This window comes from Vombatus ursinus, unplaced genomic scaffold (genome assembly GCF_900497805.2).
Source record: "Vombatus ursinus unplaced genomic scaffold, bare-nosed wombat genome assembly UNPS02010769.1, whole genome shotgun sequence".
Classification (NCBI taxonomy): Eukaryota; Metazoa; Chordata; class Mammalia; order Diprotodontia; family Vombatidae; genus Vombatus; species Vombatus ursinus.
The window spans coordinates 3,393,243-3,465,331 of NW_020950547.1; the positions used below are offsets into that span (position 1 = coordinate 3,393,243).

At 40.1% G+C, this 72,089-nt stretch overlaps 1 protein-coding gene across 1 annotated transcript; it reads left to right on the forward strand.

The window, feature by feature from the left end:
• The first annotated feature begins 13,099 nt into the window (after window positions 1–13,099).
• On the forward strand, window positions 13,100–34,858 carry SDR9C7 (short chain dehydrogenase/reductase family 9C member 7). The gene is made up of 4 exons (XM_027854921.1): window positions 13,100–13,535; window positions 19,601–19,859; window positions 21,133–21,296; window positions 33,794–34,858. Exons 1-4 carry the CDS (start codon window positions 13,235–13,237, stop codon window positions 34,012–34,014), a joined length of 945 nt encoding a protein of 314 aa, XP_027710722.1. The 5' UTR covers window positions 13,100–13,234; the 3' UTR covers window positions 34,015–34,858.
• The last annotated feature ends 37,231 nt before the right edge of the window (window positions 34,859–72,089 follow it).

The following is a 72,089-nucleotide window of genomic DNA, read 5'->3' on the forward strand; positions in this document are numbered from 1 at the left end:
TACAAATTTAGAAAAACTGGTTTTATTCTGTCCTTGCTGAGAATAGATGCTTTTGTATTGCTAATGGGCAGCATCACCCAATTGCCTTTGAATTTTTTTTTTTTTTTGGAAAAGAAAAAGTAGCTGAAGTGTCACTCAATAAACATTTATTAAGCTCCTACCATACTAAGCCTTGGGGTTACAAAGAAAGGCAAAAGACAGTTCCTGCTCTCAAGGAGACAGTTGCTGCTCTTGTGGTAGACAACATGCAAACAACTTATACAAACAAACTATAGACAGGATAAATTAGAAACAATCAAGGGAAGGCACTAGCATGAAGGGGATTCAGGAAGGCTTCCTGCAAAAGGTGGACTTTTAGCTGAGTCATGAAGGAAGCCAGGGAAGCCAGAAGACTGAGATGAGAAGGGAGAACATTACAGGAACGGGTGACAGCCAATGAAAATGCCCAAAGTCTGGAGATGGAATGTCTTGTTTGAGGAACAGCAAAAATGTCGCTGGATTGCAAAGTACTGGGTGTAAGATGTAAGAAGACTGGAAAGGTGAGGGGGTGGGGCAAATTCTGAAGGACTTGGAATGCCAAATAGGTTGATTGTAGAGGTGATTGGGAACCACTGGAGTTTACTGAATAGAAGGTGACATGGTCAGACTTATACTTTAGCAATATGGCTTAGGCAGCTGAATAGAGGATGGACTGGAATGGGAAGACTTAAGACAGGCAGACCCAGCAGCAGGCTATTGTAGTAGTCCAAGAATGAGGTCATGAGGGCCTGTGCCAGAGTGGAGGCATATTCAAGAGATGTTAAAAGGTAAAATCTATAGGACTTGGTAACAGATTGGATATGCTATGGGGTGAGAGAAACCTAGGCATCTAGAATGTTAATAGACTTGTGAGTTTGGGGGAAACATCTACCCAGAGAAAAAGGTAACCTAAGAAATCAAAGAAAGACAACTGCAAGGGTGTAACTAGAGACAGAACCTCAGGCTGGCAAGGATAGAATGAGCCTTACTGATTTCTGTCTTGAAGGAGGAGGCCTCCATTATCTTAGAGATTTCCTGCCAAGATAAAGATTAACTACAGAGAAAATGTCCCACACTGGAGCAACCCAATCTTTGGCAGCTTCCGAGACCCCAGTACATTCTACCACAAATCACTTGATATCCTGTCTCTATCATTCAATCTTGCCAAAAAAGAAAGTGGCTAAGCAGCCTCATCTAGGCACTCTCTGTTGCCTGTAATGTTGCTCTAAAACCATATGTGTCTGTATGTGTATGTGTATGTATATGTGTGTATATATATACATATGTATTGTATATATGTATTGTATATGTATATGCACATATATAAATAAAGCACATAACATACTATATATACTATATGATATTATGTCATATATATGTAATATATAATAAACATATATATAAACCATATATATATGTGTATATATATATATATCTTTGTTCTTTGAGTTGTTCTCTACCCATCAGTTAATGCTAATTAAACTTTTGATCTTCTAGCCTTGTCTTTTGATTTACTGACCTCCAGTCAAATGGAATTCTCTATTTCATATTCATAAGGTATGTTATTTAGGTTATACCTATATGGTCTGATGGTTTTCCCTACTTTCTTCAATTTAAGAAAAACATCTACTACACTAATGCCTTTGACTATGTGGATCACAACAAAATGTGGCAAGTCTTCAAAGAGATAGGAGTACCAGGTCATCTTACTTGTCTTCTGAGGAACCTGTACATGGGCCAAAAACAACAGTTAGAACTGAACATGAAACAACTGATTAGTTTAAGATCAGAAAAGGAGTACAGCAAGGCTGTGTATTGTCACCTTATTTATTTAACTTATATACAGAGTACATCATGTGAAATGCCAGGCTGGATGAATCAAAAGTTAATTAAGGTTAGAGGGAGAAATATCAACAATCTCAGAAATGCAGACTCTGATATTGGGAAAGATTGAAGGCAGAAGGAAAAAGGGATGGCAGAGGATGAGATGGATTAGATAGTACCATGGAAACAATGAACATGGACTTGGACAGACTTTGTGAGACAGTGGGCAATAGAAGGGCCTGGTGTGCAATGAAGTCATGAAGAGTCAGATACACTAAACAACTCAACCGCAACAAATGGAATTCAGAACAAAAATGGGAGGAATCACTCTCCAGCAGGGAGATTGGGAGCCTGGGTGAATGGGAGGATCATGGTACCCTTGACAATTATAAGGAAGTCAGCAAGACGGGAGGGCTTAGGGTGAAGGAAAGATAATGAGTTCACTTTTGGAGATGTTGTGTTTAAGATGTCTGGAACATTTGGGCAGCTAGGAGTCACAGTGGATAGAGCACAGGGCCTGAAGTCAGGAAAACCTGGGCTTCAGATACTAGTTACTAGCTGTGTGAGCCTGGGCAAGTAACCCTGTTTGCTTCAGTTTCCTCATCTGTAAAGTGAGCTGGAGAAGGAAATGGCAAACCACAACTGTATCTTTGTAAAGAAAACCCCAAATGGGGTCACAAAGAGTCAGATATGACTGAAACGACTGAACACACAACATGTTACACATTCAACTCAGATGTCTAATTGACAGGGATGAAAGACTGGAGGTAGGCAGAGAAATTAAGGTTGGATAAGTAAATTTGAGAATTATCTTTGTAGAGATGGTAATTGAATCCACAAAAGGTGATGAGGTCATCAAGTGAAATAGTAGAGAGAGAGAAGAGAAGAGAAGAGAAGAGAAGAGAAGAGAAGAGAAGAGAAGAGAAGAGAAGAGAAGAGAAGAGGGCCCAGGAAAGAACCCTTTAGATAGGACACCTACCTGTAGAGGGCATGACCAGGATGAAAATCCAGCAAAGGAGACAGAGAAGGAACAATCAGAGAAGCAGGAGAATTAGTACAGAGTAGTGTCTGAAAAACGTAGAGAAGAGAGTATTAAGGAGGAGAGGACTGATAATGTCAAAGGCTTCAGAGATGTCAAGAAAGATGAAGATTTAAAAAAAGGCCATTAGATTTGGCAATTAGATCACCAGTAACTCTGGAGAGGAGTTTCAGTTGAATGATGAGGTCAGAAGCCAGACTATAGAGAATGAAGAAAAGAATGAGAAAAAAGGAAATGAAGGCATTGATTGTAGATGGCCTTCTCAAGGAGTTTAACCACAAAATTAAGGAGAGATACAGGAAGATAGCTAGTAGGGATGGATGTATCAAGTCAGGGTTTTTTGAGGATGAGGGAGCCATTTGCATGTTTGTAATAATAATAATTATAGCTAATATTTATAAAGTGCCTACTATGTGCCAGGCACTTTACAAGTATTGTCTCATTTGATCCTCATCGCAACCCTGGGAGATAAGTACTATTATTATCCCCGTTTTACAGGTGAGGAAACTGAGGTAATCAATGGTTAAGTGATTTGCCCAGGGTCACATAACTAGTGAGACCAGATTTGAATTTGGGTCTTCCTTATGCCGGGCCCAGCTCTCATCCACTGCACCACCTGGCAATAGAGAAGAAGCCAGTAGACAGGGATGACAGGGGGCAATCTGCTGGAAAGGATGGAATGAAGCTGGATTATTTCTGCATTCAGAGGACCCTGCCTTGGTGAGGATAGTGCCACCTCTTTATATGACTCGTGGGTGAAGGCACAGACAGTGGCAGAGGGCATCTGGGCAATATAAGATGAGGAGAATGGGAGAAAAAGGAGCTCTCGGTGAATGGCCTCATATTTTTTTTCAGTGAAATATGAGCCAAGGTTCTCAGTTATGGGGTAGAGGGGAGATGTGAGAGGTTTGAGGAGAGATAAAAAGGTTTGGAAAAACCTCTGTGGTGAGTGGGATAGTGACTCATTTAGGGAGGTGTAAAAGGAATGTCTTGTTGCAGTGAGGGCCCAGTGGAGGTATGTAACATAGATTTGTAGTGAATCCAGTCATTACAGTTTTGTGATTTTCTCTAGCTCATCCAGAAGTACAAGAGTAGGAGAGAATCAGAGGATGGTGGGAGTAACCCAGGGCTAAGGCTCAGCAGGGCAAGATCAGCAATATGATAAGGGAGCAGGGGATTCAAGAGAAAATGATAGAATCAAGTGGAAATGGTTCACCAAGGGGTTAAGATGGGCAAAGGATGAGAGTGTAACTGGTATAGGAATGATGGTCTGGGAGAGAACTAAGAGACAGATGGAATGGAAGTCATGGTAAGGATGAACAGGGGTTAGGTATTGCAAAGCAGAGGGAGAGATGAAATGATAACAGGTTGTGATCAGATAAGGGAATTTCAGAGTTCACAAACATGGAAGCTAGCATTTGTGGGTGATGGTACTCCTGAGTCCTACAATTGTGTTGAACAAAGCCAGGCAGCAAGGTCTGAGTGACCCCAATGGTGAAAGCATACAAACTAAGACAAATTTATGGAAATTTAAGGTTGTCTAACAACTTTGCTGAAAGAATCTTTTGAGTATTGTTTGTCTATTTTAATTTGGCATTTGAGAGGCCAACCAGAATTTTGCCAGATATATTTTATTATAATTATTTGGTACAAGTCATTGGGGAAGGCCCTTGAAAGAACAATGTTTAACTCTGCCCCAGGCCCTCAGAGATATTCCTGGAAATGGGGATATGGACAAACTTGCCAATTGCACCCCAATTTAGTTAGCTGAGGACAAACCAAAGTGCTGCATCAGTTCAAAGAGTTTCCACTTTCATTCCAAGTCATGAACTTGCAACTAACTGTACTTCCCTCCCTCTCTCTCTGTCTGTCTGTCTGTCTGTCTGTCTCTCTCTGTCTCTGTCTCTCTGTCTCTCTCTGTCTCTGTCTCTCTGTCTATCTCTCTCTAGCTTCCAGGAAGGCTTCCATGTACATCTGGGAGCTTAAGCCCCAAGTTTGCTCCTCCAAGGAGGCAGAAGTGTCTACTACTTGAACACGGCAAATAGAATCCATTCACTGACCTAAAAGAGTCCCTGCTGTTGTTGATGTTTGTGTTGCTTTGCTTTTTGAGCAGAGGTGGGTCATCCTGATCTGGGAGCTCCTAGTCTTGTGAATTTGAGACGTCAGGAGTTCCTGGGTCCCTCCGTGGGAACTGACTGGCAGCAAGAGGAACTTACTGCCTTGTAGAGGATGACTGCTTACAGGAAGAGAACCCAAGTCCTGGAGTGACCAGTAGAATCCCTTTTGTAGCTTCTTGAACCATCCCATATGGCAGTCCCTGACTTTATCAACTGGGGCAAACCAGCCAGGAGCAAGGGTGCTCTATCCTAAAGCATCCAGCCCCAGCCGAGGAAAGCAGTCATAGCAGCAACCACAGTACAACTGGGCACAGGAGGGCAACAGCATCACAGGCCTTGCATTAAGTCTCGATATTGGGTGGTGGCACAGAATCAAATTGCCATAGGGATTGGGGTAGGGCGGAGTCCCAGCAATGGCAGCACAGCTCAGGCCTTTGGTAACACTGTCCCAACCTAGGGCAAAAGACCTTGGACCCTAGAAAGGGAATAAGCATTTCTTAAGTGCCTGTTACATTCTAGGCACCGTGCTCAGTGTTTTACAAACATTATCTCATTTGATCCTCACAGCAACCCTGGTAAGTAGGTTTTATTATTATACTCATTTTGCAGATGAGGAAACTGAGGCAGACAGATTAAATGATTTGCCCAGAGTCACTCAACTGGTAAGTGTCTGAGGTTAGATTTGAACTCAGGTCTACCTGACTCCAAGCCCAGAGCTCTATCCACTGAGTCACCTAGCTGCCCTTTTCTCTAGCCCTAAACAAAAAGTCAAGAATATCAAGGGAACTACTGAAAAGCAAAGTGGGAAGGAAGCATAGCCTAGCAGTACTAGGACTTTACTACAGAGCACAATCATTAAAACTCTCTGGTGCTGGTTTAAAAAAATTTAAAAATGGAAGAGATCAGTGGAAGAGATTAGCTATACAAGGGCCAGGGTCAAACATAGTTGTAATAGTATATGATGAAAACAGAGATTCCAACTCATCAGTCAGGTAACAAGACTTTATTAAAACTCATCAGGTAAAGAATTATCATTTGACAAAACCTTCTGGGAAACTGGAAAGCAGTCTGGCAGAAACTGGGCTAGGCCAACATTTCACGCAATATACCACCATGAGCTTCAAATGGATGCAGGACCTGGATACAAAGGGTTATATCATAAACTAATTAGGAGCAAGGAAGAAGAAGATACTTTTCACAACTCTAGAGAGTAGAAGAGAGCTTGATCAAACAAGGAAAATTCCAGGACATAAAATTGACAATTTTGATTATCTAAAATTGAATTTTTTTTTTCACAAAAAAAGAGATAAAACTGGTAACTGGGGAAAAATTGCTGTAAATTACCTGATAAAGGTCTGATTCCAAGACATATCAGGAATTGATATAAATGCACAAGGACAATAGCCATTTTCTGATAGATAAATGGTTTTATTATATAAAACCTACAGGGCACAACCAAGTCCCTCCATCAGTTTCAACAGACTTTCTATTACGTCCTCCAGGTCATACAATTGCCTTCAAGGACTTCTAAACTGATGGAGGATTTTCTAAAGCCAGAGGTTGATTGATTCGAAAGAGAAATGCCTTGTTCACCACTAGTTCAGCCATCTGAGCCACCTGTTAACTGGGGGGAAAATTATTGTAAATTACCTGATAAAGGTCTAATTCCAAGATATACTGAGAACTGACATAAAGGCACAGGAACAATAGCCTTTTCCTAATACATAAATGCTCAAAGAATATGAATAGCCATTTCTCAAGAGAAAAACACAGCATCAACAATCACATGAAAATTGCTCCAATCCAATTATAATCATGATAATAGAAATTCAAATTTAAATGATTCTGAGATTCTATATAATATGTATCAGACTGGCAAAATGACAAAACAGGAAAATGACTGTTGTTGGAGGGGCTGTGGGAACTAAGGCACATCGGTACAATACTTGTGGAAAGCAAGTTGGTCACCACAGGTGACTGAATTCTGTATACGCTTTGACTCAGCAATGACACTTTTAGGCAGATACTCCAATGTGATAAAAAAAAAAAAAGAAAAGCACTCATACATACAAAAATTGTTATAGTAATACTTTTTGTTGTAGCAAAGAACAAGAAATGAAGTAGAAGCTAATCAATTGGTAAATGAATGAGTAAATTATGGTATGTGCCTATAATGGAATATTATTGTATTGTAAGAAATGATGAAAGGGATGGATTCAGAGAAACCTGGGAGGACTCATGAACAGGTACAGAGTAAAAATGAAGAGAACAGGGAGGACAATTTATATTATAATGACTATAACACTGAAAAGGAAAACAATTATGAAAGACTTAAGAAATCTGATCAATTCAATGATCATTTATGACTCCAGAAGACTGATGAAGATTCCTGATTTTCACCTTTTGGCAGATAAGTGATATACTAGAGGTGCAGAATAAGACGTTTTCAGACACAGGCAACGTATGGATTTGTTTTGGTTAACTAGGTTTATTATGAAAAGTTTTAATGTATTTTATTTGTAAGGGGTGGAGAAGTCTTATGGGAGAGACAGTCTGGGGTGGATGATGATTATGATATGGAAAAAAAAAGAAAGAATGAAAGTTTAAAATCCACCAAAGGGAGATTCAGTAGGGCACACAAACAAGCATGGTAGTGGTGGAAATACTATGTTAAATTTAATACATTCTCTTTTAAAAAGTTATATGTGCCAGAGATTCATGGTGTCATACACAATCTTTTTCTACTTTTTTCTATGAGGTGTTTGTATTTTATAATTTAAAAAAATAGTTGTTTAAAAAGCATGCTGCTACTCCAAGAGTCCCTGCTCTTATGGATATTTAAATTCTAAGGACTAAGCTAACAGTTCAACAAAATGCCTCTGCCCAATTGACTCAAGAATGTTTTCCACATCATACTGGTCCACCTACTGTCTTTCTGACCACTCTTTCTTTGTCTCCTTTGTTAGTTCTTCTTGTCTTTTTCTTTGTAGCTCAGTAGTTGGCCCTCTGCTCTTCTCTCTATATATCCTCTTCCTCAAAGATCTTATCTATATTCCTAGTTCCAGTGGTCACCTAAAATCATAGAATCTCAGAATTAGAAGACACCTCAGATTCATCCAGTCATTATAACTGGCACTTATATGTAAGGATGTGGATCAACTGAGTCGATCAATTACTCCATCTCACTTTGCACCCTATCTTTAGCTTGTAAGAACACATCTAGATTGAATTAATCAATCACATGTTTAAACTAGTTGTGAACAAGGCCTGTATATTTCTCTTTTGTATCAATCACCCTCTGGCTTTAGATTCAATCAGTTTAGAAGTCCTTGAAGGCCCGGTTGTATGAACTGAAGACTTTTATCTGCTGAGATTGATTGAGGGACTGTTATGTCCTATGGGTTTTGTATAATAAAATTAGAGATGACCTTGGCTTCTTCCCCCACCCTCCTTGAACAGAGGAGGACCTTGTGAACTTTGGAGTGAATCATCAGCTCTCTCTTCCTATCCTTAGAAAGTGTCAGGGTTTTTCAAACTCTTTCCTGTAGGGATAAGGAAGGGCCTGGAGCCCTGTCCCTGGCAGTAGAAATGTTGAACTGTGATTTGAACTGTGATCACATTTAGCTGTTGCTAATGCACATGTTTTGACTTTGCCTGGAGGCGTTGGACCCATGACTACCTTTTCTAGTTTATTTTTCTTTGCTGAGTATAGGTAACTGAACAATGATCCTGAGATGGACATTTCCAGCCTTGCAAGCAACCTCCTGAATCTGAGAGGTGAAGAAATCCTGATTTCCTTGCCTGGCAGCAGGAAAAATTTCTTAATTCGAAAAGAAGATGAGTTCAATCCCTGGCCTAGTATGCTGGAAGATATGAACCTGGAGGGAACCATTTGTACAATGCAGAACAAAGGTGAAGATGAAATGATGATTCAATAGTCCCACAAAATGCTTAATGTTTTGATGTTTTAAATATCAGTCTCCTGAAACAGCATGTCAGTAGTTACTACTGGTGTTTATTGAAGTTTTTTGTTGTCCTTCACATGCTTATGAACATCTTATGTAAGCATATCTTTAGTGAGGAAAAAGATAGCTGTCCTAAATGTGATTTACATTAACACAGTTATCCTTCCTGCATCACCGGGGTTAAGGACCCATGCCCTCGCAATCTGGAAAATTTGTGTAAAATTTTTTGGCCCTCCCTTCATACAAGAGAAGTCTGAATTATTATGGTATTAAAAGATAAAATATGTTGATATCATACAATACTATACATATATTTTATGCATTTCTGAGTTTTTAAACTTTTTCTGTGTTGTCTGCTGGCCTTCTAGGGTTGTCTGCAGCTTCCACAAAAATTCCCATTTAATTTCTTATGCCAACCTGAGATATATCGAAACTGCAATAGGGAAAGTTGCCATGTGGAAGGGGTAACTGTACATTGAGTTTCTTTCTATAGTCCCTTTTGGGGGAGACTCTAGATGGGAATTAAACCTAAGCTTTAAGTAATTTTCCTAGAGCTCTAGGGTTAGGGCATAAAAAGCCAGAGAGAAAAGATTTTGACTTTAGTCTCTGAGTGACAGACTTCCCCAAATGTGAACCTGGTCTTCCAGTGTGTTAGTCCAGCACTGAGAGAGACCCCTTGGTAGAGACGGAGAACAGCAATTATGGGTGTTTTGTTATATAGAACAATTTAAATTTTGTAAAGCATTTAAAATTTTTTCTCATTTGAGCCTCAAAATAACCCTCTGAGGGAGGCACTGCAAGGCTTATATTCTCCATTTTATGAAAAAAGGAACTAAGGGTTAGAAAGTTTAAATGACTTACCCATATTTACATAGCCAGTAAGCGTCAGATATGGCGGAGGGGTCTTCAAACTTTTATGTACTTCTACCAGTAAAAAAGTTTTTGAGCCCATAACCTCCCCCTAATATAATTATGTTTACATAATTATTTATAAGTTATATATAGCTATATCTGAATAATAAGTATATACATTAGAAAACTTATCAAAAATTGAAATTTAAAAAAAAATTTTTTTTTAGGCAATCGGGGTTAAGTGACTTGCCCAGGGTCACACAGCTAGTAAGTGTCAAGTGTTTGGTCTGAGGCTGGGTTTGAACTCAGGTCCTCCTGACTTCAGGGCCAATTTTCTATCCACTGCTCCACCTAGCTACCCCCAAAATTGAAATTTTTAAAGGAATACTGTTGTTGTTGAGTGATTTTGGTTGTGTCTGACTCTCCATGATCCCATTTGGGGTTTTCTTGGCAAAGATACTGGAGTGCTTTGCTATTTCCCTCTAGATGGGGAAACTGAGACAAATAGGATTAAATTACTTTCCTGGGATCACACAGCTAGTAAGCATCTGAGGCTAGATTTGAGCTTAGATCCAGGGCCAGCACTCTATCTACTTTCACATCTAGATTAAAGGGATGAATTATAGATAAAGTAATATCTGATCCTAGATTCGATTGGAAGTTATTGGAGTTTATTGAGAAGAGGTAAGTGACATGATCAGACTTCTACTTTAGAAAAATCACTTGGAGAGGCAGCTAGGTGCTGCAGTGAATAGAGCACTGACCCTGAAATCAGGAGGACCTGAGTTCAAATCCGGCTTCAGACACACAATTCTCTCTAGCTGTGCGACCCTGGACAAGTCACTTAACCCCAATTGCCTTGCAAAAAAAAAAAAAACAAACAAACCAAAACAAAACCAAAACAAAACAAAAACAAAAACAAAAAAAAACCACTTGGCTGCTGTATGGAGGATGGATTGAACAGGGGAGAAATTTGAGGCAAGGAGACCAATTAGGAAGCTATTGAAATGGTTGCCACAAGATGTGATAAGGGCCTGAACTAGGGTAGTAACCTTGTAAGTAGAGAGGAGATAGATGTGAGACATGAAGTGTAGGAAGACTGGACAAGACTTCACAATTGCTTTAGAGGCGGGGTGAGAGAGCAGAGTGGAAAATAACACTAAGCTTGTGAACCCATGTGGCTAGAAGGATGGTGGTGTCCTTTATAGTAATCTGGAAGTTTGGAAGAGTGGTGAGTTTAGGAGGAAAGATAATGTAATGAGATCTGTCATGTAGATTGCAATCCATCCATACCTGCTCATTCTGTGCAACTCACTCTGTCCCACCCAAAATAAAAAGGGGGGAGGCAGGATCCTTAATTATCAGTCACTGACTAGCTCTTAGAGCCTATCCTCCATAAAGTGCTTGTCATAGCCACAAGGTAAACTTGAGGACAAGAAGTAGGTATGCCGGGAGGGGGAATTACCCCAAAATCATCTACCCAGTTGTACATAACTTGTACATAACTGAGTTTTCACATGTTGTCCCTCCTCCCCCCTAGAGTAAGCTCCTAGAGTTCTGGTTTGGGTCTGAATTAGGCTAATCCCCTGGTATCATCAGAGTCATCAAAGTCCAGTGGCAGAAAAAAAGTCAAGAGATTATCAAGGGCCCAGGATGCAGCAGATGACCTTGATGTCTTTGATGTCAGACCAAGCTCTCAGCACTCCACAGTGCCAGCTTCAGTCACCTTCAGGGCAGTTGGAACAAATTGTTCCCATCCACCCATTCCCCGGGGGAATTATTCACATGCTTGGAGTAGACATCCCCTTAACTCACCAATGAGTTTGAGGCCTGTTGGTTCCCCTTAATCTGGGTTAGCCCATCTGCCATGACAGTTTTACCAGGATGTGACTGCTGTCTTGGAGTCACAAGTGAGAGTTGAGTGAGAGGCAGACCCCAAAGGTGCATAAAGGCTCAGCAAACCCTCACCCTAGAGGTACAATCCCACCTGAATACCCCATACACCTGCCTAATAAATGCTTGTGGATTGATTGTTTTGGACTTGATGTGAAGAAAAACTTCCTAACAATCAGAGCAAGGCAAAAATGGAATGTTCTGCCTTTGGAAGGTTGGACTGCTGATAACCACTTGCTAGTTATGTTGTAGAGAAGACTTATTCACCTGTTTGTTGAACTATATGGCCACTGAGTCCCCTTCTGACTCTCTGATTCTGTAATCATTATCTTCCCCTAATGGGGCTCCCTTTCCTGATTTCCCTCTTTTTGTTAGTGGGCTATCCTTCTCCCAGTCACCTAAGCTAGAAATCTGAGTCACCTTTGACTCTTTCCTTTCCCTAACCTCCCTTCCCCACTCCTTCCTACCATGTTCAGTTAGTCACAAATTCCAACTTTCTTTCCTATTGCTTGCCACCACCTAAATGAGACTTATTAATCAAAAATTATTTAACAACCTACTACTATATATATAACATCCTCTACTACTATTTAACAACCTGCTATATGCAAATCTCCTTTACTGACAAGGATAAAGACTACTCCAAAGTAATGAAGAAAGGGAGCAGCAGTGGCCTGAGTCCCTGGAAAATAATTCTCCTTGGTGTATTTGGAGAGCCTTAGCCTATCCAGAGTGTGGTTGCAGATACCTAGTACAGGCCCACTGATACCCCATGTCTTATCATTAGCTAATTTCCCTTTAACAGGAACAAGGTCAATTGCCCCCAATCAGGATGAACCCTTATCCGTCAGGCCCACATCTTCTATTCCCAACTGAACCAGAAGAGTGAGCCAGAATGGCATTAACACAATTAGTCCTCCATTGTTTTATAATGGAGGAGAGCTAAAGCATAGATAAGCCCAGAGAGTAGATGATCCAAAAAATATTTTCAACTGGACCTTGGGATGTATAATATGAATCTTTTTTTCACTGGTAAATTTACCTTCATAATTACTTGCTCATAATGATGCCACTGAACTTGAGCCAAGTGGTGCAGGCCAACCGGACATGGCAGACAGTCTGAAAGCACACTTTTGCCCTAGTCACTCCATAAGGGTAGAGAGCCCACACATTCATGACCTAACCCAAACTGTCTGTCACTACTAATGTCCCAAGGATTCTCAAAAACAGCAGCCACCAGCATCAGGAATGGGGAGATAAGGAGGGAGCTGCCATTAGAGGTGACAGGGTTTCAAGTCAGACTTGAATTTCTTGCATCAAAGTTAATTGTCAATGGTACCCGCCTATAAAAAAAAAAAAACCATGTTTGGGGCCTGCCCAGTAGTGTCTGTTGCAAGGAGTTGAAAGGAAGGGTAATTTTTTGTCTCCTTTGGTGTGTTCCAGAAAGCCTGGGGTGAACCTCCCTGAGCCAGAGCCTCCAGTTGTCTCCAGACCCTGGGGTTCCCTCTCCCCTGAACCCTGGCACCATGGGTGGCATCATGGACATCTCTTTCATGTACCGATGGTTAAAGAACTTAAATCTGGTCCCAAACCTCTCTGACAAGTACGTATTCATCACTGGCTGTGACTCTGGCTTCGGGAAACTTCTGGCTCGGAAACTGGATGAGCGAGGGATGCGGGTGCTGGCTACCTGCTTCACTGAGGAGGGAGCCCAGGAACTCCTAAGGGCATGCTCCCACCGGCTACAGGTCACCTTTTTGGACGTCACCAAGACAGAGAGCATCAAGGCAGCAGCCCAGTGGGTGAATGCCCAAGTGGGAGATCAAGGTGCGGAGCAATTCGACTTCTCTGATTTATTCTTTCTTTCCTTCCCCTTTTTCCCTCCTCTCTCCTTTCCATCCCCTCAATCCCTTCCTCACATTAGGAATCCTCTTAGCAGCTCTGTTGGAAAAGGGAGGGTCATCAAGTGAAGGGCAGAATCAGTATGGATTTTCAAACTTTGGTTCTGATGGAAATATTTCTAGAGCTCTCAAGGGGCTGGTTTTTTAAGGTACATAGTTTTTTAGTTATGTTTTCGGTAGAAGGAGCAGACGGGATCTGGAGAGAACAAATCACCCTTCCCTGTGCTTTCCGGCTGGGTTCTGGTTCACTCGTGCCGGCAGGAGGTAAGAGAGGTGCTGTGTGAGGCAGGGCTGATTCTAGAATCAGAGTTGGAAGGCACCCTAGAGAGCATATCCTACCACCTCACTTTATAAATGAGGACATTGAGGCCCAAGGAGTTGAAGGCTCTTATCCAAGTCCCATCCTTGTAAGTTTCAGAACCGTCTTACCACTTGAAGATGGTGCCTCTCTGACACTCTGACAGCCTTATCATGAAATTCTTCCTGGTGGTTAGTTCCAGTCTTTCTTACTACAATCGAAAACGTAATTCTTTTTTGGCTGGGGCTTAGCAGCAGCCAGAGAGGTGAGTTCTATGTGCCTCAGATGAGAGGGCTGATAGGTAGAGGAGTTTTGTTTCTTTCTGTCCACACAGAAGAGAGAAGGAAAGCCTTGTCTTGTATGTAGGTCAAAAGGAACAGATACTTGGCCAACCTTGGAAGTTAAGTGTCTTAGTATTGAGGGCAGCGAATAGAGCTCTGGGTTTGGACTCAAGGAAAATCTCAGTTCAAATCCAACCTCACACTTACTAGGTGGGTGACCCTGGGCAAGTCACTTAACCTCTATCTTCCTCAGTTTCCTCAACTGTAAAATGGACATCAGAATAGCATCTACCTCCCAGAGTTGTGAGGATTAAATAGAATAACATTTATAAAGGGCTTAGCACAGTGCTTGGTGCATAGTAAGCACTTAATAAAGGCATATTTCTTTCCTCCCTTCCTTCCTGTCCCAGGGTTGTAACAAGGAGGAACCAGGGAGGCTAGTACCAGGTCTGAGTTGCCCAAGAAGGGAACGTGTGGAGGCAGAGGGAGGGATGACAACAGTCCAAGTCTCAAAAGCCGAGGGGCTAAGGGGGCAGTTCGCCGTGTGTCATGACCTCATCCTTGCTCCTCCAAGGTGCTGGCATCAACCTATACACACACGTCTCTAGAGGCTGGTGGTTAGCACCAGGATCAAATAGCCGATCAGCAGGACATGGAAGCCTGGATTTCTGGGTGCTGTTCCTCCCTCTGCTTGTGACTCATGCCTGGACAAACCTCTTTTTCCTTCCTCTGTCTCCCCCAAATTGCATAAGGTCTCATCACCCTGTTCCCGCCCTATCTCCTGGCACTCATAGTAATGATTAACTCTGTCAAGTCTGGGTCATGTTATCTAGCTGTTGAGTCTCACTATACTTTCTCCTTATCAGTGCAGGGGAGAATATAGTCCTGCTGGTGACAGCCCCCAGGGTTTAGGAGATGGTAGCTGAGTAATGACAGCTATCCTATGCCTGTATCCCTATGACCTGAAACAAACCAGCCAAAAGAAATGTAGTCAGCTCTATCAGTCTAGTCTTTCTAGGTCTTTCCCTTTGGGAGACTCTTCTGGATGGAGGGGTCTCCAAAGAGAGAAGCATGTGCCAGGGCTGGGGTAGGGTGGGAGAAAGGAAGTTTGTGTGGAAACAGGCATTAACTATATGATCACAGACAAGCTAAGTCACCTCTCAAAGCTCCAGTTTCCTTACCTATAAAATAAGGATCACAATCCTTGTGCCGTTGACCTCAAAGGGTTGTGAGGAAAGCATTTTGTAAATGTTAAGGCATTACCTAAAATGGATTTTTTTAGAGGCAGTTAGGTGACTCAGTGGATAGAGCACTGAGCCTAGAGTCAGGAAGACCTGAGTTTAAATCCAACCTCAGATACTCACTACCTGTGTGACCTTAGGCAAGTCATTTAACTTCTATTTGCCTTAATCCCCTAGAGAAGAAAATGGATACTTCAGTATCTTTGCCAAAAAACCTCATGGACAGTATGGTTCATGGGGTCCATGAAGACATGATTGAACAACAACAAAAATGTATTTTTAGTATAAATTGTTTTGGTTTTGTGGGTTTTGCCTATGACTTTGTTGATGCAAAGGATTTCCCGTGTGGAATTGTCTTCTCCCAAAGCAGACTTACACTTACTCTGCAACTCAAGAGTCTTAGAAAATTGTCTGGGACACTGGGAGATTGAGTGACTTGCCTAAGGTCACAGAGCCAGTATGGGCCAGAGTCTTGTCGACTCCAAGATCAGTTGTCTATTCAACTCTACCACAGTCTCTCATTAAGACTATTATTATCATTAACATTAGCAATAATGATGATGTCTGCATCCTTAAAGGGACCTAGGAGGAGTCTTAGCCACCTCTCTGCCTAACCAATAGAGACAATAGAAATCATTCTAAGTGGGAACATCCACCATGTCCTGCAAGCATAGACTATCTTCTCCTCAATAGGTGGACTGAGGTTTTAGGAGTCAAGTGGGAGATGGAGGCCTCATTCATTTTCCTACAGGTGCAAGGTCAGGAGCAAATGGGAACTCTGAGGTGAAAGGAGATGAGAGCACCATAGATTTAGAGCTAGAAGGCTATCCTCTCATTTTACAGATAAGGAAACTGAGGCCCAGAGAGGGTAAATGATTTAGTCAAAATCACACAGGTAGTAAGTGGTAGAGCTTGGCTCTCCAAACCCATATCCTCTGACTCCAAAGTAAGTGTTCTTTGTAATGAATAAGAATGGTAGATTCAAGTCAGGAGACCAACGCTTGAGTCCCAACTCATACTGGCAGTCTAGGAGCACTGAATTGAGAATCCATAGACACCTGATGGGCAACCAGGTGGTAATGGGCAGCTACATGGCACCACAGTGCATAGATTACAGGCCTGGAGTCAGGAAGACTTGAGTTCAAATCTGGCCTAGGACACTTAGTAGTTGTGTGACCCTGCGCAAGTCACTTAACCCTGTTTGCCTCAATTTCCTCATCTGTAAAAATGAGCTAGAAAAGGAAATGGCAAACCACTCCAGTATCTTTGCTAAGAAAACCCTAAATGGGGTCATGAAGAGTCAGATACAACTGAACAACAGTAGGAGACCTAGAGTTTAATCTTGGTTCTGCCAAATGTGATCCTGAACAAGTCATTTCCCTCTTCAGGGCTCAGTTGCCTTATCTGTAAAAGAAAAGGGCTAGATTAAGCTAATCTATAAGATATATTTTAGCTCTAATAGTCCATGAATCTGACTGTTATTATCTGTGGGCCATTGCATAAGAATCCACAATTTCATCACCTTATCTTTGTAATATTTTAATATTACAAATATTTTCTTTGTAGATATTACCTCTGTGGTGGATATTACCTATGTAATCGGAAACCCTTCCTGGCTATGACCACCATGAGTCATCTCTCTGCTGCCCAGCTGGTGATAAAGGCTCTTCTAACTTATCAAAGCTGGTTAGAATCCATCGGCATGCCCATACATGAACTGTCTCAGAACTACCATAGCTTGGCTTGGCCGCCACTAGTCTGCAACTTCCTCCCAATAGAATAGATGCCTCTTGAGGCCAGGGACTCTTTCCTTCTTGCCTTTTTAGTCTCAAGGGCCTACCACATCTGACATGCACTAAGTACTGAAGTGAAGGTGAGGCAATGGCTAAAGTGCCTGACTTGGAGTCCAGACAGAGCTGAGTTCAAATCAGCCACAGGCACTTGCTAGCTGTGGAACCCCGGGCAAGCCATTGAACTACCTTTGGCTTCAGTTTCCTCATCTGTAAAATGGGCATAATGATGGCATGGAACTCCCAGGGTTATTGTGAGGATAAAATGACTTTCAGAAATACTTTTATAAACCTCAAAGTGCTGGTTATTATTATGAATAAATGTTTGCTGATTGATTGATTGATTGATTGACAAACCACAAGAACCCAGATACCCAAGAATAGCTAGATAATCATTTAAATAATGTGGCAAAGTCAATATTTGACTTTCAGTGTCCCACTATGTCTCAATGGGTTTGATGCCAATAACTGGGGTGGAGCTGGGTGGAAAAGAATGAAAAAGGTTGGAGACCTTTGGCCCATTTCCTCTTACGCTGCAACAAAACTGTGGCCTTTGGCTTGGTGTGAAGGCCAGTCCCAAAATCCTGGTGTCTCTACAAGAACAGTAATAATAATTCACACTTTTAGAGTAGTTAATAAAGAACTTTCCTCACAATAACCAGTTAGAAAATATAAATTTGTATCATGAGATAAATATTTTTTTAAAATTTTCATTTTATTGATGAGGAAACAGACACAGAGAGGTTAGCTGACTTGCTGGTCAGACAGCCAAGATGTGGGAAAGTCAAGATTTGAACCTCGATCTTCTGACACTAAGTTGAGTCCTCTTTCCACTATGCTGTAAAGCTTGCTTAGTCTCCATTGCTTTGATTTTTAAAACTTATCTTTAGATTTAAAAAAAATTATTTACCTCCTCCTTCCATTAAAACAGCAAAAAAATAAAATCCTTACAGCAAATATGCACAGTCAAGCAAAACAAATTCCCACATCGGTCATGTCCAAAAGTAGATGTCTCATTCTGCTATCTGAGTCCTTCACTTCTCTGTCAGGAGGTGGGTAGGATGGTTTCTCATCAGTCTTCTAGAACCATGATGGTTCATTGCATTGATTTGAGTTCTTAAGTCTCTCAAAGTTGTTGGTCTTAACAATGTTGTTGTTACTGGGGTTTTTTGGTTTGGTTTGGTTTTTAGGAGGCAGTTGTGGTTAAGTGACTTGCCCAGGGCCACACAGCTAGTAAGCATCTGAGGCTGGACTTGAATTCAAGTCGTCCCGACCACAGGGCCGGTGCTGTATGTGCTGCCCTGTTGTTGTTACTATATAAATTGCTCCCCTTTCTTCCCTCAGTTCACTCTGCATCAGTTCATTCAGATTTTTCTAAAACTGCCCCTTTTATCATTTCTTACAGCAAAATAGTATCTCATTACATTCATATGCCAGAATTTATTCAGCCATTCCCCAGCTGAAGGGCAACCACTTATAGTGGGATGCCCATAACACTTGCATTCTATCCCTCTTAGGGCATTTGGTGGCGCAGTGGAATGAGCACTGGGCTGGGATTCAGCAACACTCATGTCCCTGAGTTCAAATATGATCTCAGACACTAGCTGTGTGATGCTGGGCAAGTCACTTAATCCTGTTGGCCTCAGTTTCCTCATCTGTAAAATGAGCTGGAGAAGGAAATGGCAAAGTATTCCAGTATCTTTGCCAAGAAAACCTGAATGGGGTCATGAAGAATTGGACATGACTGAAATGACTGAACAATTCATCTCACAGAGTTGTGGCAAGGAGCAAATAAGATAATGTTTGAGGAAGTTTTTTGTAACCCTAAAGTAGTAGAAATGAGCTCTTGTGAGGTGCCAGGGATCAGGGTGTTATAAGATATTAATTTATTAATATTTAATTTAAATTTAATTAATTGATATCAACTATTTGTTAATAATGAATATTAATGATTTAATTTATTTATTAGCATATACATTCATATTTACCAGAAAGAGCATGGTCTCTGGAGTTGGAATCTGGGTTTAAATTCCTAGGCCTCAGTTTTCTCATTTAAAATATGGAGGTTGGACTAGGTGACCTTGGGGAGCCATTTCAGCTCTAGATTAGAATTCTATGATGCATTAAGAAGCAATATGGTGTGGTAGATAGAGTCCCGGACTTGGAATCAGGAAGACCTGGGTTCAAATCTTCCCTCTTGCATTAGTTGTGTGACTCTAGGCAAATCATTTAATTTTTATGCATTACAGGTGACTCCCTAAGACTAATCTATTAAGTAATAGCATGGATTGCTAAGAATTTCCTTATACTGATGAAATCACTGATCCATTGGCATATCCCACAAACATTTTTCTTCTCTTTTTACTTCTCCCTTCCCTCAGGGCTCTGGGGCCTGGTGAATAATGCTGGAATCGGCCTGCCCAGTGGCCCCAATGAGTGGCTGACCAAGGAGGATTTCGTAAAGGTGATAAATGTGAACCTGGTAGGACTGATTGAGGTGACCCTGAACATGCTGCCAATGGTCAAGAGGGCCCGGGGCAGGGTCATCAACATGTCCAGCAGTGGGGGCCGAGTGGCAGTCATTGGCGGTGGTTACTGTGTCTCCAAGTTTGGTGTGGAGGCCTTCTCTGACAGCATCAGGTGAGGGGATCCCATTCCTTTTACCCAACCCACTTTACCTCCTACTCTGTCTTTCATTAAGTGGGAAAAAGAAGGCTCCCCTTGGGATCATCAGCCTCAAACTGAGGAGGAGTTCAGTTCCAGTCTGGAAAGCTCTGAAAGGGGCATCTCTGGAAGAGTATGGCTCATTGTTTTCTCCTTGTGCAGGACCAAGTCAGAAGGAGAAGGCTTAACCTTAGTGAAGGACTTTTCTTTTAAAAAAAAAATAGATCTTTACTGATAGTTCTTATTTTGTTTTGTTTTTTGATCAGCTTGATTTTGCCCTGTAATCTTCCTCATTGAGGGACCTTTTAATGTTCAAACAGGAACAGGGATGGGGAGGTGAAGTTGAGCAGAGTTGGCCTATCTTCCTCCCCATAGATATCCTAGTATGAGAAAGAACTCCATCTAGTAGAAGGCTCAGCCACCATATTGAAAAGATCAAGCTTCAATCAGTTAGCAGGCAGTGTTTTAGTGACTACTTAGTGCCAGATACTGGTAATATAAAGATAAAAATGGAAAAGTCCTTGCCTTCAAGGAGCATACATTCTACAAGGACAATACAATACATATGAGGATGATGGCCAGGGAAAGGAATTAGGCAGGTCACAGGGATTCTGAGTGGAGCCGTAGGGCAATAATTTTTCATGTATTTTCCAGTAACAATGGCAATATTGATTTGGTTACTGTTCCCTGAGAAAGAGATAAAGTGCTGGAGAAGTAGGGGGCACCATGGCATGAAGCTGAGGGGCAGATATGAAGATGCCTGTGCTGGCTAAGCCCTGGCATCCCGGCAGATGGCTAGAAGGGGAGGAAGCTAGAATAGAAGGTCTCTGAAGACCTTATACCCACAAGGACCTATATACTTAAGGAAGAAACTATACTCCTGCAATTCTATTTCTTTTCATAGTCATCCCTTTCTGAACTCTCAGACTGGAAGGAAGTTGCATGTAGGAGGTTCAAGAGTGGGTGGCTGGGACCTAGTAACTAATTCTTATTCCTGATGTCCCTGCCCATGTAATTGCTAGTAGTGGTTAAGCACTGAAAGTCATTTGCATGAATTTTATCATGTGTGTGTGTGTGTGTGTGTGTTTTAGGAAGTTCCCCAGGTACAAATTTCAACTGGTTGGAGAACATGGGTATCAGGGTGTAGATGAGCTGACATCCCCTTCCCACACACAATTGTCCCTGCTAAAATCTAGAAAGTCTTTGGAACTGGAGCCACATGGTGCTAACTTCATGACTTTCCTACTAGGAGAGAGCTCTATTATTTTGGAGTGAAGGTCTGCGTCATTGAGCCTGGAAACTACCGGACCTCCATTTTGGGCAAGGAGGACATAGAACAACGCATGCGACACCTATGGGAGCGGCTGCCCCAGGAGACAAAAGATAGCTACGGAGAGCAGTACTACTACCTTTGTAAGTGCCCTCACCCAACATGGCAGGGGCAGGAGATGGGGCAGGACAAAGAGGAGGGACCGTGATGGGGAGCAACACCGCAGTTATGAGTGGGTTAAAGGTGAGCAGGGTCATCTCCAGGGACATCTCTTCTGGACAGCCCAAATCACTCAGTTCTCCAGCATTTTGGAACAAGTGTAGGGGAGAGGGATGGAAAGAACTTGGGGAGAGCCTTAAAGAGGAAAGGAAATCATAAATGGGTAACCTGTATGCATGTGTAGTCTTGACCTTATAGACTTGGATCTCAGGTTTGTTTATTGTTTTTTGTTTGTTTATTGTTTATATCAGCCAGGGGATCCCTTGTATTCCAAATAGGGAAAGTATGATGGAGTCATTCTAATTATTTGACTTGGGATGAAGATTTGTTGTTATTGTTTTTGTCTGTCCTTCCTTCTCAAAGAGGACCAGTGACGTCAGGAAGGTGATGTCATGACTTGCAAGTGAATTAGATTTAAGATGAAGATAGAGGCCATAATGAGGACCCTAGGAAATAATACAGTGCCCCAGGGAGTAGCACCTTGCCTAACAACTAGTAGGTGCTTAATAAATGCTTATTGACTGACTGGCTAGTCAGGGTAATCCAGCAAAATCATTGATTGAGGATGCCATGTGGAAAAAGGATTCTTCCCCAGAGGATAGAACTAGGAGCAGTAGAAGTTACAAAGAGGTCATTTAGGCTCTATATCTATACAAACTTACTAACAATTAGAATCGTCCAAAGGGAGAATCAGCTGCCTCAAGAAGTGGTGGTATCCACTTACTGTGGAAGTCTTCGAGCAGAGTCAAGTCAAGTCAACAAATATTTATAAAGCACCTACTAAGCGCCAGGCCCTGGGGATAGAAAGAAAGGCAAAAACAGTCCCCATCCTCAAGAAACTCACAATCTAATGGGGAAAAACAAGCAAATAATTGTGTACATACAAGATATATAGGAATAGATGGAAGGTGATTTCAAAGGGAATCTGGGGAGGGGAAGACTAGGAAAGTCCTCTTGCAGAAAGTGGGATCTGAGCAGACTCTTAAAGCAATCCAGGGAAGCCAGGAGGAGGAAGAACATCCCAACAATATGAGACACTGAGGTCAAAGGCATGGAGTTGAGAGTTGAGTGTTGTGTGTGTGTGTGTGTAGGCCGGTGTGCATGAAGATGAGTGAAATGTAAGATGGCTAGAAAGGGTGGAAGGGGCCAGGTTGTGAAGGATTTTAAATGCCAAATGGAGGGTTTTGTATTTGATCTTGTAAGTAATAGGGAGCCACTGGAATTTATTGAGTAGGAAGATGATGTGATCAGATTTGAGCTTTAGAAAAATCACTTTAGCAATTGGGTGGAGAATAGATTAGAGTGAGGAGAGATTTGAGGCAGGGAGGCCAATTACAAGGCCATTATTATGGTCCAAGTGAAAGATGATGGAGATACCAGGGTGATGGCTGTATGAGTGATGAGAAAGAGACACATATGAAATATGATATAAAGGTAGAAATGACCTTATCTGACAACAGATTGGCAATGTGGGGCTAATGAGTTAGACACTGAGGATGACACTGAGGTTGTCTTCCTGAGTCACTGAGAGTAATAGGAAAGTTAGGAAGAGTGTAGGGTTTAGGGGGAAAGATAACGAGTTCTGTTTTGGCCTTGTTGAGTTTGATATTCTTGTAGGACTTCCAATTTGAGATGTTCAAAAGGTAGCTGGTGATACAGGACTATAGCTCAGGGGAGAGATAAGGATTGGCTATATAGATTAAGGAATCATTTACATAGAGATGATAATTGAACCCATGAGAGCTAATGAGATCATCAAGTGAGATAATATAGAAGAAACCAAGAAGAAAGTGCAGGATAGAGCCTGGGCAACTCAAACAAAAGCAAAAATCAGTGGGCATAGTAACTACTCCTGACTGTGTGTAAAATATTACATACTCGTAATCTATTCTCTCTGGACATGTCATCCCCCAAACACACACACACACACAAGCGCGCACGCGCGTGCGCGTGCGCATGGCTCAGATACTTATAAATATTGTGGTTGCATAATTTGTTGAAAATAGAAGGAAATAGGTCAAGTACTCTTATATGGAGCTATCTGCCTAAAGCTATCCCTTGCTTTCAGCATATTTCCTGATTGTATTCTTGGGATATGTATGAAGAGGAAAGAGATCCCTGAAACACACACAGCCCAAAAGGGATCCAGGAAGGGGATCTGTCCAGGACCCCATCTCAGGATTACAGACTGTAGAAGGGGGAAAGAAGAGAGAGAAACCAGTTCCCACTCCCCAACTACCAATAGCTGCTAGTCTCAAGACCTGGAATCTTCCAGCAAAGTGGTTAGGTGGATAGTGAGATAGTGACAGGACCAGGCTTGGAGTCAGGAAAACCTGAGTTCAAATATGACCTCAGACACTTACTAGCTGTGTGAGTCACTTGACCTCAGTTTGCCTCAGTTTCCCCATTTGTAAAATGGGGATAAAAATAACACCTACTACCCAGGGTTGTTGTGATGCCCAAATGAGATAATAATTGTAAAACACTTAGCACAGTGTCTGGCACATAGTAAGTGCTATATTGTGTTAGTTATTATTAACCTATGACAGACATGGTTTCTGCTCCAGTGTCAGGATCACCTTGGTGGTGCTTGCCTTTAGCTGCCACACCCCAGGCTATTCTGGTCTTATGGCAAAGAAGCCAGCAAAACCAAAACCAAGAAAAATAGCAGCCCATCCTCTGTCACCCGCCTGACCACAAGGAAGTCCCATTCCCAAGGGCAGGAGGCAGCCAGCCTTGGTCAGCAGCAGACAGATTTCATGATTTTCTCCTCCAGAGCTCACTTGAAACAATACGGCTTCCCTGTCATCTCCCTGCCCTGGAGAGTAAGGGGTGAAGCCTTCACTTCTCTTTTGTCTATATCCCTCTGTGGAAGATTCTAGGGCTCTCAACTTCCCACAGAGATGAAGCCAAAGTGATTTTTTTTCTGAGAAAAAGACCCAGCAATGCCCATTCAGAACTGAAAGAGACTTCAGATGTCATAGCATGAGAGCATGTCAGAGGTCACCTCAGCCACACCCCTCATTCTATACGTGCTGAAACCAAGATCACACAGGTAATAAGGAATAATCAGGATTTAAACCCAGGTCCTCTGGTTCCAAAGCTAGAGATTCTTCCTGCTGCGCCATCGTGTCTCAAGAAAGGGGATTTTATATTCTAAGTATTTATTTTAATAAGGTACTCTCCTAGACATTCCATGCCGTTCTCTCTCTATGCCAAATACGAAAATGATTGCCACTTAAACAGATGAGATGAGTCATGGAGACTTGATAATACAAAAGCACTTTTCCATTATACAGAAATAGTCTCTATTCTTTATAGATCAGAGTTGGAACAAGACACAGCTTACAAATCTGAATGTCTTGATAACAAATGGTGGTAGGGTGGGGGGGGGGGGAAACTCTTGCTAAAACTAGAGGTGCTGTATTAAAATTCAACAACACAAAAGCACTTTTCCACAACAGGTAACAAAGGTACAATATTGGAACATCAGACAGATCATAAGTATGAAGCATGAACAAAACTATTTCGAAAAAAGGAACTGTTTTATTTGTGGTAACCCCTTCTCCCTTCCCCTCCACATGCCTACCTTGATGTCCCACCATTTCCATTGCTCCAAGAGCGCTAATCCCAGGACAGGCTGGATTCTCTTCAGCTAGCATCCAAGTGCAAGACTTATAGAACTTAGAGCCTTCTGAGAGCCATTTAGCATGGTGTCCCGTTCAATTATAGCACAGTAAATACTCTTGAATGAAGGAGGGAATGCTTCATCTCTAAACCATCCTCATGTCTTCCCAGACTATTCTAAAGCAGGAATTCATCTATCTATAGAACTGTGTCTCTGTTCGAAATGCTTTGTCTGACAGGGTAACTATCAAAATAATTGAATCACAGAATTTTAGTAGGAAAGAACTTCAGTTACTTGTCCAACCCATACCTGAAAAGAATATTTAAAAATAATAATAATAATAATAATAAACAATATTTATGTATTGCTTTAAGTTTTGCAAAGCATTTTATAAATATTATGTCATTCTACCCTCACAAGAACCCTAGGAGGAAGGTGTTATTATTATCCCCATTTTACAGATGTGGAAACTGAGGCAGACAGAGAGTGATTTGCCCAGGGTCACATAGCTAGTAAAGTAAAATTTGAACTCAAGTCTTCTTGACTCCAAGTCTAGAGTTCTGTCCTCTCTATCCACCCTTATCCCCACCAAATGTTCTTACAAGCTCTGCTTAAGACTTCCGGTGAGGTAGGACCTTCCACATCCTGAGAAAACTTATTTTCCTCCCCTTTTTGGGGGGGAGGCAATCAGAGTTAAGTGACTTGCCTAGCATCACACAATCTAAGACCGGACTTCAACTCAGGTCGTTCTGACTCCAAGGCCAGTGGTCTACCCACTACACCATCTGGCTGTCCCAGCTTATTCCCCTTTTTGACAGTTCAAATGGTTAGGAAGTTTTTCCTTGACACCAAGCCTATAGTTGCCTTTTTGCACCCATGGTTTCAAGTTCCGCACTCTGGGGCCAAACAGAACAAGTCAAATTTTTCTTCAGCATGAGAGTAGCTTTAATGTTGCCCACCCTGACACCACTCCCCCCAGTCATCTCTTCTTTTGGCCCAACTCCTTCAACCTCTCCACCATCCCAGTTATTCTCCTTTGCCTCCTCTCCAGTTTATCAATGTCCATGGTGCTCTGAGCCGAGGACAATGAAGTCTGACCAGGGCAGAATACAGGGGAACTGTCATCACATCCTTTTTCCTGGAAACTCTGCCTCTCATGGCAGCCCAAGGTTATATTCACTTTAGTAACTGCCACTAAAACCCCTAGAACTTTTCCAGACATTCTGGCATCCATCGGTGCCTTCTCTGATCTTGTGAAGTTGATTTTTTTTCCAGCCTAAGACCATGATTTTCCATTTCTCCATATTGTTTTCTTTGTTAGATTCAGCCCAATACTCCAGCCTGTCAAGGTCTTTTTGGATCCTGCTTATTATGTATCCTACCTCACCCCTGGCTTTGTGTCATCTCATCTGCAAATTTGATGAGCACAACTTTCTTTTATTTATCCAAGTCACTGATAAAAATATTAAACAGCACAAGGCCAACCACAAGACCTTGAGGCACTCCTCTGGAAATCTCCTGTCAAACTGACTTTAACAACTATTCTTTGAGTCTGGCCATCCAACTTGTTTAGAATGCCTCTAATTGCACTATCATCTAATTTACTTTATCTTTTCCCCCACAAAAACACCATGTTGATTTTATTAAATGTTAAAATCTATGTAAACTAATTACAGCACACCACTGATCTACAGTTCAGTACATTGTGTTGTTTTTTTTTTCCCAAGTAAATATTAGTTTTGTATGACCTCACCTTATCCTATCCGACTCTTTGTGACCCCATGTGGGGTTTTCTTGGCAAAAACACTGGAATAGTTTGTCATTTCCTTCTCCAGCTCATTTTACAGATGAGGAAACTGAGGCAAGCAGGGTTAAGGGACTTTTCCAGGCTCATATAGCAAGTAAGCTTCTGAGTCCAGATTTTAATTCAGGAAGATGAGTCTTCCTGATTCCAAGCCCAGTGCTTCATGCACTATGGCGCCACCTAGCTGCCCTTCCTCTCCTTACTAGACGTTCCTTGACCATCTCTTCAATAATCCAATTTTGAATTTTCAAAGGAAATGAAGTTGAGTTTACTGGTTTATAATTTTCAGACCCTCCCCCTTCTAAAGGTTGAGACAATATTTATTCTTCTTCCATCCTTTGGTACCTCTTCCATTTTCCATGATCTTCAGAAATAATTGACAGCGGTTTAGTCATCATATCTATGAATTCTTTCAATACTCAAAGATGGAGTTCATCTGGGCCAAGTGACTTGAATTCATAAAAGACAACTAGGACAACTCTTATTATCTCTCCACTTTTTAACTCCTCATCAGCCATTTTTGACTTGTCATTTCCAATGCAAAAATCCTTTCAGCAGAGAAACAGAAGAACAAAAAAGAATTGGACAGCTCTGCATATTCTCACTCTATTGCCAGCTATTATGGTCCCATCCACTTCAAGCAACAGCTCTGTTCCTTCTTTGTTTCTTCTCTTTCTCTCCATAGAGCCTAAAAAATAAGTCTTTAGGGGAAGCTAGGTGGCGCAGTGGATAGAGCACCATCCCTGGAGTCAGGAGGACCTAAGTTCAAATCCGGCCTCAGACACTTGACACTTATTAGCTATGCGACCCTGGGCAAGTCACTTAACCCCATTGCCTAGCCCAAAAAAAAAGTCTTTATTGAGTTCAATAGTTACCTAGTCAACTTCAGTCCATTCTGAGCTTTAACACTCCTGATACTATGTGAATACAACCACCCAGTGCTCTCTATGTTTATCCATCAGTTTCTTCATCTGTAGAATAGTATCAATAATGGAATCCAAAAATCATAGATTTAGAGCTGGAAGAGTCCTCAGAGATCATCAAGTCTTGTCTCCTTGTTTTACAGAGGAGGAAACTGAAGCCCAGAGGGGTTAGATAATGTATGTGAAAGTTTTTGCAAATTATAAAGAACCATACAAATATTTGACATTATTATTCTGAGACAGCTACTTACACAACTAACAAGTTAGTTTAAGATTTTATCTCCTTGTGCCTAGATTGTTAAAATAAACTCTTAATTGGTCTCTCCTCAGTGCAGCTAATGTGATTTTCCTTGAGCATAGATCTCACTATGTCACTCCCCTTCTCCATAAACTTTAGTGACTTCCTATTGTCTTTGGGATAAAATATAAACTTTTCTGTTTAGCATTTAAACCTTCCCCCAACCTATCTTTCCAGCCTTATTGTACAATAATCCCACTTCCACATTTTGCAATCCAGCCAAACTGGACTTTTCTCTTGTTTCTCACACACCACACTGCATCTCCTATCTGTAGGCCTCCATATTGGCCAGCCCCCATGCCTAGTATGCACTGTCTTCTCACTTTCACCTCATAGAATATCTATCTTCCCTCAAGATGGAGCTCAAGCCTTCTCTTCTTATTGAAGTCTTTCCTGATCTTGTTGTCTGCTAGGGCCTTCTTTCTCAAACTATTTTGTTTTTTATTCTATATATCCATATATATCAATCCATATATTGATCTGTCTATTATAAATAAATAAATCCATATTGACTCCCCTAGTAGAATTTAAACTTCTTGGGAGGAGGGATTGTTTTACTTCAAATACTTATATCTCCATAATTTGACATAGTACTTGGCACATAATACACACAATAAATTCTCATTGGTTGATTGACAAGTTTTCCCTAGTGAAATATGATCATTCAAAATGGATCACAGTCTAACACTACCCTGTAAGCTCAAACCAGTCTTCACAGCTGTCTCTTATGAGCCTTTACCCATTGCTACGAGCTAGGTCAGTTTCTCCCAGCCTCCCCTAAATAAGTCTGACAAACCTCTATTTGGTGAGCCTTCCATATGAGTTTTTATTCTGCCATATACATTTGGAACCTTAGTTGGAGGAGCGAGGCTTCTTGATGCAAAGATTTTCACTAGTGTTCACTCTAGCACAATAATGGGAAAGTAATTTACTATTTGACTTGAATATATTCATAATTTTTAAAGTCTTTTTCCTAAAAAGAAAAAGTTGAAACTATTGAGTATTGGCCTGGACCTGTGATTTCTTTGGTGAAGATATCTGCAACTCTCTATAACTACCATCTTGTAGAGTTTTCTAGGGGTACTGAGGAATTAAATGACTCAGTGGCCATGGTCACACAGCTATTAACTGTCCTAGGCAGGATTAGAAACTAGGACTTCCTGACTCAAAGGTCAACTCTCTGTGTGCTATGCCATGGTGCTTTTCACTGAAGTTATAGTTCAAATGACGCAGTGATGTGGTCATCTGATGACTCCTTTCATGAAGCCAGCTCTCAAATATAATCTTTTATTATACTGAGAAACACTGTATTTTTTTTTATCTTTGAAACTTATTTTTAAAAATCACATCTTATTTGTTCTGTAAATCGATGTCAATAAACTGCTGACAGCTATACCCTGTACAATGTTGCCCCAGCCATCCCTAGTTTCTAATGCTGTCCTTAGTTGGTGATAACCAAGTCAGCATGGTGTTTGAATAAAGAGTACATCAAGAGTCAGGAAAACCCAAATGCAAGTCCTGCCTCTCACCAGTATTGAGTGACCCTGGGTAAATTATTTAACTTCTCCAAGCCCTGGGCAGCCCTCAATGTCTATAAATTGCAGAACAGGGAGAGTAGGGAAGAGGGAGAGGAAATTTCTTTTTTTTTTCTTTTTTCTTTTTCTTTTTTAGGCAATTGGGGTTAAGTGGCTTGCCCAGGGTCACACAGCTAGTAAGTGTCAAGTGTTTGGTCTGAGGCCAGATTTAAACTCAGGTCCTCCTGACTTCAGAGCTCTATCCACTGCCCCCGAGGGAATTTCTTAATGGACAGTTCTCTATACTAATAAAATCACAAGCCCAATCTAAAAACAATCCCCAAACCACACACTCATTCCCATGATTTCTGACAGGTCATTTTAAATCTTTGGGCTGCAGTTTCCTCATCTGTAAAATTAAAGGGTTGGACTAATTGATTTACTTTGTTAAAAAAGATATTGTTAATATATTTTGTTTTCATATCACCTACATTTCCAACTATTTCCCTCCCAGAGGCTCATCTCTTATAATAAGGAATTCTTAAAAGAGGTTTTAAAAAGTTCAGCAGAACTAACCAGCGCAGGGCAGTTAGGTAGAGCAGTGAACAGAGCAATAGCCCTGGATTCATGACGACCTGAATTCAAATCCAGCCTCAGACACATAACACTTACTAGCTGTGTGACCCTGGGCAAGTCACTTAACCCCATTGCCTAGCCAAAAAAAAAAAGGAACCCAAAGACCAATAAGATGTGGTTCAAATCCTATCTCCAACCCTTACTAGCTGTGTGACCCTGGACACTTAACCCATACCCAAAAGAGAATATTCTCTATAACATACTGTACTTAACAAATGGTCATCTAGCCTTTGCTGGAAGAACTCCACTGAGAATCTGCTTCCTCACTATACCCAAAGGCTATAAAAATGTGCATACCTTTTGACCCAGCAATAGTACTTCTAGTGCTGTATCCCAAAGAGATCATAAAAATGGGAAAAGGACCCACATGTACAAAAATTTTTATAGCAGCTCTTTTTGTGGTGGCCAAGAATTGGAAATTGAGGGAATGCCCATCAATTCGGGAATGGCTTAACAAGTTGTGGTATGTGAATGAAATGGAATACTATTGTACTATAAGAAATGATGAGCATGCAGACTTCAGAAAAACCTGGAAAGACTTGTATGGACTGATGCTGAGTGAAATGAGCAGAACATAGTACACAGTAACAGCCACATTGTATGATGACTAATGTTGTTAGATTTAGCCCTTCTCAGGAATGCAAGGATCTAAGATGTCTCCAAAGATCTCATGATGGAAAATACTATCCACATCCAAAGAAAGAACTATGGAGGTTTAATGCAGATCGAAGCATACTATTTGCTATTTTTTTTTCTTCTGTCTTATTTTGTTTCTTTTTTCTGGTGATTCCTCCTATTGGTTCTAATTCTTCCTTACAACATGACTAATGTGAAAATATGTTTTAAAAAAAGAGATAATCTACTTCCTCCTGGGGGGTGGGCCCATTCCATTTTTGGATGGGTCTAATTGTTGGGAAATTTTTCAACTTTCTTAGTTGAACTTTCTTAGTTCTACCTTCTGAGGCCAAATAGAATCATTCTAATCCCTCTTCCATGTGCAAGCCCTTCATATGCTTGAAATCATCTGTGAAGTCCTCCCTGAGTAATCTCTTCTCCTCTCTGAAGATCTACAGTTCCTTCAAGTCTTCCTCATTTGGCATTATCATGAAACTCCCCACCATCTTAATCTTCTTCTTCTGGATATCCCCCAGGTTATTAATGTCCTTTATAAAACTGTCCTTTCTATGTAATCTTCAGTCTTTTTGGCTACCAGTCTGTATCATTGTTTCCTCAGTCATTCCAAAGCTCCCCTTCCCCACCCCTCTTCTCAGAAGAGAAGGACATTGATAAGCTGGAGGGCATCAAGCCCCTCATTTTATAGTAAGTCAATAAACATTTATTAAAAGCCTACTATGTGCCAAGCATTTTGTTAGGCACTGGGGATACAAAAAGAGGCAAAAGTTAATCCCTACCCACAAGGAACTCATATTCTAACAAGGAAGACACCAAGCAAACAAATATGTACAAACAAGCTATATACAGGACAAGTAGGAAATAACTAGGAGAGGGAAGGATCTAGAATTAAGAGAGGTTGGGAAGATGGGATTTTAATTGGGACTTGAAGGAAGCCAGAGGAGGCAGTAGACAGAGATGAGGAGGAAGTCCATTCCATCCATGAGAGACAGCCAGAGAAAATGCCCAGAGCCAAGAGACAGAATGTCATATTCTTGGAATGGTGAATGGGTCAATATCACAGGATCATGGGGAGAGTAAGGCATAAGAAGGCTGAAAAGGTAAGAGAAGGCTAGGTTATGAAGGGCTTTGAATGCTAAACAGAGGATTTTGCAGTAGGGAGCCACAGGAGTAGAGGCATGACATGATTGGACACAGGCTTTAGAAAAATAACTTTGGTGGCCAGATGGAGAATGAGCTGGAGTAGAGAGAGATTTGAGGCAAGTAGATCCACCAACAGGCCTTAGCAATAGCCCAGAGGTGATGAGAGTCTGGACCAGAGTGGCGACAATGTCAAAGGAGAGAAAGGGAATATATAAGAGATATTGTAAAGGCCAACTTGACAGACCTTGTCAACAGATTGGATGGGGAGTGGGAGGTGGAGGGAGGGAGAGTGAAAGATAGTGAGGGGTCAACTATAACACCTAAATTTGAAGCCTGAGGGACTGGAAGGATGTTATTGCCCTCTACAGGAATAGGGAAAGTGGTGGGGGTGGGAGGTGAGAGGAGAAAAGCAGAGATTTAGGGGGAAAGATAATGAATTCCATTTTGGACATATTGAATTTAATATGTCTACTGGACATCTACTTTGAGGTTTCTGAAAAGCGATGAGATTAGAGGTCAGCACATTGGAAGTTAGGCAAATTTGAGAATCATCAGCATAGAGATGGTAATTAAATCCATGGGAATTGATGAGATCACCAAGTCGTATAGAAGGAGAAGAGAAGCAGGCCCTGGACAGAACCCTGTGGGACACCTACCGTTAGAGGATGTGACCTGGATGAGGATCCAGCCAATGTGAGAAAGAAGGTGTGGTTAGGCAGTTGGGGAAAGAAACAGAACAAAGTAGTGTCATGAAAACCTAGAGAGAAGAGAATGTCAAGGAGGAGATCACCCGGTGTCAAAGGCTGCAGGGAGGTCAAGGGAGAATGCAGACAGAGAAAAAGCCATTGAATTTGGCAGTAAGAGATCACTGGTGACTTCAGAGAGAGCAGTCTTGGTGGAATGATGAGGTCAGAAGCTGTATTGTATGGGGTAAGAAAAGATTGAGAGGAAAGTGGGGGGCTTGTATTGTAGACAGCCTTTTTGAGGAGTTTACCTACAAAGGGCAGAAGATACATAAGATGATAGTTAGTGGGGTTGGAAGTATCAACTGAGGGTTTTTTCAGTATGGAAGAGACATGGGCATGTTTATAGGCAGTAGAGAATGAGGCAGTAGAGAGGGAGAGATTGAAAATAAGTGAAAGGGGGGGGATGACAGAAAGCCAATCTGTTGGAGGAGATGGGATGGAATGGGATTGCTTGATCAAGTAGAGGGGTTAACCTTGGTAGGCAATAAAGTTATCCCAACATGTGAGACAGAGATGATGGAGGAGATAATGGAAGGGGATATATGAGTGATAGGAGATGAGGAAGAGGGAGAAAGAGGGAACTCATAGCAAATGACCTCAATTTTTTTTCTGTAAAATATGAGGCAAAGGGTCTCAACCTACAGATGAAGAAAAGGAGGTTGAGAGAGGTCTAATGACCTTCCCAAAGTCATACAGGTAACAAGTAGCAGAGAAGAAATTTATGAGCTGCATTGATTAAGGGTACCCAAAACAGTGGGCTTTCCCAGGCCATCTGATTTCAGATCAGTTTGTCACTATTTCATGTGTAATACGCCCAGACTCTTTCAATAGATTGTAATCTCCTAAAGACAGGAGCCATGTTTTTTTTTATTCCCTTTGTATTCTTCTCAGCATCTCTGCACATACCTGGGATGCAATTAATGTTTAATTGAATGAATGAATGAAATAATAATGAGACATGGGAGAATAATTGGCAGAGAGTATTAGAATCTCATAGAAGAATTAGAAGAGATGAGCATTAAAGGAGATGACAGGAGAGGGAGACAATTTTATGCAGAATCACTGACCTTTTGACTTTCTTTGTTCTCTAATGCAGACACTAAAAACTTAAAAAATTTGACCAGACTGGCAGAACCGAAAATCAGGGAGGTCATAGACTGTATAGAGCATGCCCTCACCTCTCGAAGTCCTCGGATCCGCTACAATCCTGGCCTGGACGCCAAACTCCTCTACATCCCACTGGCCAGATTCCCCACACCATTGACAGACTTCATTCTGAGCCGATACCTCCCAAAGCCAGCAGATAGTGTCCTATGAGACACTGAGAAAGGGGTATTGGGGTCTGGTAAGGTGCATAGAAGTCCCAGTGGGGCTGAGTGTGAGGAGCCATTTTCTTCAGCTGAAACTTTCACCCCCAGGACTTTTTATGCCCCTCACAATGAGCTCTCACCAAGCCAATGCTTAATGCAAACCTAGTGTAGCATTCCCAGGTTCAGAAACCCCACCATGATGCTGGGAAGCCACAGGAGTATAATAATAATAATCCACATTTACGTAGTATTTTCTTGGTTTACAAAGCACTTTTTTCACAATAACTGTGTGAGGCGGGTGATAAAGTATTATTCTCTCAATTTTACAGATAAACTGAGACTCAGAAAATTGAAACGATTTGTCCAAGTTTGCACATCTAGTGATCAGCAGAGGTAGGAGCCAAACCTAGGTCTTCAGATTCCACAACTAGCGGTCTTTCCATTACACCCGGTTGCATTGCATCCTCAGGATGACCAGCAACTCAGGCTTATCAGATTTTTGCTGACATGCAATGCCACAGTCAAGAAGAGGACAAGGAGTTCCTTCTAAATATTTAACCAATAAATATAATCAGTTCCCAATTCTCCAAACTAAAAAATGGTGAGGAAGTTGTGGGGAGTCATTTGCAATAAGATATAATTTTTTAAATGTCTATTTTCTATTTTTGGTCTTTGAAAATAAGGAAAAGCTCATCATCTCACCCTCCAAATTGGAAGTTGTGAGACAACACCACAGTCATCATATCCAAGATTCTGATCCAAGTAAAAACCTTGAAATGCTTTCCCTAAAATTTCCCAGTGTTTTATTCAGTAGGTGGATGCTGTGCATATTAATAAACATTTACAATCTCTGCCTTTGAGGACCTTATTGTCTAGGGGAGTCGATGTTAAGACAGACCAAATTAATAAAAATAACGAATTAGAATGTTTCAGCAGGAAGGGACCTCTCATTGCTAGCATTTGTATAAAGGCTTCTCACATCTGTCTGTGAGGTAGATCCTGTTATCAATCCCATTTTATAGATGAGGAAACTGAAGTTGAGAGAGATTAAGTGATTTGCCTGGGTCACAGAGGTAGTAAGTGTCTGAGGCAGAATATGAACTCAGCACTTCTTACCTCCAGTCAGGCTCTCCATTTCATCACCTAGCTGCCTTATAAACACTTTAGGGACCAAATTTTGGCTAGGGAAAAGATCTCTGTGACCATCTAATCCAAATCCCTCTATAATATAATGAGAGTCAATTAGCTGACCCTACACAATAACAAGGGTCTTCTAGGCTTAACCTGAAAACCTTTAGTGAGGGGGATCCTATTACCTCCTGAAGGGGTCCACTGTATTTTCAGTTAGTTCTAATTAGGAGGTATTTTTCTTAATCAGAACTTATTCTACCTCTCTTCAATATCTATACATTGTTCCCAGATAGGCACACATCCATGTTGGGCTTGCCAGGTATGCCTGGGACGATAGCAGGGGGCACATCATTGTGTGCCAGCAGCCTGCTCCCTAGTGAGTTGCCCTATATCTAGAGCTAGTTTTCCCAGTCTCTGGAGCCCTGTGGGTTGCTGCATGTAGGAATGCAGCTATGCACATGTGTTTCCTGCCATGGCTTCACATTTATTTCCCCTCTACAACTTCTAGTTAGGGCTGGTATGAGAAAAATGAGGCTGCTCTAGTGACTAGATTCTCCCTGGAATCCCTGCCCCTCTACACCCCTTTTCCAGATTCATGGTGATTGTGATTGGTGGAGCCCAGTGGAGAGGGTAGGGATGCAGAGAACCCTCCTCTTTCCTGTCCCCAACTTCCTCTTCTCCAGCCAGGAAGCTCCCCTCTCTGCTACAGCCAAGTCAGGGAAAAATCAACTAAACTGTTTTCTCCCCTCTGATTCCTCTACTTGGTTTATTTTCTGTTGCATGTGGCCTGGGGCTCAGGCTGGTACAGGATAGGAAGGCCAAAAGGAAGTTAACCTCTACTACCAGCTTGGCATGGACCAATGCAGGACCAGGGAAGCAAGGTCTAGCTAAGGAGATGATTTTTTTTAATCCATGAAGATGAGACTGAAAATGTTGTTTTCTATTTTAGGGTAGGGGGAAAGAGTTGATTACATAACACAGAAGTTCTTACCATTTTGGGGGGTCATGGACCACTTGGGTCCATGTTTGGGGAAAACCTATAGACTCCTCAGAATAATATTTTTCAATAATTGAAAGAAATGATAAATTTCAGTTAGAAGTTAGTGAAAGTAACAATGCATTTTTTTCCCATTCAAGTCCATGGATACCCTGAAATCTATCCATAGACCCTTGGGGGGAGGGGGATCTCTGGATTAAAAGGAACTGTTTCCAAAGTCTGCATTTTTAAAAGTAAAGTTTAACTGTTAATTTTTTTAAAAAGTTAGCTGTTTGTTTGATGGATAAAAATGTCCTTTATGATTGAGTATTCAAAAGATGTTCACCTGAAAAAAAAATCCCCTTGGGGCACACACACATTAATGAAATGTGCTGAGCACGTTTATGCTCCTAGTTCTTCCTGGGATAAGCAGACCAGGGCAAATACTTAAAGGGAAATATCTTGTCAGCTCTTTCTCCTCCCCCACCACTCCCCACTCCCACCATGTTTATCTTTTCCTCAGGATAAACAACCCTAGTTCTTTTAACCAGTTCTCATATGGCATAGTCTCGTCAATCTGCTTGGTCTCCTAAGATTTTCTTACAAGCTGACCAAAGACCTTTTTCTAAAATGGAATTGAACACAGTACCCTAGGGAGTTGCATTAGAGGAAATCTGCCCAGAGCAGGTTACAATGGGACTACCATTACCTTCTATTTTTCTAACACTATATCTTATCTTAATGCAGAATGACACTCCTGGGCCCCACCACCACCATCACCACACCCACACACTTGTTATAACAGGTTGGAGGTTTAACTTTACTACGGTACTTGTCTTCAGTGTGGATTTGCCATACTAACTCTACTGTGGGAGTTTCCATGAAAATAAATTTGTATTCCTTGGGTACATGCTGAATGAGAGCAATAGGGAGATGGCCTAGAAGGCTCCTGGGTGGTTAAGGGAGTAAGAGGTTGCTGGGAGTAAATCTGCCCACAATCTGATGCAGAGAATCCACAAAAGAAATTTTTAAAAAATGATGACTGAATAGCATAAACTCCTTGAATCTGGTCATCTCTCTGGAGATCACTGCACTGCATTTGAAAAGAGAGACTTTTTAAGACAGAGATTCTTAACTTTCTGTGTTGTGGACCCCTTAGGCAGTCTGGTAAATATGGAAGTTTGGAGCCCTTCTCAGTAATTAAAGGAAATACTAAATTTCAGTTAAAGATGGTGAAAATAAAGATGTAACTTTTTTCCCCATCCAAGTTCAGGGATGCCTTTTAAATTTATCCTGTGAACCCAGGTTAAGAATCTCTGCTATAGAGAGGGAAGAGAGGAAAATCCCTGAGCCTGTCCTTCAGCCTGACGTGGAGGCCTCTGTATCCTCTACCACATGGGTGAGTTAGGGAATATCTACCCCAAGCATGTGAAGATTTCCCCCAGAGGAATGGGTGGATGAGAACAATTTGTTCCAATAGCCATGAAAGCAGCTGAAGCAGGTGATGTGGATCACTTAGAGCAAGGTTAGACATCGAAGGCACCACTGCATCCTTGGTCATAGCCAGTTGTCTTGACTTTTGTCTTGCCACTGGACTTTGATGATTCTGGAAGAGAGAGTGGGGCTGATGACTTTGTGCAACTCTGCCTCACTTAAATCCAATTCACACGCGAATCAAGACATCACACCATGATGTCACCCTCTTCGAAAATGAAGGATGAAAAACAGGATGAAGGACTCCTTTGGATGACTGTCTTCGATTTTAAAACTGGTGAGACTGGGCTGGTTGCTTTTTTTCTTTTCCAATTGTTTTTCAACCACACTTATCTGTTGCATCCAGAGGGTTAAGATTACAGTTCACCCACAGCATGGATGCCATGAACTGAATTGGTGAAAGGGGAAACACTTTTCTTTCCCTGTTTCCTCTCTTTTAACTCCAACTCTGAGAAATGGCCCCGGGAGTGTTGGGAGCTGGAGCTTTGCCAAGGGCAAAGCACTTAACCTTTAGACAGTGAGGGCACGGTAGCCCATGTTACCTGTGATGCATTGTCTGGGATAAAATTGACCCCTTTGCTTTGTGGGGAACCCCTAGAGATTTTTGGGGGTACCATGACTTTTTATTTTGAGATGCCCTATACTACAAAATCCTAGAGAAAGTGGGCAAAAAAAAATTTAGGCTAAAAATGTTCATTTGATTTTTTTTCTGGTGTTTCCTCACAAGTCAGTTACATTGATGTAATTTTGCAAACTTTTCACATGTTAATTGCTTGATTCCTTAAAAATTGATGCTTTGGTGCTATTGAATTCTGTGTAAGGTTTGATTTACTAAGAGGTCCTGTATTACCCTGGCCTATGTAAGTACTGATGTTAAGTTTAATGTGAGAAATCTGGAATCACCAGATTGCTACTGTCTAACAAAAATATTCACATTGTTTATTTTACATTTAAGCAGACCTAGACGGCTTGCTTTTTTGTGAAAGCACAATACCCTATAATTTCTTAGGGTGAGAACACCTGGGCCTAGAAACCACAAGGAGCTGATATTCTTCGCTATTCTTCTAACTGAACCTACTCATCTTTTTGTCTTGATAGCTGAGTTTGCAATTCTATTTGGCTTATCCTGGCAGGAGCAAGGATCCAAGGGGGAATCTCAGGTATAGAAAGGGACACTTTTTGTGAAGATCCCAGTTGGATGGCTTTATACACTGAGGGAATTATTGGAAGAATTTCTCCCTAAGTCAGTTTTCTCATTTGAGAAAAGAGCAATGCTAAATTGACCCCAGGTCCCAAATCCCTGCAAGGAAAGGTCCATATAGTTGGAAAAGCTTAGCGTGCAACAGGTTTCTGTTCAACACAGAAGCTAGTTTTCTTTGTTCTTTGTTTTGCTTGGGGGTTGAGAAAGACCCTATAAAGCTAAGGCTAAGCAGGCAGAGATAGTTGGTAAACTTTGTAAAATCCTTCTTGTTTTGTTGTCTTATTTGGGGAACTTTGTGAAATGTTCCTTCTGTGAATTTATAAAACTTAATATTTGGAGATAATTGTGATTTTCATCCGTACATATGGGATTGCATATGCTACAACATTGGCTGTTTTAAGACTTTTCTGTATGGCACTGGGGAAGAAAGGAAGTCGACATTGCTTATGCTTCCCCAGAGATCACGGAAAACTGAATTGAATTTGGAATGAAGGTTGTTTAAAAAAAGAAAACCGCACCTCTACGTATTTACCTGGGACAACAAATTTCAAACCAGAAAATGTGTAACCTAGGCTAGTCTGAACATAGCCAATTCTCCTAACATGAAGGTGCCCATGAGGGACATTTGTAGCACTTCCAAATTGCCTAACACAGAGGCCTCTGAATCCCCTACCATGTGGGTGGGTATAGCCTCCTTTGATTGACTGACTCCTTCTTTAAAACTGATGAGACTATAGGGACACTAATGTACTGTTGGTGGAGTTATGAACTGATCCAACCACTCTAGAGGGCAATTTGGAACAATGCCCAAAGGGCTATAAAACTATGTATATTTTTTGACCCAGCAATACAACTGCTACGTCTGTGTCCCAAATAAATTTTTAAAAAAAGAAAAGAAAAGAACCCATATGTACAAAACTGTTTATAGCAACTCTTTTTGTGTTGGCAAAGAATTGGAAACCAAAGGGATGCCCATCAATTGGGGAATGCTGAACAAGTTGTAGTGTATGACTGTGATGGAATAATATTGTGCTATGAGAAATGATGAGCAGAATGCTTTCAGAAAAACCTGGGAAGACTAAAATGAACTGATGCAAAATGAAATGAGTTGAACTAGGAGAATATTGTACACAGTAACAGCAATATTATATGATGATCAACTGTGAATGATTTAGCTATTCTCAGCAATATAATATTCCAATACAATTCTGAAGGACTTTTTAAAGAAAAATGTTAACCATCTCCAGAGAAAGAACCGATAGAGTCTGAAAACAGATTGAAGCACACTTTTTAAACTTTATTATTCTTGTGGAGTTTTTATGATCCGTGTTTTCTTTTGCAACGTGGCTAATATGGAAATGTTTTGCCTGACTGCACATGTATAATCTCTATCAAATTGCTTGCCTTCTCAAGGAAAGAGGAGGGGAAGGCAGGAGAGAGAGAATCTGGAACTCAAAATTTAGAAAAAAAATAACTACAAGGTCAGCACTATTTCCACTACACCACACTTCATCTTTATACAATATTGTATATAAAAGGAAATGTAATTTAAACACAAAAGGTGCATGTGCTTTCCCAGCATTGTCCCTGAGATTTCTAAAGTGGTTTAATTATTTTTACAGATGGGAGATTAAAGACAGTTCTGATTTGATGTATTTGTATGAGTGTCCTTTCTACAGGTACAGGGTTATTAGGGTCTTTGTCTCTCTGATCAGTTAAAGACTTGTAACAGGGTCCTTACCTTGGTATAAGAATAAATGTGGTAGTATTGAGCCTTTATGCTAGAAAGAACCTCCTAAAATCGCAATTCACCCCTCCACCTTCATTTGTATCATAAATCTTGGCTATGTGAAAGCAACTGCATGAAAATTGATTCATTAAGAAAGTCTGCTTTGTGTCATTAATCACAAAGAATATCTCAGATAAAAGTCTAGGGTCTACGAGCATACGATCAATAGTGACTTAACCAAGTGCACTCCCATTTAATTCACATATCTCTGTTGATAAGTATCCTGCTATGACACATCAATAAAAGAATGTGAAATGATTTGGGGGAAAAAAAAACATTGGCGAGATTGAACTGGTTATTGTCTTTTCTTTCCCTCCTTGTTTTTGGCCACCCTTATCTACTGTGCCCAGAGGTCACAGATCACAGTTCACTCACAGCGTGGATACCACGGACCTTACAGTGAGAAGGAAAGGACTTTCCCTGCCCCTGCTCTCCTTCGTTTTCCCTGGCTCCAAGAAATGGGCCGGGGGGGGGGGGGCGTGTGTTCTGTCTTGTCTGTCCTCCTCAGTTTCAGGTGCTGGGAGTTTGAGCCCCAGAGACCTCAGAACCAGGATTGTAGGTGGGGTGGTTCAGCAGTCACTCATCTCAGCATGAAAGCCCTAGAAGATAGGTGCCTAGGACCTGAGGCCCAGGTGGGGTTTGGATTTGGAGCTGAGACTGTGCTCTGTAGAACCCAAACCCCTTCCCCTTCTCAGAGATTGAAGTGATCCAGGATGAGAGGAGGATTATGCTTCCCATATGTTGGGGGAGTAAATTTGTATGTTCATGATTATTTAAAAAAAAAAAAGACAAGAAGAACAAATAGAATCCTTTTCCTCCATGATAAGTCTTCATGTAGTTGAAGACTATTATCATGTCTTTCCCCCCATCACCACATTTCATGTTTTCACATCTCCCAAATATCCTTAGCTCTTTTAACCAAAGCTCGTATGACAGTTTCAAGGCCCTTCAACATCCTTTCTTCTCTGTCATTTCCATGATTTTCCATGAGCAACGCAATCAACCTTTTGGAGCTGAGCCAAAGGGTATGGATAAGGAGCAAAATAGGGCGGGAGGAGGATGGGGGGTATATGTGTCATACAATCTTTTTTCTAGCATTCCCTGAGATCCTAAAGTGTTTCAGAACTGAATGACGGCAAACTACCCAGAAGAACTCTGACTCCAACCCTGGGAGGTATGGGTGAGATGGAGCAACAAAAGATAAAACAATCAAGTGAAACTGAGAAAACAAGAGACTTTAACCTTGGTAGAAATGGCAAAAGGTGAGGGTTGAAGCCATAACACTGTCAAAGCCAAAGGCTATATGCTGAATTTTGCTATCATGCATTGAGCTGACGACCATTCCAAGATTAGGACTAGAGTCATTCTGGGCAGCGGTGTCAGAGATTTCTTATCAGATTGAGACCAGATGACTTCTTAGGTCTCTTCTAACTCTGATTCGGCGAAATAATTGAAAAATGAGGACAGAATCAGACCTTCTCCCCAAAGGGGAGAATCAGGTCCATTAATAGGTAAATGTTTGGAGGAAATTCTGTAATATTCTATGAGAAAGAGGGATGTTATTGGAAAGTCACAGCATTGCTCTAATGGCAACTCATCCAGTTTGATTCTGGTGGATGGAGCCAAAGGGTCATTTGAGTACTTTGTGTGTTTCTGTATATTTACGGGCTCCTGGGAATCCTCTGTGTCTGTGAGTTTCCTATGGATTACAATAAAGGCTATTCTTTTTTGGGGGGGGCAAGGCAATGGGGTTAAGTGACTTGCCCAAGGTCACACAGCTAGTAAGTGTTATGTGTCTGAGGCCGGATTTGAACTCAGGTCCTCCTGAATCCAGGGCCGGTGCTCTATCCGCCGCGCCACCTACCTGCCCCAATAAAGGCTATTCTGCACCTGATGCATCCCCTACCTCATCTATAAAATGAGGGGGTCAGATGAGATAACCTCTAAGGTTCCTTCCTGTTTTAAGTCATCCCATGTATCAGAGGCATGATTTGAACCCAGGTCTTTCTGATTCTAAAGCCAGCCTTCTCTCCACTATACTACTGGCTTCTCTCACCTTGAATATGGTTAATGAATATAGTTAATACTCAAGGAATATTGAACTGAATTCTGCACTGAAGGAAAATACTAGGCAGGAAAGTGTCATTGTTTTTAGCTATCTCCTAAAGCCCCCTGCTCACTGTCCACTCATCTTAACTCCATAAGCATTTTGGCGGAGAGAGAGAGAGAGGGCAGCCAAACATTGACACAGATGTAGAAGGTAAGCTCCTTGAGAGCAGGGACTGTTTTAATGTTGTCTTTGAAACTTCAGTGCCTACCTGGCATAGAGCACAGTGCCCAGCATACAGCAGGCACTTAATACATGCTTGTTGATTGGCTGATTGATTGACACTCGTACACACAGTACACAGATATACACATGACATCCACATATGTGGCATAAGTACATACATTCATACACATACACATAGACCTATAGAGACTCAATTATAGCTTTGTGTGTGCATAGTTGTCCATCTATTTTCTTACTCTTTAGCTCCTCAAAATGATAGCTCTTCAAAGGTGGACCTCCAACTTGTAGCTGCTATACCCAGGCAATAGCAATGACCACTCCTCTATGGAGCCCAAAGCTATGTCCCTAGGACACAGGAAAGTGAATTGAAAGAAGCCTCTGTGTGTGTGTGTGTGTGTGTACATAGTATTCTGAGTTGCTGTTGGGTTTGGGGGTTTCTTCTGACTTAGCATTACCTTCCCTATCACTTTGCTACAGGTTTCCAGGATCTAGAGAACAGGAATCACTCAAATGGGGCTAATGTCAGAGGCAGGCAGACTTTACCAAGGTCCTGAGAGTGAAATGGACTGATTAGACTGATTAAGGAAACACTGAGCTTACTCCCCTTAAGGAAGGAAGCCTGAAGGAGAATAGTCAACATACCCGGAGTGGGAGCAGAATCCTCTCAAGTGGAGATAGCTACTACATTTCAAACACAACCAGGCTTTGCACATGCCCAGATCACCTAACACAGAGGCACTAGGTGGGAGAGGCCAGGGACCATTTCCAGGGAAAAGACTTTCTTTGTTGCCCTGCCACATAGATAGGAACAGCCTCTCATGTTCAGCATAGTTGGAACAGGTTGCATCTTTAAAATGGCTGAGCAGGGACATTCTGTCTCTCTCTTTCCCACCATGTCCAGAGGGGATGAAGGTTCTGTTTATTCACAGCATGGTGATCATAAACTGAACCTGAGTTAAGAGAGGGATTACCTTCCCCTCCTCCCCTTCCTTTAGGCCCTGTGGCCCTGAGAAAAGGGCTTAGGGTCATTTTCTGATCTGTTTTAGGTCCAGGTGTAGGCAGTAGAATCCTCAGACCCGGCAACCTTGGAGGCAGGATTCCAGGTCAGATATTGCAGCCAAACCCAGCAGGGAAGCCTGGAAAAGCCGAGGAGATTTGGATGAGGGCTTTGGATGAGGCACTCAGTGGAACTGTGTTATATAGGACCTAAACTAAAGTGTGAACCTCATCCCTTTCCTCTCCTCAAACTGAAGTGGTACATAAAGTGTTTGCACGTTTATTCTGGCCATATCTTTGGAGAAAATATTCCTGTGTAAATGGGACAGATTGTTAATAGGATAAGTGGAACTGGGGTGCAGGAAGCTTCCTAAAATTAAAGTAACATTGGTAGGAGCTGGAGTCGATGGCAGAAAGATTGGGTATCCCTCAAACCCCGTAACGGTATGGAAGAGCTCTAAGTACTTAGAGGAGGGGTGAAATGTAACATACCTGGCTCTTAACACGTGGCCTAATAGGTCCTTGGGTGCAGCCTTTTGACTGAGTCCAAGTTTAACAGAACGAATTCTTTTATTAAGGGGATTTGTTCTGTGAAGTTTGGTTTCGGTCAAAGGGCCACACTTGAGGACCTAGGGCTACATGTGACCTTAAGGCCGCACGTTCCCCACCCCTGATGGACAGTACCGGTGTGCTATAATCCACAAGTTCACAGACTTGGATGTGACCAAACAACAACAACAAAAGCGGACAGAGGGCTAGCCTTGCAACCAAGGGAACCCAAGTTGATAATCTGCGTCAGTGAAGGGAGTTTCCATGCCAAGAATTACGTGGATGAAAAAATAGATCTTGACCAAATCAAGAATGCCATCTCATTAAATCATCTGTGAAATCCTTGTAATGTGACATTTTTGAGGTCTTCTCATCCCATGGTACAATGAAAAGTTGGCTAGATTTGGCATTAGAAAGCCTGGGTTTGAACCCTGGGAATGACCTTGCATGAATGCTTTGGGCTTCTCAACTTATCTGAGGGGATTAGACCAGATGGATCCTAAGCTCTTGTCCAAGTCTAAATCTATGATCCTAAGATCTCTTCTTCCTCCTCCAAGAAGGAACAGAGACCAATGGAGGTATTCCCCGAATTCAGGTCTCCAAGGAAGATACTCTATTCCCTCTTGGTCCCCTTGTTCAAATTTCCCTTGACCTAATTTCTCCTCACAATCTCTGTTGATGACATTGAGTATAACGGATTACTCAATACAATGCATGAAATCCGTCAAACACTTAGAACAGTAGCTTCCAGTTCAGTCAACAAAGGGTTATTTAACAAGTGTGTTTTGAAGTAGGGTGACCCAATGAGAATTTTACGTAGTTCAGGGGTCAGTAACTATCAAGGAACGTCAAGGAGGGTGGTTAAGGTCCAGGAACATAATGTTCACAGAGACCTTTATAAACTTGAACCATAGATATTGTCATTTTCACAATCATTTTTAGGTGGCTAGCCCCAAGCGCCATAACTTTATCTACTCTATAGTTAGTATCAGCAAGTTTTATTATTCATATCTATTTGTGGCCCAAGTGAATGGATTTGACTTCTGGGCAATTACTTGTTAAATCACCCTTCTCCCTGTGCCTCCACTTCCACTAGTTGCCTTGAGGATCAGCCAGGTGACTGAGCCCATGCACCCTGCTCTGGGCCCAGTACTGTGAAAGGCACTGAGTGGGATACAAAAGAAGGGCCTACCCTTGACCTCCAGGAGCTCAGACTTTATTGGGGGAGACAAGATGTTTCATGAAACAATTGGAGAATGAAGTACTTCATTTATTCAATACCTCCACTGATGGCAGTATGGAGGCAATTCTGGGTTCTTACAGGCTATTCCATCAGATCTAAAGACTTGTCCAGTTATATGAGTGGGGCATAGTGGAGAGAGCATTGGCCTTGATCCTATCTAACATATACTTTGTGTGACCATGACTAAATCACTTTATCTCTCAGTGACTCTATCTCTCTCTCTCTCTCTCTCTCTCACACACACACACACACACACAGACACACACACACACACAGACACGTGTAAAATCATGAATAATGAGAATGCCCAGGAAATGGTGTTATTTGGTTAAATGGATTTTGTGTCTGTGAGAGTAGCTAGAAAATCCTCTCCAGCCTCCCCAAATTCTTTCTTGTCAAACAGCTTTCTAAAATACACTACTCCACTTTCATTCCTTAGTAAATAGAGCTTGCCCTTTTTTATCTGATAATTCAAAACAGCTCTGAGAAAATCATTATTCAATACTGGAAAAGGAGAAGGAGGTGTGGGAGGAAGTTGAACTTAGTGGCTATATTCCCTGGAATTCCCCATATCCCCTAAAACAGTCCATCTGTAATGTGTTTTCTCATCCCTTGCCTCTTTCTCCTCCTAGTGGTCTGTTGCCAAATGTTCTAGTGAGGTGAACATCTTCTGTTGTCTGTTGATGCTTTGAAAATAAATCTGTTTTCAACAATAGCTTTAAAATAACAGGTTTCCAGAAAGTAAATCTGACACTGGGGGGGGGGGGATAAAATGTGATATAACATTGCAAAATCCAAATATTGAGTGTATTTGAGAATTATGTGCTATTTTTTTCTTAGATATGGGAGAGTTGTTTGTACTATTACCAGTCTTGTTCTGTGAGGAGCTGTGTGGTCCTAGTGTTGATTTCTTCACAGAGAGGAGCTCTATGGTTTTTAGCATCAGTATTAGCATCATCCATAAAATCAGGTGACCTCAAGCAGAACAGACAACAAATAGGTAAACCTTGCCTGATTGGCTGGCCTGGGACACTTCTGGAACTATGTTCCGACTAGGGAACTTCCCATGGGATGCTGAGCCTGTGCCTTGGTCCCTTCCAGGGAAATGTGCTCAGATCTGAAATACTCTGATGTGACATGAGACTGAGATAAGCAGCAATGGGCTAAAACAGCTTTAAGAAGGACTGGACACTGAGATGGTAAGTGTACCCACTCAGAGGGCTTAAAAAGGAGTGAGACCTTCCCCTACCCCTCTCTGCATCTCTGCTTCCCCTCTGCTGAACATGTGAGAACTCTTCAAGCCTCCCTCATGCCAGCAAAAGTGGCAAACTGCTCATACATGGAAGCCAAGACACATACTGGCATAGGTGTGCTCAGGCAAGCTGAGATCTCAAAGCTCTGGATGACTGTTCTACTTTGCCTTTCTTTCCTGAGCAAAGGTGACAGAAAAGTAATCCTGAGATGGACATTCCTTGCCTTGGAGGCCACCTTGTGATTCTGAAGATGGGTTGGGGTCCTGAATCTCTCAGCTGGTGTCAGTCACAACATGGGAGAACCCCCACATGCACCACGATGATTCTCGGAGCAGAAGGTGTCCACAAAACAGGAGGAGGAGCACAAGCCGTGGCATGGAGAAGACTTGGAGCCTAAGGAAGCCATCAGACCACAAAGAGCAAAAGGGAAGGTAAAAATGGTTGCTTGGCATTTCTGCCAACTGACATTTTAAGTAAAGTCAATACTCAACATTCATGCATCTAACTTTCATGACTTCAAGTATTTGCATGATTTTATTAGCAACCTCATTTTTATTTTCACATTAGCAACCATGCACATTCGAGGCTAAGCACAGTAGAGAAAAAGAAATAAGAGGTGTGATGCATGCAGATTTGTAGAGCAACTGATATCCTACCCATGCTTTGCTGATCTTCTTCGCCCTACTATTGTAAAGAGCTCCCCATGCATTCATTGAATATTTCATTGCTTTTAAAACTGAAGTTTTGTGTTTCAGTTATGCCTCAAATGGGTAGGGGGGACGGCATAGTCTTTTGGGCTCTAAGTCCAAGTGTGCAAAGTCAGTGATGCAACTTAGTGAGAAAAATAAAGGTATTAGATAAACTTTTTGCCAGAAAACCAGTCAGGAAAATCTGAGTTCAAATATGGCCTTAGATTCTCACTAGCTGTGTGACTCTGGGCAGGTCACTTAACCTAATCTGCCTCTGTTTGCCCAATTATAAAATGGGTATGATAATAGCAGAGTCATTGTGAGAATCAAATAAGGTAATATTTGTAACATGCTTAGCACAGTGCCTGGTGCCTAATAAATACTCACTCTTTCCTTTCTATACTTTAAACCTCCTTCTATTAACTATTGAATGATCTGTTTTATTTCATTTTAATTAAGAACCTGAGCTACCAGCCCAGCCTGAACCAAACCTACACCTCTACTTCCCTCTTCACCCCTTGCTATTCACCACGTTTTAACATTTGCTGAGCAAGGAACAAAAAAAATGTAGCAAGGGGAAAAATCATAAAATGTATTTGTGACCTTGGACAATTCACTTCATTTCTCCGGGCTGCAATTCCTCCACCTGTCGAATTAGAGAGTTGGACTAGAAAATATCTATGGTCACTTTCAGTATTAACGTTTTATGTATTGAGAAAGAGTTCTATTTTACATCTATGTGGAAAGAATTTTTTTATTATCTGGTCTGTTGCTGTAGTACTCCCTCAGGGGACTGCCCCCCTCCAACTTGCAGTCATACTCATCGGGTCCCCCAGAAGACATCTACTGTCTCATGTTCAGAGGGCTACTCTATGAGTCCATACACTAAAACTAAACTCATGAGCGCCACTACTGAGCTTACCTGTAATAGTTAGCCAGTAGGCACAATTAGCTCAAATTAAAGGCATTTACAAAAATGTTTCAGTGAGGTCAGTAGCTACACAACATTGTCCCTATAAGTCTGTGGTGTTCTGTCCCACAAGTACACACTGTATCAGAAGGAAGAGCAAGCACAGAGTACACTGATAGGGGCACAGTAGGGAACACACCAGGTCAACTCACATCCAATAACCTTTCCCTCGTGTCTACGTGCTGTTTCTTCTAGGTGAAATATCTCTTCTTCATTAGAGAGGGCGGACAGGAAAGAGGGAAGAATAAGACAAATAATAATGACATTTTCTCAGATTGTCTCCCATACCTGGATCACTTCTCTGTCCACGGCTCCAATTACTGACCTCTTTGGCTTCCTGCAAGTCCCAAATAAAATCCTACCTTCTAGAGGAAGCCTTCCCCAACTCCTCTTAATTCTAGTCCCTTCTGTCTTAATTATTTCCTATTTATCTTCTTTGTAGTTACACATATATACTTATATATTTGATATATGTATATAATATATATTTGATATGTGTATATAGTATATATTTGATATGTGTATGTAGTATATATTTTATATATGTATATAATATATATTTGATATGTGTATGTAGTATATATTTTATATATGTATATAATATATATTTGATAGGTGTATATAATATATATTTATAGGTGTATATAATATATATTTTATAGGTGTATATAATATAGATTTTATAGATGTATATGACATAGATTTTATAGATGTATATATAATATATACATATACATTTTATGTGTGTATATATACATATATTTTATGTGTGTGTATAAGATATACATATACATTTTTATGCATATAATATATACATACATATTATATATATTATGTATATATATTTTATATGTGTTTGCATGTAGTCTCCTCCATTACATTGTAAGCTCCTTGAGGGCAGGGATTGTCTTTGCTTCTTTTTGTATCTCTAGTGCTTAGCTCAGTGCCTGGCGCATACTAGATACTTAATAAATGTTTATTGATTGATATGCCTATGTATGCATGTAATATATGTGTGTATATATGTGTATGTACATATGTATGTATGTAAAGTCTCTAGGATCCCTTACTTTGGTCCTCCAAAGTGTTCTAAAGATCCAGGATTACAAATCCATGTCCACCAACTTCTAGTCAATCTCCCTTTATGATCTCATGCTCCCACAGATATAATAATTTCTATCCAGATGACTTCCATAAATATGTTGCCCTAATTTCTCTCCTTTACCGCAGTACCACATTACCCCCTACCAACTGGACATCACCTGGAGGTTCCATAGGTATCTTATACTCAACATGGTCAATATAGAAACTCATTATCTTTCCTCATTCCCCCCGCCAATGATCCTGTTATTTTTGAGAGCACCACCATCGTCTCTGGTGCCCAGGCTTGCAGTCTTAATTTTCACTCTCTCTCGCAGTTCTTCTGCCCCAAACCAATTAGCAGCTAAGCCTTGCCTATTCTACCATCATGACATCTTTCCTATCCATCTTCTTCTCTCCATTCATATGATCACTAGTTTAGGTCAAGCTTTAATCACCCCTTACTTGGACTACTATGATAGCCTTCTATTTGTCTCTCTGTTCCAGCGTCCCCACACCCCAACCTCTATACAACTGCCAAATTAATCTTCCTAAGGAACAGGTTTGTTCACATTATTCCTTTGTTCAAAAAAAATTATGTCATCCTATTGCCTTCAGCACAAAATGCAGGTTGGTTGATCTCCAATAAGCAAAACCCAATTTCTACCAAACAATTCTTCAACCTAGAATTTAAAGCTCTCCACAACCTGGCACATACCTGTCTGTGTCACTTCACCACTCAAGAACCTTCAGTGACTTCCTATTGTCTCAAAATACAATTTTCTCAACATGGCTTTTAAAACCTTTCATAATCTGGCTCCACCCTACCCTTCCAGACATTTTGTGTTATTACCCTTCACATACGCTATGTTTCAGCCAAATGGCTTCCTTCCTGTTCCCAAAACAAAACATTCTACCTCCCCTCTCTGTGATTTGCACATAAACTTCCTCCCATGCCTTGGAGTATATCTTCTCATAATTTATACCTCTAAGGTACCACCTGTTTCAGGAAGCCTTTTCTGATTGATCTAGTTGATCGGTTTCTAACCTGAACCCCTAAGGGGTCCATGGACAAATTTTAAGCGATTTGTGAATTCGAATAGGAAAAAAGTAACATCTTTATTTTCACTAACCTCTCATTGAAATTTGGCAGCTAGGTGGGGCAGTGGATCTTCATGAAAGCAAATCTAGCCTCAGACATTTACCATCTGTGTGCCCCTGGGAAAGTCACTTAGCACTGTTTGCCTCAGTTCCTCATCTGTAAAAATGAGCTGGTGAAGGAAATGGCAAACCACTTTAGTGTCTTTGCCAAGATAACCCCAAATAGAGTTAGGAAGAGTCAGAAGCGATTGAAAAACAACTGAATGACAAAATGAATTGAAATATAGCATTTCCTTCAATTATTTAAAAATATGATCCTAAGAAGAGGGTCCATAGGCTTCATCAGACTTACTGCCAAAGGGGTCCATGATACCAAAAAAAGGTAAAAAACTGTGACCTAGTTGTTAGAGTTCCCTCCATCAGATTTTTCTTATATTCTTATGTTTATTCCCCCAATAGAAGATAAATTCTTTAGGGGCAGGGGTTATTTTCATTTTTGTTTTTGTATGCCCACCACCCAGCACAGTGGTAGCTTGGTAGAGTATGAACTGATTCTCTGCTGCTTGTGCTAATTTGGCGTGACAATTAACACCAAGAAAACAGAGGTTCTCCACCAGCCAGCACTGCACCATCCATAGGTAGAACCTTCAGGTTATAATAAATGGAGAAATTTTTAATTCTGTGGATGAATTCACTTAAGTTGGCAATATACTTTGCAGAGACGTATACATTGATAATGAGGTTGATGCACACATTATTGCCAGAGTTAGCTCAGTGTTTGGGAGTCTCCAAAGGAAAGTGTGGGAGAGAAAAGGTATTGGACTGCCTACCAAAATGAAGGTCTACAGAGTTGTGTGCTGACCCCATTGTTGTATGCTTGTGAAACCTGGACAATCTACCAGTGCCATGCCAGGAAATGGAATCGCTTCCATTTGAATTATATTAAGAAGATTCTGAAGATCACCTGGCAAGATAAGGTACCAGACACTGAGGTCCTTTCTTTCTTTCTTTCTTTCTTTGTTAGGGCAACTTATTTATTTATTTTTAGTTTTCAACATTCACTTTTATAAGATTTTGAGTTCTAAATTTCCCCCATCCACTCACCCCTCCCCAAGACAGCATGCAATCAGATATAGGCTATACATGTATGATCATATTAAACATATTTCCACATTAGTCATGTTGTGAAAGAAGAATCAGAACAAAAGAAAAACCATGAGAAAGAAAAAACAAAAAACAACAAAAGAAAGAGAAAACAGTATTCTTCAATATGCATTCAGACTCCATAGTTATTTCTCTGGATGTGGATAGCATTTTCCATCATGAATCTTTTGGAATTGTCTTAGATTATTGCATTGCTCAGAAGAGCTAAGTCTAACAAAGTCGATTATCACACAATGTTGCTGTTACTGTGTACAGTGTTCTCTTGATTCTCCACACTTTACTCAGCATCAGTTCATGCAAGTCTTTCTAGGTTTTTCTGAAGTCTGCCTGCTCACCATTTCTTTTCTTTTTTGTAATTGTTTTTTATAATTAATTAATTTCTTTTTAGTTTTCAACATTCATTTCCATAAGATCTTGAGTTTTAAATTTTCTCCCCCTTCCCAAGATGGAGTACAATCTGATATAAGCTCTTCTTATACATTTATATTAAACATATTTTCACATTAGTCATGATGTAAAGAAGAATTAGAACTAATGGGAGGAACCATGAGAAAGAAGAAACAAAACAAAACAGCGAAAGAAAAGGAGAGCAAACAGTATGCTTCCATCTGTATTCAGACTCTTAAATTCTGTCTCTGGAAGAGCACAGCATTTTCCATCATGAGTCTTTTGGAGTTCTCTTAGATCTCTGCGTTGCTGAGAAGAGCCAAGTCTATCAAAGTCAGTCATCCCATAATGTGGCTGTTACTGTGTACAACATTCTCCTGGTTCTGCTCATTTCACTCAGCATCAATTCATATAAGTCTTTCCAGGTTTTTTTTGAAGTCTCCCTGCTCATCATTTCTTACAGCACAATAGTATTCCATTACATTCATATACCACAACTTGTTCAACCATTCCCTAATTGATTGATATCCCCTCAATTTCCAATTCTTTGCCACCACAAAAAGGACTGCTATAAATATTTTTGTCCATGTAGGTCCTTTTCCCATTTGTATGATCTCTTTGGGATACAGACCTAGAAGTGCTATTGCTGGGTCAAAGGGTATGCATATTTTTATAACCCTTTAGGCATAGTTCCAAATTGCTCTCCAGAATCAGTTCACAACTCCACCAACAATATAGCAGTTTTCCAATTTTCCCACATCTTCTCCAACATTTATCATTTTCCTCTTTTGTCATGTTATCCAGTCTAATAGGTGTGACATGGTCCTTTCTTGAACTGAACTGCCAAGCATTCAAACTCTGCTGCACAGAGCACAACTCCAATGGGCTGGCAAGACTATTTTACAGGGGCAACTAGATGGTGCAGTGGATACATCACCAGCCCTGGAGTCAGGAGGACCTGAGTTCAAATCTGGCCTCAGACACTTACTGGCTGTGTGACCCTGGGCAAGTCACTTAACCCCGATTGACTCAAAACACACACACACACACACACAGACTATTTTACAGAGAACTCACACAAGGTAAGCACTCACATGGAGGTCAGAATAAACAGTATAATGACCCTCTCAAAGTCTCTCTGAAGAACTTTGGAATCATTTGTGAGACATGGGAGACGCAGGCACAGGACTACCCAGCATGGCATGCCCACATCAAAGAAAGCACTGTGCCTCATGAGCAAAGCAGAATTGTAGGAACTCAAAAGAAATGTGAGATGCTCAAGTTTAGAGACATCTCTACCCCAAATGTTCAAATGGGCTATCTGTGCCCAAGCTGTGATAGAACCTTCCAAGCTTGTCTTTGTCTGGTCAGCCACAATTGGACACACAGTACCTTGACCCAGACATAGTGATGTCATTTTGGTCCTCTTGAAACATGAAGGACAACCACCCACTACCAAATGCTTGTTGAATTGCTGATCCTACTACCTTTCCAGCCTTATTTTACTTTATTCCTCTTCATATACTATACATTTAGTTCAGTCGAACTAACCTCCTTGCTCTTCTCTGTCCATCTCCTAGGTCCATGTCTTTGCACAGAGATTCCCCCACGCCTGGGCTGTGATTCTTCAGTTCTTTTCAGAATTCTGACCTTACCTCAGGGCTCAGCTCAGGTGACTATGAAACTTTCCCCATTCCATCAGTTGTTAGTATTTGCTCACCCCTCTAATTAACCTGAGGTACATATTATAAGAGTAGAATGTAAGCTTTTTTTTTTTTTGGCTAGGCAAGGGGGTTAAGTGACTTGCCCAGGGTCACAGCTAGTAAGTGTCAAGCGTCTGAGATCAAATTTGAACTCAGGTCCTCCTGACTCCAAGGCTGGACCTCTATCCACTATATCACCTAGCTGCCCCATGTTCATCATTTCTTACAGCACAATGTACTGCATTTGTTTGACTTTTCACCGATGAATAGACATCTACTTTGTTTCTGATTCTTTAACTTAATTTAATTTAATATTTCACTTAACAGCATTTATTTTCTTCTTCTTCAACGCCATAATTAAAAGGGGGGAGTACAAAATCCCTATAACAAGTATGCTCAATCAAGCAAAACAAACTCCCACCATAAAAAACTTTGCTACCATAAATCTTTTGGCATACACAAAGCCTTTCTTTTCATTATTAATTTCCTTGGGGCATACACCTAGTAGTGCAATCTTTGGATCAAAAGATATGTTACTTTCTTTGTGTAATTTTATATCTTTCAAGAGTGGTTGTACCAGATCACAGATCCACTAATGATGCATTTTTTCCACAGCCCCTCCAACTTTGATTATTCCCTTCCTTTACTATCTTTGCCAATTTTCTGGATGTTCAGTGAAGTTTCAGAGTTCTTTTTATTTGAATGTCTCTTACTATTAGTGATTTAGAGCATTTTTTTATATAGTTATTAATGATTTACTATTCTTCTTTTGAGAAATATTTATTTATCTTTTATGACCTCTATTTGTTTCCTTTGTCCTGTTAATAAACCTGCTAGTACTTTGAGCCTTGTGAACATGTATGCATATAAGGAGGGTTGATGACACACTCTGTGGGTGGGAATGAGCCACAAGTTATTGAAGTTCCAAGATTATATGAGTGGGGACAATGAGCCAAAGAAGTGAGAATTCCCACAAAAAATGTATCCAGGCTATTTGTGTGAGGAGAGAGCCTCTGACACAAGAGTTACACATCCTTCACACAGGTTTCAATACAACCTATTACAATACAATACTCAGGTCACTCTAGTTTAAAAAAATCAAAAACAAAAAAGCTTTGATGGCTCCCATTGCCTAAAGAGCAACCTTCCATCATCTCACTTCTACCTACTTTTTTAAATTTTATTTTTTTATTAATTTATTTTTAGTTTTCAACAATCACTTCCATACACTTTTGAGTTTTAGATTTTTACCCCCCCCAACCCCTCCCTCCCCAAGACAGCATGCAATCTAATATAGACTATATATATATATTCCTATTAAACATATTTTCACATTAGTCATGTCGTAAGGAAGAATTAGAACCAATAGGGGAAACCACAAGAAAGAGGGAACAAAACAAAACAAAGAAAAAAAGAACAAATAGTATGCTTCAATCTGCATTCAAACTCCATAGTTCTTTCTTTGGATGTGGATAGCATTTTCCAACATGAGACTTTTGGAGATCCTTGCACTGCTGAGAAGGGCTAAGTCTATCAAACTTAGTCATCACCACAACATGGCTATTACTGTGTACAACGTTCTCCTGGTTCTGCTCACTTCACTCAGTATCAGTCCATAGAAGTCTTTCCAGGTTTTTCTGAAGTCCACTTGCTCATCATTTTTTATAGCACAATAGTATTCCACTACATTCATATATAACAACTTGTTCATTCATTCCCCAATTGATGGGCATCCCCTCAATTTCCAATTCTTTGCCACCCCAAAAAGAGCTGCTATAAATATTTTTGTACATGTGGGTCCTTCTTCCATTTGTATGGTCTCTTTGGGATACAGACCTAGAAGTGCTATTGCTGGGTCAAAGGGTATGCACATTTTTATAGCCCTTTGGGCATAGTTCCAAATTGCTCTCTAAAATGGTTGGATCATTTCACAACTTCACCGACAATGCATTAGTGTTCCAATTTTCCCACATCTTCTCCAACATTTATCATTTTCCTGTTTTGTCATGTTGGTCAATCTGATTGATGTGAAGTGGTACCTTAGAGTTGTTTTGATTTGCGTTTCTCTAATCAATAGTGATTTAGAGCATTTTTTTTCATATGACTATAGATGGCTTTAATTTCTTCATCTGAAAACTGCCTGTTCATATCCTTTGACCTTCCACCTACTTTTCTAACCTTATCATATCATGCCCCTTCAGGCTATATTCCACTCAAATTGGACTATTAACTGTTCTCTTATTTCACCTTTCAGAGCCCACAACTTCATGCTTAGAATTCATTCTCTCACACCTCTGTCATTTCAAATACTTTATGCTTTAAAAGCCTGACTCATGTACCACTTCATCCATAAAGTCTTCTCTGGTTCCCCAAGTTCAAAGTAACCTCTCTTCAAAATTTTCCTCCAGCACTTTTTATCTATCCTTTGCCCCTATTACAATCTAGCTTTTAGTATACTGATTAATATACGTGTCATATCAGGCTATGCATGAACCCATAACATTGTGGACACAGCACCCCCTCCCCTTCTAAAAACTCTAATCCTTTTCTTAAAATTAGGTATACTAGAAGTTGCCTATTCAACCACCCTAATACAGTCCCTCATCATCTCACACCAAGAATATTGCAGTATCCTGCTGATTGATCTCCATGCCTTAAGTTTCTCCTCCGCTCAGCTGCCAGAGAGATTTGACTAAAGCCCAGTTCTGACCATATTACACATACACACACTCAGTAAACTCTAGTGATTCCCCATCACCTCCAGGATCAAATATAAACTCTTCTGTTTGATTCTTTAAGCCCTTCACAACCTAGTCCCTTTCTACTTTTCTAGTCTTACGCCTTCTTATACTCCAGTCCACACATTCCATCCCCCTGTTCCGGGCATTTCACTAGCTGTATGGAATAGCCAGGTACAGGAAATACCTGAAACTTTCTCCCTCTATATCTCTACCTCCTGGCTTCCCTAGCTTCCTGCAAGTCCCAGATAAAATCTTATGGTCTATAAGAGGTCTTTCCCAAATTCCCTTAATTCTAGTGCCTTCCCTAGTTTTAACTCCAACTATTTTCAGTTGTGTCCCACCCCACGGGACCCCATTATGGGTTTTCTTGGCAAAGATGCTGGAGTAGTTTGTCATTTCCTTCTCCAGCCCATTTTACAAATGAGGCAAACAGGGTTAAATTACTTGCCCAAGGGGCAGGTAGGTGGCGCAGAGCACCAGCCCTGAAGTCAGGAGGACCTGAGTCTCAGACCAAACACTTGACACTTACTAGCTATATGACTCTGGGCAAGTCACTTAACCCCAATTGCCTAAAAAAAATAATAATAATACTTAAATTACTTGCCCAGGGTCACACGGATAGTAAGTATCTGAGGACAGATTTGAGTTCAGGAAAATGAGTCTTTTTGATTCCAGAATCGGTACTTTATCCACTGCACCACCTAGCTGCCCCACTAAGTAAAGAAAGTGTTGAGTTTATTGGATTATATTCTAATTCTTTGGTAACTGGTAATTTATATATGGTCTATATGATAACCCTCTATCCACTGTGCCAGTTTACCCTGGATACACCTTGTTTGTATATGGTCTGCATATGCCTCCATTATTACACTCTGAGCTCCTTGAGAGCAGGAACTATCTCTTGCTGTTCTTTGTATCTCCATGTTGTGAGCTCAAAATATGCCTTTTGGAAGATGGAGGCCACAAAACATTTCCCTTGATAAATGAACTCTCCCAGCTGTAACACTGTGGAAAATGCAGTTCTCCCAGTTGTGTCCCTACAACTGACAATATTTTGAGTGCAGACTTTGTCTCTCCAGTCTTTCTTATAGTTCTTTGCCCAAATACTTCTGTACTCCAGTGGATTTGTGATTTTAGTGATGTGGCTCCTCACTTCAGCGATACAGTCAAGCTTGCTCATTTGGTGTGAGTCATTTTGGTATAAGTTTGTTGCATAAGATCCACCCAATGAGCTTGGGAGGCTTTCCTTGCATTTCCTTGATATCACATGGATACTAATGTATATTAATACTATTGGTTATGTCTCGCTCTCATTAAGTTGTTGAAGAAAAAAATTATTAATCCTGCACTCTGTTTAGGCACAAATTTGTGAGAAACAATCTTTGTTAATTTAACATTATTCTACTATCTAAGCATTTCTAACCTATAGAGATGTTCAAACTAGCATAATTCTCAATTGGCCATGAATAACATTTATAGGAATCTTGAACAAGAAAATTAGAATATTGTTTTGGAAAAGGTTCTATATGTACAAAAATATTTATAATGATTTTTTGTGGGGACAGAAAACCTGAAAACTAAAGAGGTGCTCATCAATGGAGGAATGACTGAATAATTTGTGCTATATGAATGTGATGGAATACAATTGAGTTGTAAGAAATGAGGAAATAGATTATTTCAAAGAGACACACATTTCCTTGATAACATCCCAATTCCTTACTTCTTATTCCCAACCTCCTCAACACTCCCACCTCAAAGTCTCAACCAAACACTCCTACTCTTTCCACTGCGCTCACTGAAATGCTTGTTCCATAGACAATGAACTTATTTTCATCTTAAATCTTTTCCTCTACCATTCCTTCCATATTCTGGCAATCACTGAGACCTGACTCTCCCTTGATGCCATTGCCTCCTTAGCCACCTTTTCCAATATTGACTGCTCTTTCACTCAATTCCCTTCGGGCTCATTGATCAAGGTAGGGGAGTTGGAATATTTCTTATAGTCCATTGCCACTTCCAGGTTCTCCCTTTACCAAAATCTCTCCTCTTCCACATCTTCCACCCAATAAAAATACTAGTAGCTATTGCCTATAAACCTCCAGTTTATGTAAGTTTATATATTTCTTCTTCAATGAGTCTGACACCTGGCTCACAATCTTTCTCTCTTCTCCGTAACCTACCCTTGTACTAGGGGATTTCAGCATACATATTGCCACTCCCTAAAATACTCTAACCTCCAATGTCCATTTTTTCCCCTGAAGGATTATATTCGGTTTTGCTGGGTAGGTTATTCTTGGTTGTAATCCTAGCTCTTTTGCCTTCCAGAATATCATATTCCAAGCTCTCCATTTCTTTAATGTGGAAGCCACTAAATCTTGTGTGATCCTGACTGTGGCTCCATAATCTTTGAATTGTTTCTTTCTGGCTGCTTGAAGTATTTTCTTCTTTGACCTAGGAGCTCAGGAATTTGGTTACAATTTTCCTCAGAGTTTTCATTTTGGGATCTCTTTCAGGAGGCGATCAGTGGATTCTTTCAATTTCTATTTTACCCTCTGGATCTAAGATATCAGGGCAGTTTTCCTTGATAATTTATTGAAATATGATGTCTAGGCTCTTTCTTTGATCATGGCTTTCAGGTAGTCCAATAATTCTTAAATTATCTCTCCTCAAACTATTTTCCAGATCAGTTGTTTTTCTGATGAGATATTTTGCATTTTCTTCTGTTTTTCCAATTCTTTTGACTTTGTTTTATTGTTTGATATTTGATATATATATTGTTTGATGTCTCACGGAATCATTTTTCTTCACTGAGCTTTCGTACCTCTTTTTCTATTTGACCTATTCTGCTTTTAAAGGAGTTCTTTTTTTCAGTGAATTTTTATACACCTTTTTCCATTTGGCTTTTCATTCTGCTTTTTAAGAAGTTCATCAATGAATTTTTGTGCCTCTTTTTTTTAGCAAACTGTTAACTGTCTTTTCATAATTTTCTTATATCATTCTCATTTCTTTTCCCAATTTTTCCTCTATCACTCTTGTTTCTTTCTTTAACTCTTTCAGTAATTCTTGTTGGGCTTGGGTATAATTAGTATTTTTCTTTGAGGCTTTGTTTTTTTGTAGCTGTTTTCATATTGTTGTCTTCTTCTGAGTTTGTCTTGGTCTTACCTGCCACTGTAGTAGCTTTTTATGGTCAAGTTCTTTTCTGTTTGCTCATTTTTTTCCCAGTCCATTTCTTGACTTGGAACTTTATGTTAATATTGAGCTCTGCTTATCAGAGGGGTGAAGAGGTACTGTCCCAAACTTCAGGCTTTTTCATGCTGCTGTTTTCAAAATTGCTTCTGGAGGTCTGCCAGTTTTTGGTACTTCCAAGGTGGTGTGATTCTGGGAGATGTGTAGTCACTGCTCTCCTAGTGTGTGCTCTGATCTTTACCCAAGAAGGGCCCCTGCTCCCCTGCAGCCACAAATGTTAGCACTCCTCTTGGCCCTGGAGCTATGGCCCAGGACTATGCATGAGCAATTGGTGCCAGCTGTACCCAATGCCAGCAAAGGATCCCCTGCAATCTTTCTTACCAGTTTTCTGACCCCATTACCATGTCTGAGCTGAGAGCTCCCCAAGCTGCAGTGGCTGTCACTGCTGCCTCCAAAGCTGCTGCTGATGTTTCTGCCATGCTCCAGGCCGGCTCCCACCTGTGTCACAGACCTCTCCCACCAACCTCCTAAATTGTCTTACACTGGAAAAGTGTCTCACTCTGACCTTTTGTTGGCTCTACCACTCCAAAATTGGATTTAAGGAGTTATTTTAATGTTGTTTAGAGGGGAATGTTGAGAGTGTTCAGTCAGGTTGTTGCCTGTACTCCGCCATCTTCCTCTCATTCTCTTCTTAAACCCTACAATCCAGCTTCAGATCTCATCCATCATTCAACTGAAATTGCTCTCTCCAAGGTCACCAATGATCTCCTAATTGCCAAATCCAATGACTTTTCTCAATCCTCATTCTCCTTGACCTCTGAAGCTTTTCAACACTGCCACTCTCTCTTCCTTAATACCCTCTTTTCTCTGGGTTTTTGTGACACTACTTTGTCCTAGTTCTTCTCCTATTTATCTGACTGATCCTTCTCAGTTTCCTTTGCTTTCCAATTATGGTTGTCCCTCAGGGCTATGGTCCTGGGTTTTCTTCTCTTCTCACTCTATTCTACCTCACTTAGTGATCTCATCAGCTCCCATGGATTCAATTATCATGCTAAAAATGATTATTCTCAAATCAACCTGGCTTTCCCTAACTTTTCTGCTGAACTCCAGTCTTGTGCCTCTAACTGCCTTTCTGACATCTCCAACTGAACATTCAGTAGACATCTTAAATTTGATATATTCAAAACTGAATTCATTATTTTTCCCTCTACTGAATTTCCCTATTACTGTCTAGGGTACCACCATCTTCCCAGTCACTTAGGCTTGAGACCTAGGTGTAGTCCTCAGCTCGTCACTATCTCTCACCCCTGTATCTGTCAGTTAAATTCTAACTTTGCCTAGCCTCTACCATCTCTTGAATATTCCCTCTTCTCTTCTGACATTGCCAGCACCTTGGTGTAGGTGATTATCACCTCACATGTGGATTATTGCAATAGCCTACTGGCTCAAGTCTCTCCCACCCTCGTCCATCTTACACTCAGCAATCAAAGAGATACTCATAAAGTGCAGGTTGGACTCTGTCACCTCCTTATTTAATAAACTCCCCATCACTTCCAGCATTAAATACAGAATCCTTTATTTGGGTATTACAGCCCTTCATAACTTGCTTCATCTACTTTTCCAGTCTTCTTATACCTTTTGCCCTACCCCGCCTTGTACTCTACAATCTAGTGACACTGGCCTCCTCTCTGTTCTTCAAACAAAACAGTTTACCTCCCAACTTCAGGCATTTTTGCTGTCTCGGTTAAAATATCACCTTCTGCAATAAGCCTTTCCCAGCTCCTTTTAATTCCAGAGCCTTCCCTCTGTCGACTACCTCCAATTTATCCTGCGTATATCTTGTTTATATATAGTTGTTTGCATGTTAGCTCCCCCACTACATTATGATCTCCTTGACAGTAGGTACTATTTTTTGCCTTTCTTTATGTCCCAGCACTTAGCACAGTGTTTGGTACATAGTAGGTACTTAATCAATAGTTATTGACTAACTTGCCAATAGTCCAACATATGCACAAAATATATGCATATATTTCATACACACACACATATATACTCACACGTACATCTATATGATCAATATCTTCATGTCTATATCTATATCATCTACACCTATGTTGTCCACCCCACTCTGTCTCATAGTCTCAGCCATAGACATTTTTCACCCTCCTGTTGTTATCCTTTTCTTAGTGAATAGGTAGGACAAATTCTCTTAAGTGATCAAGTATTCTTTGCACTGGGGCTTGAGTCAACTAGCACATTGTAATCCTTAGACAGGAGCATCCAGAGGACCTCATCATCTGTAGGGAAACACCCTGTGTTGGATCTTTTCCATGACAGCATCTAATACCTTTCTTGAGCGCTTGCCTGTTTGATGCCTCGCTTAGTATTAATCAACCAATCATCAAATAAAGTTTTTTTCTATTGCTAAATCTTCCAGGATTCTTGTGTGATTTGATGCATGCACATGAGAAATTTTGTTAGAGAAGAGATTTTGGAGGAACGTTTTATGTTGCCTATCAAATGTTTTTATCATCAACCGACAATAAACAGCAGATTTTTGTGTTCTCTGCCTCTTTCAGTCGATTTCTTGATGGTAATGATGTCATCTGCTGCAATAGCATTAAAATTTTCTTTACTGCTGAGTTCTGTGACTTCTTTACTTCCTCCTCCCATACATTCCATACAGCCTGATCGGCCGCAGGGACCCTAATGCAGTTTTCTGGCCTGAGGGCATAAAGGTCCCAGCTGCACGTAGTAGGTGCTTCTCAAACTTGGTGGTTGCCTATAACCATTCAAGTCATCCTACCTTGAATCATACTGATGACATACTAACCAGACTCTTTTCCATACTGGGAATGAATGGAGATGAAGGGAGAGGAGTCCAGAAAAGCTAATATAGTTTCTTCATCTGTAAAACGGTGACAATAATAATAGCACTTATCTACCAAGGTTGTTGTGAGGATCCAATAAGATAATATTATCAAAGTGTTCAGAACAGTGCCTAACTGTATATCCTTGCTGTGTTGGAACAAAGTAAACATTTGTTCAATGACTCCCAAGTGCCTCATTTCATTCCAGCATCCAATCTGAATCAAGAGCTTTCTGAGGTTTGAGTATCTTCAATGTTTACTTGCAATATCACTTGCAAAAAACCAAATTGTTCTCTTCTAATGTCCTTATCTGGGAATACCCTTGATGTGAGCACAGATTATTCTCATAAAAAATTTAAATATACGGGAGGAAAGGTATATGAGTTGGTAGTTATTATTGTTCTCTCAGCCTTTTGGGTTAACAAAACCCTAATAGGGGCCTCTGGGTAAGAAGCAGGAGTATAACCAGAGTTCAAGAACAGGAATTTGAAGTTCAGATCTGCCTTTTCTATTTGGGGCTGTACTTCCAAACAGTTGGAACAGTGGGGTTAGGGATGGGAGTGCAGCTGATTGGGGTAGAGCAGTGAAAACTGAGATAACACCCTGAGGCCCCACAAAGAGACCTGGCTATGAGTAGGTGCTTAATGAATACTTATTGGTGGACTGACTGATTAGGGATGGACAATAACAATAATAGCTAGCATTTATGTAGCTGTGCCCTGTGCTGTGCTAAACAATTTGTTAATACTATCTCATTCAATCTTCACAACAACCTTGGTAGATAAGCACTATTATTCCTATTCCTATTCCCATTTTACAGATGAGGAAACTGAGGCAAACAGAAATTAAGTGACTTAGATAAAGGCACATAATTAGTGTCTGAGGCTAGATTTGAGTTCAAGTCTTCCTGACTCCAGGCCCAGTACTCTGCACCAACTAGCTGCCTCTAAATAAATGTATCCTGCTATGAAACCCAGCCTGAAGAAATGAAACAGAGTCAACTACTGAGCATGTTTCCCTATTGCTACAGAGTGCTACTGAAGAAATCTTCAAGTTATTTTTTTCTATATTTTTAAAAAAATATATATTCATTTTGAACTTAAATACCAAAAGACGAAAAACTTTTTCCATGTAAACAACACAACATAGAGAGAGGATTCAATATAAAACCATGAATTTCCATTTCAGACTGTTTACTTTTTTAAAAAAACCATAACAAATTCTAGACATTGTTTTCAAAGCTACCCTGCTTTTCTTTGCTTCCTTCTATGTTTTCTTTTGTGTGTTTTTTGTGTGTGTACTGATGTGTACTTTTTATTATTTTATTATTATTATTGTTAATTTTATTATTAATAATAATAAATATTTATTATTTTTCCCTTCCTTCCCACCCTACCCTAGAAGTTATAGTTATATGCATATATACATACATATATGCATACATATGTGTGTTTGTGTGTGTGTGTGTATATACATATATAAACCATACCATACTTATATTATATACATATACTTCTATTATATATATGCATATATACTTCTATTATAGTATTATACATACTATACTTCATACTTATATTTATCAGTTCTTTCTCTGGAGGTGGATAGCATCTTCCTTCACAGGTCCCTCATAGTTGGTTTGAGTATTTATGATAATCAAGATGAATTCATCATTCAAAGTTATGCATAGGACAATATTTATGTTAGTATGTACAATATTCTCTTGGTAATGTTTTTCTAAAATCAACCAGCTCATCATTTCTTATAGTACAATCATATTCCATCTCAATCACATACCACAACTTGTTTAGCCCTTCTCCAATTAAACGGTATCTATCATTTGAGCCAATCTGATAGGTAGAAGATGTTATCTCAAAATTGTTTTAATTTGCATTTCTCTTATCAATAATGATTTAGACTATTTTTTCATATGATTACATTTAGTTTTGATTTCTTCATTGAAAAACTATCCGTATCTTTTTAGCCTATTTATTGTATTCCCCATTTATCAGTAGGGGAATGACTCATATTCTTATAAATTTGACAAAGTTCTTTATATATTTGAGAAATGAGACCTTTATCTGAGAGATTTTCTATAAAATTTTCTCCCAATTTTCTGCTTTCCTTCTAATCTTGGCTAATGTGGTTTTATTTGTACAAAACCTTTTTAATTTAATGTAATCAAAATTATCCATTCGTATCTCACAATTCTGTCTATCTTTTGTTTATTCATAAATTGTTCTCCTATCCCTAAGTCTGACAGGTAATATATTCCATGTTCTTCTAATTTTCTTGTGATATCTCCCTTTAGATCTAGGTCATGTATCCATTTTGACCTTGTCTAGGTAAATGGTTTAAGATATTGGTCTGTACCCAATTTCTACCAAACTGCTTTCCTGCTTTCCCAGCAATTTTTACCAAATAATGAATTCTTATCCTCAAAATTTAAATCTTTACATTTATCAAACACAAGGTTACTATAATCATTTACTCCTGTGTTTTATATGTCTGTTCTGTTCCACTGATCTACCTTTCTATTTCTTAGCCAGTACCAGATAGTTTTGATAATTACTGCCTTATAATATAGTTTAAGATCTGTTACTGCTAAACCTCCCTCCTTTATATTTTTAAAAAATTGACCTTTTGTTCTTCCAAATGAATTTTGTTATCACTTTTCCTAACTCAATAAAATAATTTTTGGTAATTTAATTGGGATGGCATTGAATAAATAGATTAGTTAGGTAAAACTGTCATTTTTATTATATTGGCTTTGCCTACCTATGAACAATTAATATTTTTCTAATTCTTTAAATCTGACTTTATTTGTATAAGGAGTGTTTTATAATTACATAGCTCCTGGGTATGTTTTGGCAGGCATATACTCAGGTATTTTGTACTGTATATAGTTATTTTAAATGAGATATCTCTTACTATCTCTTCTTGCAGGGTTTTGTTGATGATATATAAAAATGCTGATGATTTGCATGGGTTTATTTTCTATCCTACTGCTTTGCTAAAATTATGAAAACTTAAAGTTCTAAGAACTTGCCAAATCCTCTCCTTTTTCATTCCCATGCTTTGCTGCCTGAGAGGAGAGGTGAGAAGACAGAGGAGTCTATTCAGTGGAGTAGATTGCTATATAGAAGTCAACCAGATTGTTTCAATAAATCTCATAGCTGTTAAGAGTAAATAATTCTGTGAATCAGAATCTTAAAGGACCAACTTCTGCTAATAAATGCATTGGCTCCCCACTGTGGGGGGAAAAAAAAAGCAAATTGTAGAATCATGAATGAGTGGATCATGAATGAAAAGGAAGGAATCTAGCCACAGAGAACAGATTAGAGAAATTTCCTGTTTTTGACAATTTAGGGGCTGAGGGGTGGAGCATATATTCCAAAGCCACATTGAAAGAAAGTACAATTTATTGGATAGAGAGCTGGCCTGGGAGTCCAGAAGGCCAAGATTCAATCATTCCTCCTCCACATATTGACTGGGTGACCCTTTACTAGTTGCTTACCCTCTCGTTGTCCCCAAACAACTTTCTAAAAGGTACAAAAAAGATTCCCTACATGAATGAAATCAGAGATTCAGTTGTCTTTTTGAAATCCGTATCATATTTACAGGCATTTTTCAAACCTTGGGATTAGGGATATAGCTGTGGAATGTAGCCACAATAGGGGGGTAGTCAGAGATTCTTCTGATGGCCAAATAATATTCTACTGAGAAAAGACCATTCAATATGGCAATTAAGAGATCTCTGGTAATTTTGGAGATGTCAGTTTCAGTTGAATGATGAGAATGGATGTGAGCTAAGAAGAGAAAGAGAGGAAAGGAAGTGAAGGCATTGGTTATAGATGACTTTCTCAAGAGTTTATCCAGGAAAGGGTGGAGAGATATAGGACAATAACTAATGTGCTGCTTTGCTAGGATTGTTTTAATATTATTTAATGGTGGAAGCTTATTATTTGAAGTTGGAGGGTGAGAGAATGTGACAGAGAACAAAGAGGGGAAAGAGCATTGAACCTTGGGAACCATGTAATCGATGTGAGCTTCTTTAAATTTTAATACATTTTTCATTAACCAGCATTTATTTTCTCTCCTTCCTATCTCCTCTATCCCCTTTTAAAAAAGAAAAGAAAAGAAAAACCAAACCTTTGTAATAAGTATGCATAGCTGGGGCAGCTAGGTGGCACAGTGGATAGAGTAATGGCCCTGGAGTCAGGAGGACCTGAGTTGAAATCTGGCCTCAGACCAGATTTGACACTAGCTGTGTGACCCTGGGCAAATCACTTAACCCCAATTGCCTAAAATAAACAAACAAACAAAATATGCATAACTAAGCGAAACAAATTGTGATATTGTCCATGTCCCAAAACATATGGCTCATTCTGCATCTTGAATCCATCACCTGTCTATCAGGAGGTGAGGAGCATCCATCATTAGCAGTCTTCTGGGTTCATGGTTGCTCATTGCATTGATCAGAGTTCTTAAGTCTTTATGATGTTGTTGTTATTAGCTGTACTCACTTCCATCTGTATCAATTCATACAAGTCTCACCAGGTTTCTCTGAACCCATAATTTCTTACAGTACAATAGTATTCTACTGCATTCATGCACTGTAATTTTTTTGGTTATTTCCCAATTGATGAGCACCCCTTAGTCTCCAACACTTTGGTATTCCAAAAAGAGCTATGGATATTTTTGTACCTATGGATCCTTTTCCTCTTTGATCTTTTTTGGTGGTACAAGCTGACCGTTGCTGAGTCAAAGAATATGTACTATTTGGACAATTTTAGGCATAGCTCCAAATAGCTTTCCAGAATTACTGCACAATTCACAGCACAAGCCTCCTTCCATAGAGGGTAAAACTGGATCCACTGAGAAGTAAGCATCTTATTACCCACAGATACCATCTGGACAGAGGCCATCCAGTACTAGTCAAAGGAAGATGAGATGGATGAGTCATGATTCTGGGTGACTCCAAGTTAAAGGATCATCCTGGCTTGAGAGGTAATTTACGGAGGTACTCTGTCGCCCCACTGCATAATGTCCAGTAAATTGTCCAATATTTGTTGAACCTGATGAGCACTTCCCACTCATAAGGGTGCACCTGATGACAAATTATGTTGCCAGGAAGAACATAGAAGTAGCTGGGGATTATGAAAGCCTATTGAAGAAACTGAGTCCCTTTGGAAGTACAGGTAGTGTTCAATGCCCTTTCACTGAACAGTAAATTATATTACAAACATATACTAATGGGAGAAAACTTGTGAACCAGAGTTCATCAGCATGTTGCCGAGCATTTTAATGAGTATGAAATGAGGGAGAAAAGCAGAAGCAATATTGTGGTGGGAGTATACTGCAGACCAGAAGGAGCAAAAAAAGATAATGTCCAGTAACTGAGCACAATTCTAGCAGTGAACCACAATGCAGTGGTCATAGGATATCTGCTGGAGCTCATAGCTCAGCAGGCAGTCACTTAGTGGCTTGTCCTAATGATCATTTCTTTCCTCAAAAAGCAGAGGAAATGATGAGGGAAACAGTTTTTCTGGGTCTGATTCTGATGAATAAGGGAAAACTTCTTTTCCTTAGGAATAAGTAGACATGATAAAAACCTTGAAACAAAGTAACTACTACATTGTGGAAGGTGAGGCATAGTCTTATGAGCATAGTAGACTTTAGAAAGCAGATTTATAAGTTTACACAAAGGAAAACTAAAATAAAATATTAAGGAACTTAGCTCCAGAAGCATGTGCTTACAACACAGATAGACCATTCCAATGAGGAAGAAGAGGAAAGAGTTCACCTTCCCATTTGATTGAGATGTCCAGGAAACTCATTAGCCACCTTTTATTTTTTTTAAAAGATCAATATAAATAATTTAAATAAAACAATAACAATGAAACCATACATTATTGAATTATAATGATCAAGAAGCTTAGCCCTGAAGAAGAGGTAAAAAGAAAATTCATGTCCCTCCCTTCTTTTTAGAGAACTTAGTGCAATGTCTGGTACATAGTAGGCATATTATATTCTTGTTCCTTTTCCCCTCTTTGAAGAGGTGGGGGACTAAGTACTACTACAGAATACTGCATATATTGTCAGATCCAACTGATTGTTTTAGTTGGTTTTGCTGAACCAGTCGTTGCTAAGCCCAGAGAGCGCTATGAAGCACTGTGACCTCTCCCTCTCCACTAAAGGAACCCTTTCATGCCTGCTCAGATGAGGTTCAATCCCAAGGGAGACTGATCTCTCTTTGGATTTTTACATCCTGACCCCAGAGCCCTAGGGAAAATTTCTTTCTTTTTTTTCCTATTAATTTATTTATTTTTAGTTTTCAACAATCCCTTCCATAAGTTTTTGAGTTTTAAATTTTCTCCCCTTCCCTCCCTACCTCCCTCGCCAAGACGGCATGCAACCTGATAAAGGGTCTACATATACATTCCTATTAAACATATTTTCACATTAGTCATGTTGTAAAGGAGAATTAGAGCCAATAGGACGAACCACAAGAAAGAAGAAACAAAACAAAACAGAAGGAAAAAAAGAGCAAATAGTATGCTTCAATCTGCATTCAAACTCCATAGTTCTTTCTCTGAATGTGTATGGTATTTTCCATCATGAGACTTGTGGAGATGTCTTGGATGCTTGCATTGCTGAGAAGAGCTAAGTCTATCAAAATTAGTCTTCACCACAACATGGCTGTTACTGTGTACAATGTTCTCCTGGTTCTGCTCACTTTACTCAGCATCAGCCCATGCAAGTCTTTCTAGATTTTTCTGAAGTCCATTTGCTCATCATTTCTTATGGCACAATAGTATTCCATTACTTTCATATACCATATACATACACACATACACATACACATACACATACATATACATATACATATAACACAACTTGTTCAGCCATTCCCCAATTGATGGGCATCCCCTCAGTTTCCAATTCTTTGCCACCACAAAAAGAGCTGCTATAAATATTTTTGTACATGTGGGTCATTTTCCCATTTTTATGATCTCTTTGGAATACAGCCCTGGAAATGCTATTGTTGGATCAAAGGGCATGCACATTTTTATAGCCCTTTGAGCATAGTTACAAATTGTTCTCCAAAATGCTTGGATCAGTTCACAACTCCACTAACAATGCATTAGTGTTCCACTTTTCCCACATCTTCTCCAAAATTTATAATTTTCCTATTTTGTTATAATTACCAATCTGATAGGTGTGATGTGGTACCTCAGAATTATTTTGATTTGCATTTCTCTAATCAATAGTGATTTAGAGCATTTTTTCACATGACTATAAATAGCTTTAATTTCTTCATCTGAAAACCACCTGATCATATTCTTTGACCATTTATCAACTGGGGAATGATTTGTATTCTTATAAATTTGACTCAGTTCTCTATATATTGTAGAAATGAAGCCTTTGGCAGAAACACTGGTTGTAAAAATTCTTTCCCAGTTTTCTGCTTCCCTCCTAATCTTGGTTGTGTTGGCTTTGTTTGTGCAAAACCTTTTTAATTTAATGTAATCAAAAGTATCCATTTTGCATTTCATAATGTTCTCTATCTCTTGTTTGATCATAAATTCTTCCCTTCTCCATAAATCTGACAGGCAAACTATTCCTTGCTCTCCCAGTTTGCTTCTAGTATCAGCCTTTATATCTAAATCACGTACCCATTTTGACTTTATCTTGCTATATGGTGTGAGATGTTGGTGTATGCCTAGTTTCTGCCATGCTATTTTCCAGTTTTCCCAGTAGTTTTGGTTGAATAGTGAGTTCTTATCCCAGAAGCTGGGGTCTTTGGGTTTATCAAACAATAGATTACTATAGTCATTGACTATTATGTCTTGTGTACCTAACCTATTCCATTGATCCACCACTCTATTTCTTAGCCAGTACCAAGTAGTTTTGATGATTGCTGCTTTATAATACAATTTAAGATCTGGAATGACTAGGTCACCTTCCTTTGAGTTTCTTTTCATTAATTCCCTTGATATTCTGGACCTTTGTTCTTCCAGATGAATTTTGTTCATATATTTTCTAGCTCTATAAAATAATTTTTGGTAGTTTGATTGGTATGGCACTGAATAAGTAAGTTAATTTAGGTAGAATTGTCATTTTTATTATATTAGCTCAAGCAACCCATGAGCAAATGATATTTATTCCAATTGTTTAGATCTGACTTTATTTGTGTGAAAAGTATTTTGTAATTGTGTTCATGTAGTTCCTGGGTTTGTTATGACAAGTAGACTCTCAAATATTTTATAATGTCTACAGTAACTTTAAATGGAATTTCTCTATCTCTTGCTGTTGGGCTTTGTTAGTAATATGTAGAAATGCTGATGATTTATGTGAGATTATTTTATATCCTTCAACTTTGCTAAAGTTGTTTATTATTTCAAGTAGTTTTTTACTTGATTCTCTAGGATTGTCTAAATATACCATCATATCATCTGCAGAGTGATAGCTTTGTTTCTTCTTTGCTTATTTTAATTCCTTTAATTTCTTTTTCTTCTCTTATTGCTAAAGCTAACATTTCTAGTACAATATTGAATAACAGTGGTGATAATGAACATCTTTGTTTCACCCCTGATCTTATTGGAAATGCTTCTAGTTTATCCCCATTATATATAATGCTTACTGATGATGTAGGTAGATGCTCCTATCATTTTAAGGAAGACTCCCTTTATTCCTATGCTCTCCAGTGTTTTTAATAGGAATGGGTGTTGTACTTTGTCAAAAGCTTTTTCTGCATCTATTGAGATAATCATGTGGTTTCTGTTAGTTTTGTTGTTGATATGATCAATTATGCTGATAGTTTTCCTAATACTAAACCACACCTGCATTCCTAGTATAAATTCTACCTGGTCATAGTGTATTGCCTCAAGATAAGTTGCTGTAATCTCTTTGCAAATATTTTATTTAAAATTTTTGCAGCTGTATTCATTAGGCAAATTGGTCTATAATTTTCTTTCTCTGTTTTGGCTCTTCCTGATTTAAGTATCGGTACCATCTTTGTATCATAAAAAAGAATTTGGTAAGACTCCGCCTATTTTCCCAAATAGTTTAAATAATATTGGAATTAATTTTTCTTTAAATGTTTGATAGAATTCATTTGTAAATCCATCTGGCCCTGGAGATTTTTTTCTTAGGGACTTCATTGATGGCTTGATTAATTTCTTTTTCTGAAATGGGGTTAAGTATTTTATTTCCTCTTCTGTTAATTGGGACAATTTATACTTTTTAAAATATTCATCCAT

Bases quoted from the DNA above. Each gene is read 5' to 3' on its own strand.
- SDR9C7 (XM_027854921.1), top strand. From the start codon at position 13,235: ATGGGTGGCATCATGGACATCTCTTTCATGTACCGATGGTTAAAGAAC. The intron at 13,536-19,600 runs GTGCGGAGCAAT...CCCTTCCCTCAG, and splicing joins TGCCCAAGTGGGAGATCAAG to GGCTCTGGGGCCTGGTGAAT. The intron at 21,297-33,793 runs GTAAGTGCCCTC...TCTCTAATGCAG, and splicing joins AGAGCAGTACTACTACCTTT to ACACTAAAAACTTAAAAAAT.